At 38.0% G+C, this 72,089-nt stretch overlaps 2 protein-coding genes and 1 pseudogene across 2 annotated transcripts; 1 reads left to right on the top strand and 2 right to left on the bottom strand.

The window, feature by feature from the left end:
• Positions 1 to 5,330: 5,330 nt before the first annotated feature.
• Positions 5,331 to 6,319, bottom strand: LOC119512429 (lys-63-specific deubiquitinase BRCC36-like). The gene has a single exon (XM_037807075.1). The coding sequence runs from the start codon at positions 6,305 to 6,307 to the stop codon at positions 5,432 to 5,434; it is 876 nt and encodes a 291-aa protein (XP_037663003.1). The 5' UTR covers positions 6,308 to 6,319; the 3' UTR covers positions 5,331 to 5,431.
• A 14,877-nt stretch (positions 6,320 to 21,196) lies between these two features.
• ACTR2 (actin related protein 2) lies at positions 21,197 to 53,397 on the bottom strand. Its single transcript, XM_037806781.1, has 9 exons — positions 53,241 to 53,397; positions 47,478 to 47,588; positions 41,502 to 41,717; positions 38,904 to 38,976; positions 35,517 to 35,653; positions 33,724 to 33,873; positions 31,068 to 31,213; positions 27,409 to 27,541; positions 21,197 to 23,970 (listed from the first exon to the last, which is right to left on the bottom strand). Exons 1-9 carry the CDS (start codon positions 53,286 to 53,288, stop codon positions 23,800 to 23,802), a joined length of 1,185 nt encoding a protein of 394 aa, XP_037662709.1. The 5' UTR covers positions 53,289 to 53,397; the 3' UTR covers positions 21,197 to 23,799.
• A 10,403-nt stretch (positions 53,398 to 63,800) lies between these two features.
• On the top strand, positions 63,801 to 64,285 carry LOC119512065 (annotated as a pseudogene).
• Positions 64,286 to 72,089: the final 7,804 nt, after the last annotated feature.

Here is a 72,089-nt window from a genome sequence, read left to right on the forward strand (position 1 = left end):
TTGTAATAACATAATGTCTTTTAAAATATAGATGCTCAAGCATGGCTGCACTGAAAAACACAATGAAACAGCCAGATGCCTTTGCCTACCAATAATGAATGGGCTTGGATTTGAGGGAAGTAAGAAGAACAGGGACTGTTTGTATAGGGCGAACAGAAAAATGAAAGAGCAGAGGTTTGGGTGGACCTTAGAATTAAAAACTAGTGTTAGCAGTGGAAGGGAGTTAAGGCTTGGGGGTCCAGGTTTGGGAAGTTAGGGTGCAGCCACACGGAGACAGATCTGGCAGTCAGGCTTTTAAGGACTCTGCTATGTTGAATTCTTCAAAGAAGCAGGATTCTTTTGGAAGATAGTCATAATCAAGATGCCAGGGCATTCAGCTTCAAGTTCAGATCCAGCTGGTTTCATGTCCTTCAGCTGTGTAGAGTCTGCTCTCTCTTCCTGAAAAGACTTCCAGTCCTGTATCAGCTCTGGAATGGACACAGCTTCTAGTGTTGCTTTGGATTGGGGAAACTCAGAGTAAAAGAAGAGCATCCAGAAAAAATACCAGATTTAAAATTATTAGTAGAGAAGAAATTTTTGGCTTTATAGAATAAGAATTCTGATGCAGACTTTCAAAATAATGAAAAATTTGTACAATTTAAACAACAGCTGAAAGACCTAAAGAAGCAATGTAAGTCAGCTTTGCTTTGTTTTGGCTTTTTAAACTTAGTGAACTGCCTTGATGAATAGTCCCAGAAAACTGATTTTATAAAGTTTGCTTATCTGCTTGGCTTAAAAATAAATAAATAAAATAAAATAAATAAATAAAAACTAGTGTTAGGCTGAGTAATGGCAGAGAACACTTATGTGTATATGATAAGAGAAATAATAAAATAACTTCCCTTAAAATAGATATAACGTAAAGGACAAGCTGTAACTCCAAGTCATAAGTGAGTAGGGGCTTGTTTATAAATATAACATCAGTGTGAGTCCCTATTTTTATGTCCTGGGAGGGGGTATCACTCTAGTAATAGTGCTCTAGTAATTGAGAAGAACTTGAGGGCCGTAACCTTGCCATACCAGGCTATGAGGATGGATTGAAAATAGCCAAGAAGTGGAGACGACCTCTAGAGACAGAATCAGAATTTGTTGAAAAAGAATAGTTATCTGGAAAATAAATGATTTTAATGTATAATTCTCACAACTTAGACTTCTTATCCATGTGCTACAAAACAAAATTCATAGAATGGTAACAATACACAACACTTTTTTTAAAAACATTAATGAAATTCAGTGCAACCCCTGTATTTCATGAGTCTTCTAATTTATATTTGGTTCAAGATCTGTTAAAAGAAAACTCCTCTTACGTATTTGCAGTTGGTTTCATTGCTTTTATAGTAGCTGCCCTACTGAACTGAAACCCTTTTCAGTGAAATTTGTAGTTAAAAATGCTTAATACACGGAACGGGTATTTACTCAGTAATTTTGACACAAGATCATTCTTCCATTTAAATTTCTCTCTACACAGTGGACTTCTAAATCACTTGGTTTTCAAAGAACTTCTTATAACTTTTTCAGCATTATTATGTTCTAAGTGTTACAGATTCAAATTTGTAGTGGGTTTTGTTGGGGGAAGGCGGACATTTGAAAGTCATATGGGACATGTGACAATTCATTGTATGGGACTCTCATATTGCAGGATGTCTTGCTTCCTCTCCCCACCCCAAATGCCAGTGGCTCCCGTGATCATTATGTCAACCAAAACCATACCCACTAATTGCCAAAATTCCCCCTCTGGGGCACCATGGCTCTTGTCGAGTGCCCCAGACTTTCACAACTGCCTTCCAGATGTGCTTGCTCTCACCCAAGAACATACTGTCAAGTCACCCACTTTGGAAAGTGTTAAGAATGGATTGTCCCTCTCACAGGCTGGCATTTCGGGCACAATATCAATGGTCGTATTATTATCTCTACTACTTCTAATGCTTCTATGCAATTTTGATTAACCCATAACTCACTTAATGAAACTCTCAGTGAGCGGTATTCACAAGGAGAACAGGTACACTTGTTGTGAGTTTCTTATGTGTCAGACCCTGGCTTTGGATCTATTATCTTATTTGGTTTTTATAATAACCCTATGAAGTAGATACTGTAATTAACCCCCACTTTATAGACGATAAAATTGAGGCACAGAGAAGAGTGTTAAGGTAACTTGCCCAAAGTGACCTAGCTAGTGAGTGACAGAATTAGGGCTTGAACCCTGGCTCTTATCCTCTTATCTTGAACCCTGGCTCTGTCTACCCAGAAATGACCTTTTTGTATTCAATTTAAGTAAAGAAGCAAATTGCAGTAAGAATTTTACTTCATAAGAAGTAAATTTTAAACTTCTTGTATATACCAAAAGTTTATCTGGTTGCTCAACATTACTAGCTATTAGGAAAATGCAAATCAAAGCACAATCAGATATCATTTCACACCTACTAGAATGGTGGTATCAAAAAACAGAAAACTATAGGTGTTGCAGGGGATGTGGAGCAATAGGGACTTATACACTGCTGGGGGGGATGCAGAATGGTGCCACCACATGGAAGACACTTTGGCGGTTCCTCAGGAAGCTAAGTATAGAACTGCCATATGATCTAGCAATCCTGCTACCAGGTATCTACCCAGAAACTGAAAGCTAAGATGCAGACAGACATTTGCAAACCAATGTTCATAGTGGCACACTTCACAATTGCCAAAAGACGGAAACAACACAAGTGTCCGTCAGTCAATGAATGGCTAAACAAAATGTGGTACATACATGCATTGGAATATTATTTAGCAGTAGGAAGGAATGAAGTCCTGAAACACACAACAACATGAAACTGAGGACATTATATTGAGTGAAATGAGCCAGTCACAAAAGGACAAATATTGTATGGTCTTACTAATATGAACTGATTATAATGAGCACACTCATGGAGTTAAAATCTAGAGTATAGGTTACCAGGATTGATAGAAAGAGGGTAGAGAATGGGGAGCTGATGCTGAATTTGCCAAGAATTTTTTTTTTTTTCCTTAATTAATACTTATAACTTTTTATTTTGAAATAGGTTTAGACTTACAAGAAGTTGCAAAAAATAGTAGCGTCCCATGTACCCTTCACCCAGTTTCCCCCAATGGTAAGGTCTTATGTAACTAAAGTACAATTTCAAAACCAACAAATTGGCAATGGTACAATACTGTTAGACTACAGACTTATTTAGTTTCACTGTTTTTTACATGCATTCATTTGTATGTGTATGTAGTTCTATGAAATTTTTACACAGGTATAGATTCATGTAATCACCACCACAATCATGATTCAGAACTGTTCCATCAGCACAAACTCCCTTGTGTTATGCCATTATAGTTGCACATATCCCCGTTTTGTCCCTGTCTCTGGCAACCACTAATCTGTTCTCCATCTCTGTAACTTTGTTGTTTCAAGAATGTTACCTAAATATGATCATACAGTATGCAACCTTTTGAGATTGTCTTTTTTCACTCAGCGTAATGTCCTTGAGGTCCACCCAAGTTGTTGCATGTATCAATAGTCTGTTCCTTTTCATTGCAGAGTAATATTCTGTGGTATGGATGGAACACTGTTTAACCATTCACCCGTTGACGGACACCTGGGTTGTTTCCAGTTTTGGTCTGTTATGAATAAAGCATCTACAAACATTCATGTACAGGATTTTGTGCAGACATACATTTTCATTTCTCTGGGATAAATGTCCAGGAGTGCAATTGCTGGGTTGTATGTTAAGTGTACATTTAACATTATAAGAAATTTCCCATTTTCCATAGTGGCTTTACCATTTTACATTTCCATCAGCGTTGTATGACAGATCCAGTTTGTTCATATACTCAACAGCATTTGGTATTATCACTATTTTTAATTCAGCCATTCTGATAGATACGTAGTGCTATCTCATTGTAGCTTTAATTTGTATTTCCCTGTTGACTAATGACATTCAACATCTTTTCATGTGCTTACTTGCCATCCATATTCCTCTTCAGTAAAATGTCTTTTCATGTCTTTTGCCCTTTTTCTAATTGGATGGGTTTTTTATTGTTGAGTTCTGAGCATTCTTTATATAGTCTAGATTGGTGAGCTATATGATTGGCAAATGATTTATCTCAATCTGTAACTTGTCTTTTCCTCTTCTTAAGTTTTTTTCAGACCCAAAGATTTAAATTTTGATTAAGTCCAATATATCAACTTTTTTTCTTTTATGCATTGTGTTTTAGGGGTAAAGTCCAATAACTCATTGCCTAGCCCTAGATCCCAAAGGTTTTCTCCCATGATTTTTTTCTAAAAATTTTATAGTTTTATGCCTTACATTTAAGCCCAAAATCCAATCTGAGTTAATTTTTTGTATAAGGTATGAAGTTTAGGTTGAGGTTCATTTTTTTGCCTATAGATGTCCAATTGCTCCAGCACAAAGGACAGCACTTCCAACAAATGTGTTGAAAAGGCTATCTTTCCTCCATTAAATTATTTTTGCACCTTGGTCAAAATCAGATGGATGCATTTGTATGGGTCTATTTCCGGGTTCTCTATTCTGTTATGTTGATCTCTGTGTCTATCACTCTGTCAGTACCATACCATCTTGATGAGTCTTAAAATTGGGTAATGTAACTTGAAAGGTGAAATCACTGCCCCCCCCCCCCACGCGGGACCAGACACCCAGGGGAGTGAACCCCCCCGGCAACGCGGAACACGACTCCCGGGGAGGAATGCAGACCCGGCACCGCGGGACGGAGAACACCCTCCCGACCAAAAGGGGGACGCGAAAGGAAACGAAACAAGCCTCAGCGGCAGAGAGACTCCAAAACGAGCCAAGAGACCACTCCGGTGGGCACTCCCACGCACACTCCAGACAACCCCCTCCAGGTGCCAAAGAATTGGGGTAGCTAGCGGCGGACACCCGAAACCATCAAACCACAACCCAGAACCCACGAATCCCGAAGACAGCCGCACAAAAATGTAGCCCATGAGGGGCGACAATGGGACCGGGAAAGCCACAAGGACCAAACTCCACCCCGTCCAGTCCACGGATGGACGTGCAGAAAAGCAGGGGAAGGAAACAAACAGACAAAGGTACCCAGCGTTCTCCCCCACCTCAATTGCCCTTCCCCACTCCAACTACCACTCTTGTTATTCCTGTGTGCGCGCCAATGAAGGCGCCAGGGACCGACCCAGGCGATGAATGCACAACCATGCAACGGCACTGCAAACAATCGAAAGCACAACTGGCCCTGCATGACTGCGTGGTATGCGAACACACCCCAACAAAATGATGATCAAAAAAAAAAAAATTGGGTAATGTGAGTCTTCCAACTTTATTCTTCTTCTTCAAAATTGATTTAGCTTAATTAATTTTACATCTTGATATTTTCGTCTTTCCCCATTTTGTCTCCTGCCTTATTCTAGGGAAGAAAGTTCTTGCATAAGTTCTTCCTTTTCTTGTTGCAACTCTTGCAAATGTTGTTGGTTTTGCTCCAGTCTGTCCTCCAACCACTGGAGGAGAGGCCCGCTGACTGCTGACATCTGACTGCACAGATTCTTGGTAAACACTGAGCCATTATGGATCTTGGTTACTGAGTCCAGATGTGTAAGGCTGTGGATCCTCCTATATGCATCCTGCTCCTCCTGGCACAGGATCTTGGGCAGCTCTACTGCTGATTCAAGGCACACTTTCCCAATGGTGACATGAGGTACAATATGGATTGGGATTTCGATTCTTTCATACTCTGAGCTCTTTTGGGCCTGTATGGATTGGAAGCAAGTGTAGAGTACCCGGCCAGTCTTTGTGTTTTTATCTTCTATGAAACAGGAAGAAATAAGTCCTACAAAGCCTTGATCCATCATCTGGTACATGGCTTGTGTGCGAACATCGACATGTGAAGGCCAAACAGTTATATGAGGATGGGAATGATACCAGCCCACAACTCTCATAGGGCGGCCTGTTAGTTCAGCCAACCTCTCCGCCTCTGTTGAAGCTGCAGACAGCTGCTCTGGAGAAATTTCCACTCGGTCCTTCCTCTTATCAGAACGTCGCAAGATGATGACGGAATGAATGTGAACAATTTTCACACTGTCAATCTTTTCAGCAACTGTGCGCATTTCAGTTCCAGTATATGCAAATTTTGAGCCATTCCTTGGGTCATCATTCAACTCCCCTATACACAGCCCCATCACCTCCTCCTTTTCTGTGCTCAGGGCATGGTTGAGACAAACCAGGAAAGCGTCAGACTCGAGATGAACCGCCTGCACCGCCTGCACCACCTGCACCGCCATCTTGGTCGGACCCTGCTCCGCCAAGAATTTTTAATAAGGTTGATTGCAAATGTCTGTAAATGGATAGAGGGGATGGTAGCACATTACTGTAAGGATAACTGACAGCACTGAATTATGGATGTGATAGTGGTTGAAATGGGAACTTTAGGGTTGTGTATGTCACTAGAAGGAAAGCTAGAGGATAAAGCATGGGACTGTATAACATAGTGAACCCTGTTGTGCACAATGACTGTGGTTAATTGTACAAATTTAAGAATGTTCTTACATGAACTAGAAAAAAAAGCAGTATAGACTTTAGCTTTCTTCATCTGTTTTCTGTTTAATCAGAACAGTTGACAAACCATTACTTTCATATTTGAAATGTATAAGATACATTCTGTAAATAAACTTTGTTATTCTTTGTATTACTGAACCCACCAAAGATAGGTATATGTGTTTAGTGGTAGTAGATGGAAGGGGTTGGTGTTGAAGAGGAGGTGATGTCTAGAGAATGTGCAGCAGTGCTATTTTATTCATTTTATTCCCCCTAGAAAACAAAGCAATTGGGATGGGGAGTGGGTAGGCAAAAGATAAAATTTGTATCTAGTCTTAATGGCAAAATGCTCACTTGGATGATTCTCTGTATTTAGGCTTTAATATCTTGATTTGAAACACATTTATCTGCTGAACAGAGCTGTCATGTGATTGAAAACTGCAGCAGAAGTAGGACTTTTGATTGGCATCAGGATTGGAGCTGGGGGCAGACAGGTTGGGAGGAGGAAAGAAAGGCTCTGATTTGCATAACCAGGGTACAGCACGAGTCCTTTGGAGGCTTGAACAGTAGGAGACCCAAAACAGAGAGGGGAGGGTATTGCTGAGACTGCTAGTTGTTCTGTAGTATCCTTCTCCCCATTTTTCTTGTAGTAACATCACTGATATTTTGGCTGGGCACATGGATCTAGAATAACGACTACATTTTCCAAGCTCCTTTGTGGACAGGTGGGCGGGGTGATGAAATGTTGGCAAATTAGATGAGTGTAAGTTGTGGGTAATTTTTAAGTGTCTTTAAAAGAAAGGATGTGCCATCAGTTTTCTTTTTCTTCTCTCCTATTAGCTGGCATTTGGGCGTGATAGCTGTAGCTGGAACAGCCAGCTTGGCTCATAAGGTGACCTTGAAAGTAGAGGCCATTCAGAGTCCAGCGAAAAGAAGGAAGGAGCCTGGGTCCCAGACATATGGATCACCAATTTTTAGAGTTATACAGGAGTCAGAAATAAGCATGTCCTAAGGAATTCTTTCTTTTTTTTTTCTTTTTTTTTTTTTTAGGAGGGGGAAAAGGGTAAGGAGGAGTGTTCTGTCGTTTGCAGCCAAATCTAATGCCAAGAAAACAGAGACTGATTTAGATACGGAGTGGAGAGGACAACAGAAACATTTTTCTTAGGGTCCCTCCCATCATTGAGTAACCCTAAAAATCTGAATAGGTACCAATGCCCAGAAGTTGTGAACTTTGGCTTTATCCAGTTTCACCTATTGTCCCAGGAAAGCCAAATGTTTTCATATGTCTCTTTTCCCACTTAGAGGAAGGACACAAGTAAAGAGAAAAAAAAACAAAAGTTCTTTCCCCCTTCCTTTATTATCAATCATAGCAGATTCCAAGGGCCTTTAAAATAATTTGCTTATAAATGCTGACAAGTATTGCAAATAAATATCATATGATGTTGAAAAACAAAAAACATTTATCTGGACTCCACATACTTTCAGCACATCCCTCAACACTACCTGTATCTATAGTTCTGTGTGCTGGGAGAAGTTGGTAGGAGGGTATTTGGAATCTTGCCTTTGAGGTCCTGAAAGATAACCCATTATGAAGGAAACATTAAACTACATTCACCTTATCCTGAATGGCAAATAGGTTTCATCTCAGCTCTGATTGATTGGTCATGGCTACCTAGAGTTGAGAAGGATTTTTAAACCAAGTCTTGCATCATCAATTAGTAATGTCTGCCCTGGCTGGCTTAGCAGACCTACAGTAGCTCCCATGTTACAATTTTATTGCCCTTGCTTCCCAGGTAGGAAGGTGGAATTGCTCATTTTAGAAAGATTTTCAAAATTAGGAATAAAAGTGAAAAGGAATTTTTGGTGGTGCTTTGGTATTTTAAATTCACCAGAAAACTGATTTCTTCAGAATATCCTTCTCATGTAGCCACAGAAACTTTAAGGTAGGAAGGACCTTCCTACCTAATGTAGACTTGTTCACTTTAGAAACATTTTCAAAAATAGGAATAGAAACAGAAAGGAATTTCTGGGTGGTGAGTTCTCCATTCACCAGAAAACTCAGTTCCTCAGAATATTCCATCCATGGACTCATAGAAAGTTAAGGCTAGGAAGGACTTTCAAGATTATTTAGGCCTGTGGGTCTCAAATTTGGCTTACAGTAGAATCACCTAAGGGAACTTTTGAAAAATTCCAATGTCCAGGTTCTGATTCATTTGGTCTGGGGATAGGCCCAGGAATTGGTATTTTTAAAAAATTTCCCTACTGATTGTAATACGCATCAAGGATTGAGAACCACAAATCTGGCAAAAACCCCTCATTTTACAAATAAGGAGATAGAGGCTTAGAGAAGGTTTTCCCAGTGACACACAGTTAAATGAAGCCAGAGCAGATTCTGCCCCCCCGCCCCAGCTGGGCGTGGGTGAGTTCCTGGGTCCTTGGCCTTGTGGAGCTGGAGCCTTGGAGCCCAGGGCAGTCTCAGAGCCTGGGCCTGGGTGGCCTTTTTCCTTTCGCCTGACACACAAGCTGGGCATGACAGTGCCCCTCCAGAAGACCACTTTGTTGCTTACCTCCTCCCTTGGCCCCTAGCATTTCCAAAGAGAATTCCAAACTTTCCCCACTGGGCGTCTGTTGCATATCCAATTTGCTTCTTTTCACAGGTTGCACTGCTTAATTTGCTTGTCCTTGATGTCCCTCCATAGCACTGTAAACAACAGAAAGAAATCAACAAACCACTGTCCTCAAAGTACTTTAAAAAGGTGGAGGAGACGCACACAACCATTTGTTGACTGCCTCCTGTGAGCCAAGCACCATGCATATTTATCTATCCTCCCGACAGCACTGCAAGGGAAGCAGTAGTATCCCATGTTAGAGCTGAGGCAGGTGGCTGTGAGGGGTTCGGTAGCTTGCCTGAGGTCACGCAGCTAGTGAATGGCAGAGTTGGGATTCAAGCCAGTTATCACCACCACCCTCTGCAGCCACCCCCGTTAACGTAGTATGTTCCAGACCCACAGGTTGCAGATTGCATATTAGTTGCAAGGGGAAAATGGTAACCATGAAGTGGGGAAAGTGTACCCCACATTGCCCAGATGAACAAATGTCCATCATTAGCACTTATATAGTCTTCTGGGGAGGTGGGGTGGGGTGGGGCAGCACCTGAATCTGATCATTAGAAAATGTCAGACAAACCCAACTTGAGAAACAGTCTACAAAACAAGTTTCAATGTCATAAAAGATGAAGAAATGTTGAGGAGCTGTTTGCAAGTAAAAAAACTAGAGACATCGCGCCTAAATGTACTGCGAGATACTAGATTTGATTCTGCCCCAGAGGAGGAAAACACTATATTAACATAAATAAATCATATTCATAAAGAGAAAGAGAAAATGATGGCAAAATGGTAAAGATAGGTAAAAACTGGCACTGGCTGGGTAAAGGGTATAAAATAGAAGTTCTCTGCTGTTTATACAACAATTGTAAATTTGAAATTATTTCAACATAAAAAGGTAAAATGAATGGAAATGGTCTATTTATCTAGAGTTAAAGTAAACTAAGTGACCCTAGCTCTATATGCATTTTTCTTCAAGGGCATTATAAAGTTTTTGAGAGCAAGGCTTGCTGCAGTGTTCCTTACAGCAGCCAGCAGAAAGCTAAGCAGGTAGTGAATTTAAAATATTTGTTGATAATTTGATTAAATGATGCCACGATTTCATGAGATAAAAGAAAATACTTTTCAAAGAAGCTTTCTTGGTTTCTGACACTTCTGTGTGATTTCAGAGATGGCACAAATATAATTCTGATCCCTCCCCCACACCCTCCTCCCCCGACCCCTACCTCCTCTAAGTGTGAATTTGTCTTACTCCATTACCATTTATAAATTCCTTCATATTTCTGGGAATTTATTTGGGATCTTATTAATCTTACTGCATTCAGAGTGAAAAAAACAAACCCAGCAAGATATGGCTGAATACATTCTCTGTTCTTCTCCTTGACCTTCTGCTCCTATGAAAATCTAAAGTCAGAATCTGGTTCTGCCAGATGGAGGGGATGGAGTGAGGCCTCTGGCTTGCAAAAGAAAGTTGACTTTAATTTGACAAATATTGAGCCCCTGCCATGTGCAGTATACAGAGCTCTTATTTCAGACATTTGAGAGAATAAACACACTTCATATTACTGAACTAAATGTTTTTGGAACTACATCCAGTGTCCTTCATTGCTAAGCACCAATTTCATTAAGACAGAATTGCATCCTAGCCATTTTTGGCAGGATTTACCTTTATTAGTCAGGGTCTTAGCTACAAACAACATAACCTGCCCTGGCTGGTTTAAGTAGAAAATAAATCAGGGGATATTTGGGACTTCACGGAATCCCCGGGAGGGCCTCGGAATGGAAGGCCGTCCCGGCAGGAACGAGGCCCAGCCGCACCGCGGGCTTGGGAGGACCCCACTGTCTCCCCTGCTGGACGCAGCGCCCACCCCGCGCACTCCCGGCACAGGCCCCTGACACCTGGCGCTCTGCCCGGACTGCGCCTGAGCCCCAAGCTTGTGCCTCGTCCTGGCCGAGAAACAGTGCCTCTGGCGGTCTGCTTCCCGAGTGGGCGTGTCTGGTGGGCGCATCTCGCAGTCTGACAGGCTGGGAGGGCGAGTTGCGGATCTCTGTCCCAGGCAGGCAGGACTACTCATAACCTAGGAAAGTCCCTAACTATGGGGAGAGAGTTCATGAGATGCTCAGTGGCCACAAGTACCAAGGTCTGCTAGTGCAGTACTGAAGTGACAAGGCCAACCCCAGGGAAACTCCAACTTCTAGGTTTTCTTTGGATTCAGTAGTCTGATTTATTCGTGGTTGCTATTTTTCAGTCAGTTTGTCTTTTTTCTCGTCTGCTGTTGTTTTGGCATTCTAAGGCTTATTCCAAGTATTGTTTTAAATATCCGTAAAATCCTCCAGTCTTAGTTCTAAAATGAACCTTAGAGAAGGGATCTTCCAAGCGCATTAAAACCTGTTGTTTACAGTTGAGGAAACTGGAGCCCTGAAATATGTGGCTGTGCTACTGGCTAGGACCAGGATTTCGCGAATTGTGCTTTGCATAGTATTAACAGGTTTTGTCAGAGATAGAGATAAAGATGGAAATAGAGATAGAGGTAGAGATATATCCCTTGCACTAGATAAAGTCCACTTGGTTTCCTTCCTGAAGGACTTCTCGGAGACTTTAATATGCTCCAAGGGAAATTTATGCAGCATTTCTCTAACGTATTGGACCACAGAGCACACTTGGTTTGTAGGGTATCTTGCTGGGGAATTGGGTTTCAGAGAATACTCTTGGGGAAATACGATATCACCTCATGTTGCCTCTCACCCAAATAAGAACCCTGCAGAACACTTCTTCAAATTAGAAACTCTGTGACTTCCACACAAATACAAGTCATTTTAAATGTCACCGGTTTCAGGCCAATGTAGAGAGCTACTTTAAAAAGGGAAGGAGTGGACACATGCTGCAGACGACCAGTCCCTTTTGAGTTCTCTAACGGAATGTTTGGGAAGTTGCTTTACCCCTGTCACCATGTGATATAGGAAATGCCACTTGAGGTCCTTAAAGAATGGGACCCCTGACCTTACATGCAAACTTTATGCTCAAATGATTGCAATGAAAGCAGAATAAAATAATGTCTTCCTTTGAGGAAAAAAAAGATTTGTTTCCTACCAAGTCAATTTCATACACGTATTTCAAATGAGCTTATTGGCATAAACTGAAAATAACTATCACGTGCTGGTTTTTTTGTTTGTTTGTTTGTTTGTTCACTGTCAAGTTCAACCTGACCAATCATCTTCAAACTGATTTAACATATATACATGTTCAAAACCTGCAAAAAATTTGGTTCCCGTGCTAGCTGGTCCCCAAACACCTCACCACAACAGCTGCACAAGGCTAACACTTCCAACCGCGGCAAGCTATTTGGCTTAATAGTTCTTGGCACGCTTTATATTGAGACAGTTTTGCAGCCTGTTTAAATGCCCACCACTCCTATTTTTTAAAGGTGATGGTTGGTTCTCTCCAAAGGGCTATTAAGATGTTGAAAAAGACCATCTCTGAGGTGTGGCACACAGTAGCAAGCCCCAAGAATCTCTTCTTTTATATTGCAAAAGCACTGCGTCTCCAGTCAGGCCAGTTACTCTAAAAGAGTGCCAGGCCTGAGACTCCTTCACTTGGGTTGAGTTTTGATTGACACTCAGGAGATCATTTCAAACTTTCTATTAGTAGATTCACTTCTTTTAAACCAGTTTTTTAAAAAGTGACTAGTTATTTTCAACACAATCATAAAATCTATTTAATCCTATCGTGGAAAACTTAAGGCACATTTGGAATGTGTATGGTTTTATGGTAAAACTTGTTAGATCTATTTTTAAACAATTTATGTATAGGTCTTGATGTGTCTAAACATCCAGAACTATAACACCAATCTGTCTTCAGGACCCCTAGACCAAGCCAGTAACTCCAACCCCTCAAGGTATTTTTCTCTTGTTGGTATATGCATTTCATGTGAAAATATTTAATCCAGGTCCTAGCCCCCAACTATCCCATGACTATGTGAATTACAGATTCTTGTACATCTAAAGTACTTTCATGTGGCTTTTTTTTTAATAAATCAATTTTATTGAGATATATTCACATACCATGCAGTCATACAAAGCATACATTCAGTTGTTCACAGTACCACCATATAGTTGTGCATTCATCACCAAAATTAATTTTGAACATTTTCATTACTACAAACACAAAAGTAATAAGAATAAAAATTAAAGTGAAAAAGAACAATTAAAGTAAAAAAGAACACTGAGTGCTTTTATTTTTTTTTTGCCCCTGTTTTTCTACTCATCCATCCGTACACTGGACAAAGGGGAGTGTGATCCACATGGCTTTCCCAATCACCTTGTCACCCCTCATAAGCTACATTTTTATACAATCGTGTTCAAGATTCAAGGGTTCTGAGTTGTAGTTTGATAGTTTCAGGTATTTACTGCTAGCTATTCCAATTCATTAGAACCTAAAAAGGGTTATCTATATTGTACATAAGAGTGACCTCTCAACTCCTTTTGGAATCTCTCAGCCACTGAAACTTATTTCATTTCCTTTCACATCCCCCTTTTGGTCAAGAAGATGTTCTCCATCCATTGATGCGGGTCCAGATTCCTACCTGGGAGTCATATTCCACGTTGCCAGGGGGATTTACATCCCTGGGTGTCAGATCCCACGTAGAAGGGAGGGCAGTGATTTCACATGCCAAGTTGACTTAGCTAGAGAGAGAGGGCCACATCTGAGCAACAAAGAGGCATTTGGGAGGAGGCTCTTAGGCACAATTATAAGCAGGCCTAGCCTTCTCCTTTGCAGTCTCCTGTGGCTTTTTTTGGTCTTGATTTGTTTTGTCTATCCTACACAGCTTCCTGCCTACCCTTTGCTGCCCAGGGCTTTTAGAGACAGGCAAGCCACTAAGCGTGTGCACTGCAGCAGCTCCAGGCTCCTCCACTCCTGGCCAGGGGAGGATGAAAGCAGTGATGGCCACCTTAAACAACACTGCTGTTCACGACCTGGAGACCTGGGACACAGCTTCAGTCCAGATAGTGGAATTAGCTGCTTCTTAGGGAAGACACAGCTGTTTTGTGCTGAGGGGGAGTTACTGTCCCCTAGAAGGCCACACCCTTTGCACAGTGCAGCCTCTACTGTCGGTCTTCCATTAACTTGTCCTCACTGAGGCAGCTCTGACCGCTTGCTCGCACACTCGCCACTCTCAAAGCATTCCAGAAACAGAGCGAGTTCTTAGATTTAAGAGACTCCAATGCTTCTCCCCCCAAGTCTTCTTCTCAAGGGCCATTTGGATTCCAGGGGCCACCGCTAACCTTAATAACTGACTTTCTTTCCAGTTCTTGCCTCCCTGTTGTGAATGGAGATTTTGTCAAGTTCTGATCAAAATCCAGGACCTTGGACCAGAATGGACAACTGCTAGGCAAAAACTAAGCCTACAAAATAATAATAATAATAAGTCCAAACTTGATAAATCTTTAAAGCGTGATGAGCTCCTCTGAATCTAAACGCCTGTGGGCAACGGGCCGTTCACTCCCGGAGCATTAGCTTCATTTTCTTCATGGGAATGGTTTGCTGTAAACAGAAGAGCAAGCTCTTGTGAGGCACTTCATATCAAAGCGCCTTTCAATGGCACTTGGGACTTCAACCACTCCAGGCTGGGGTACTCTACTCACTCTGAATTAAATTAACACATACAAAAGACAAGAGCTTTTCCCAAGGCCCCAGGGTGGGGGGCGGAGTCAAGGCAGAGTCCTAAGCTGTTCAAAACCGACAGAGAGCAAGAGGGATGCCCACCACACAGAACCACAATGGGGTGTCAGAAAAGCAACGGGTGGTGTGGCCAAAGAGGTGCTTCGGTTCAGCTCTGACTCTACAAATTCCCTGCTCTGAGTCCTTGTTCCTGTTACTTTACCTCTTAAGTCTCAGTATTCTCATCTATTTGCATTAAATGAGAGTGAAGCAATACCCTGTACTTAGTGGGTGCTCAATAAATGCTATTACAGCTTTCCTTTGTATCATTGTCACAGTAATTGCGCCCTATGTGGCTCTCTTAAATAATGTAGGGCTGATGGCCCCTGTTGGCTCTACTTACAGAAAGTCAAGGAAACTTAAAAATTCAGAAAATACTTTGTTAAGGTGCTTTCTTGTTCTCCAAAAGGCACTTAACCAAGGCAGGAAAATGTACCCCTTTTCCAAAAGGGGTTTGAAACAAATGCCCTTTGAAACAGGAGGCACTCTTTTGTAAGTAAAATTAAGGCACAATAATAAAGGAAGCTGATTTCCCCAAGGCACCACAATAGGAGCATTCGAGAGTTAAACCAGAGAGTCCCAAGAGTCCCTGGTGGCTAAGTTCTAGGAGGGGAAGCCTTTGTCTTTATTTTCTTAGAAAACGCCCAATTAAGTGAAACCGTTGGAAAAATATACCAGCATTTTATTACTTAGGTTGTAGTTTAGTTCTGTACAAAGTTCCCCTGGTTTCTGAGGTGTTGTCTTAGATTCATGTTTTTCCAAGTGCAAAGAACCCCTTCTGAGAGTGTTGCCTCAATTTCTGGAAGCGGGTCCCAGGTATCTGCATTGTAATCAGCAACCCCAAAAGATTCCTGGGCTTCTCAAAGGTTGAGAACAGCTGCTGAAAACATTAGGAGAGGAAGGGGTATAGGTTCGGGAGAGGGGACACCTCGGAGACTCGGAATTCTCTTTGGTCTAAATGGAAATAGTTTTACACCGATATTGTCACAAATCCAAGATATCTGGGGTAAATGGTTTCCTCGTTTCCCCTCCATAAATCAGTGTGGATATTCTTGGCAGGCCTTGCTCCTCTGCAGGGCGGCATCCGTGAGTCAAGCGAGAGGTTTATCTTCTCCTCTTCTCCTGACCTTGTCTTCCTGCCTTTTGCAGATGCAGTTCTTTCCCTGTCTGCCTCACAGCTAATTATTTTAGCAGACAAGCTCAGAGCCTGAAGAAAATGGTATATTCTTGAAAGTAATAACTATATTGAAATGGAGTGGGAAAAGTCCCTTCCTATGGTCCCAGCTCCTGCCAGGGGAGAGAGCAGCCATTTGGTTTTGTTTGCCATTAGCAGTTAGCGTTTAAGTGTCTGGTATTTAATTTTATCCTGTCATTTCAGGGAACTTGGGGGCCTCAAAGATTTTTGTGATCTAGGCCATATTCAAAAGTTTTCCACTTGCAGTGGTTCTATGCCGGGGGTGGGAGTGGGAGTGCCATAAATCCAAACCTCTTTAAGCTCTTAACATGGGAATTTCATTACATAGATGTCTCTCCTCACATATTTGTTCCAAAGACCCACAAATGCAACAATACAAAGAAAACTTTCATTTAGAATGTTCACGGCAACCCTTTCTTACTGTTATTAAAGTAGCTGAGAGAGGACTGTTGTTGACACACACCACAATTCTTAGCTTCTTTTGAATGGTATGAACAGAAAAAGCATTTAGGTCATGAAAGAGTTCTACGTATAGGAAATGGAAATGATAGAGGCCGTTTTCATCCAGCTCTTCTCTAAGATTGGTGAGATTAACCAAAATGAAAGAAATAAGCATATGAAATTGTTGCACCGTTAAAGAAAAAATAGTAGCTTGAAGTAAGAAGATAAAAGTGTTCCCGGCACCACCACCACCAGGTGTTGGAGAAAAGGCAGGTAGTTGACACTAATACTCACCCTCCCACCCCCAAAATCCACACTATGAACAGCATTCTGCTTTAGGGGGAACTTATGGTTTTTCAGTTGGTTTTGATGCCATAAAAAATGAATTTATAGCAGTCATTAAAATTAATGTGTGGACTAATGGTCATTATGAACAATTAGATACTACCACTTTAGGACAAATGTCAAGTCAACATTTAGAACTAACAAGGCTTCTAAACACCTAATATGCATTTTCAGCTAACGCTACTATCAGAGGTGATGCCTAAAAGGCTGGAATATATTTGCTGTGAGCTCTAGAAAGAAATGCAAAATTTAAGATAAACTTTAACAGTGAAAACAGTAAGAAAGGGATATGCAAGGAAACAATAGCAAAACAAAACAAAACAAACAAACAAAACCTCCAGCATCAACACACTTGCCATCTAGAGAATTCTAAAAGCTCACTTTATGGGCGGTAGAATTAGGTTCGAAAGATACAAGTTACTTTTTGTTCACCTAGAGGATCCATTACATTGCTACTTAGAGAGGGTTCCTGAGCTGACAACTAACCCCCCTCATTCATGTACTCACCTGCAGCTGGTTACTGAATTTAATATATAGTAGGGCACCCCACCCAAAGTTCAAATCTCTAGCTAAAATTATCCTTGCCCAAAAGAGCAAGTGTAGGGGTCAATGTTTTTCTCTACCAGTTTTAAATTAACTTTCAGGAACCTTCAAATTTTGGAAGCAACTGGGTTTGTACTGAAAAAAACCAAAAGGCTTGAAAGAACTATATATAGGTATTCTCCAAGTTGCATCCAAAAGTTCATGTGTAAGTCAGTTGCGTGGAATTTGAAACATATATTTTCCCTCAGAAGTAAATATATACATCTGGCTACAAATCATTTTAATGGCTACAAAGCATTTTAATCCATCTGAGAAGCTGAATTGCACTAGTAGTACTAGCTTGAGTTCAGGGACCTGGGAACCATTCAAGTTGAAGAGAAAGAGCCTCTAAAAAGAATTTTGCTCTGGTTATTTCACCACTTTCAGCACCCTACTCCCATCTAGCTACATGGGCCCCTAAAAAACAGGCTTGACCTACTAAGTTTTTTACTGCTTCTTGGGACTTTCCCCAAAACACTCCTTAGGGCAAAGTTACAGATCTTCCCTTCACTCAAATCACAAAGAGCTGCTAATCTTTGCTAGGTGTCAGGTTTTTGAGTTGCTGGATTCCTTTTAATTCACATAAATGTGTAAACACCTGATGGTGCTTTACCCTTCCCAGAAGTATTTGCATTTTGAGTAAAGGACATTTATAACCCACTTGAAAAGAGGATTAGTTAGGGGTGTTGGGCACTAGGAATTAGTCTTTCAGTGGTTCCAGCTTTCCAGGGCTGCTTCTTTTTTCCCTTCTGCACCTATTTGCTCAATGCTCCACGAGTTTCCACAAGAGGGGAGCCAGAAAGGGCATGCATACAGATGAGGACCCAGTGTAGTGGTTTATTCCGGAGACTGGTTGTCCTGTATGGCACCCTGCAGCTGGTGTGAGGGCTTGGGCGGGGGGTGGGGGGGGTAGGGGGGCACCGAGGCCATAGACACAGCTGGCAAACAGGCAAACGCTCAGGTCTGGAGTGGGGCTCAGCAACCTGCATTTTCAACACACTTCATTGTGATTCTGACCACATTTTGAGAGATACTTGAGGGGCAAATAACTTGACTATCTTTAAAAATTTAGTTAATTATTCTCTAGGTACATATTTCCTATAGAATATTTAATATGTTAAAGGGAAAAAGTGATTTCATTTTAGAGTTCCTTTAGAACGCCTGAGTTGTGTAAGAAGCGAATTTATATGCCAAAAATATCTGCTTGAATTCCACTTAGGAGAGCCAAATAATATCAAAACAAACAAAAAAAGGGCTTCCTAATTGATCATTGGGGTCCTTTGAATTATAGTCACCATAGAGTAGCTTCTAAAATTACATTCCTTTTCAACACTTCTTAAATCAGATTTAACTAATGCCAGTTTTAAAATCAAGGGGTCAGAGGTATATTATCAATTTATTTTCTACGTTTGAGCCTCAGTTAAGACCCAAATTTCTTCCCTTCAAACACTAAGTTGGCAGGAAATAGGAAAGTGTAAGAGCAGTTCACAGACAGAATTCTCTGAGCACTCAGATTTGATTTCCTAAAACTAAGATGGGTCTCACGATTTTCTTGTGCATATTTGATGTGACAAAAAAAAAATCCCATCCCCTGCGGAATGTCAAGGTACTCATTTAAGAAACAAATCAAATTATTGTTGTGGTAGGCCTTATCTTCAGGTTCCCAAGCTAACTGCTTAAAGTCTCAAACGTTTATGTTAATGTCTCTACACTTAAATATATAAAATTACTTTATGCCTAGCATTCTTGTTCCTGAGAGTTTTGGTCCTGTTTTCAAACCCCTATTAAAAGTAGAGCAAAGCAGCTCACTAGTTTTGTTTTTTTAATTAATCTTTAAAAAAAAAAATCAGGCAAAAGCTCAACTTGATGTTATTGGCAAAGGGCTTAGTTCTCAAAGTCTACTCTAAGCTGGAAACCCATACTCTAATATCTTTATGATTGGTTTCTACACTTCCCAACCCCAAATCTTTCAATCAGGCTATGCCAGCAGAACAAAAATAGTCTCTAATTCTTCTATCCCTACTTCAAGTATTTCATGGAAAATTATACGCAGTCCTTTGCAGTTTTGCCTTTTTCTTTTCTGGTTGGTTTCTCTAAATTTTTTTAAATAGTCAAATTATTTGTCCCTCAGTCCCTGAAACATCTCTCAAAATGTGGTCAGAAACATATTAAGTGTGTTAAAAATGCAGGTTCCTGAGCCTCACTCCGGGTCCTACAAAATCCCACTCTCAGCCTGAGTTTGCCTGTTTTGCAACTGTGCAGATGGCCCCAATGCTCCCCCAGACTCTCATACCCTGCAGGGGTACCTAATAGAATTGAGGGGGAAGAATTCTGTTCTGCCAAGAGGATTCCCCCCTAGCCAGTTATTTTACACTGTAAGTAACGCAAACTGAGACACTTGAACTTCTAGTAGGAACAAGCCTTACTTTTTTTTTTTTGCCAATGTTGTAGTGTATTACAAAAGTAAATAGTTTAATAGCTTCTTTCTCCCTATTTCAGATGTTATATAAAACAATGCAGAACAAGATGCTTTAGCATGTTTTTAGAACATAAAATTTAATATAAAAATCACCTAAATTTATATAATAGCTGCCTATTTAAATCCCCCTAACAAGTCTATTTTCATTCTGTGACTAAAGTTACTTGCAGTACAGTGGCTAAAGTCTCTAATTTAGCCTTTAAAAAATATTTTACACATGCAAAAATGCTTTCCCAGGTCCTTGCCCCCACCTCCTCCACTTACCTCTGGTGTAACATTTTCAATCTTTTAATAGGTCAAGGAATTTGGACCAGAAAAAAAAAGTGATCCTACAAATACTCCAGTTCTATGGATTGACCAATTATTCCAAAGTTAGATAGCATGTTAAATGCTGAGCTAAACTCAATCCTTGAGTTTCTGTTCACTTCTGTGGGACACCCTCTTCAATGGTTCTAAAATAAGCACAGCTAATGAGCTCACTCATTTGTATACAGCAGTAAAAGTTTGTGGGTAGAGAAAAAATGAAGAGCATTAAGACTTTCATTCCATCAGCAACAACACTTTATGCAGTCCCCAGTATTTTCTTCCTCTCACATATGGAGACAGTTGTCACCACATTATTTTTCTGGAAATTTAGAGATCTAGAAGAGACTGGATGAAATGTAGGAGAGGCCTCTTCCAAACCCCTGTCTCTCCCCAGAAGAAACCCTCAGGAGGTCCTGGGAACTCAGGCCTTGATGGAAGCAATGAGATTCAAGCACACAAGTTCAGTGACGTGGGGGAAAACAAGAATGCTCACATCTCATGTCTACTCTCCACACCTCATCCTCAAAAGACTAGTATAAAAGCAAGAAAGGGTCAATTTAATATATTTTCATCCTTCTTTAGTTATTTTGTTAAAAATAATATGCCTAGAATTCTGCAGAAGAGCTAGTGTTTGAAATGAGGCATGTTGCATTTTGGTTTTCCTAGCATTCTGAGTACTGAGAACATTGCCTTAAAGCTTTTGGAAAACAAAACAGGCTTTCGAGGGGGAAATTCTCTAGTGTAGCTGTAGTGTGCTCTTAACTTTTATTTTTTTCTTATGTTTTTAAAATCATACCAGAAATAAAGAATTGTGTGTGCAATCAAATAAGAGAACAGTGAACTGACCATGGCCTAACAACTAGTTGTCAATCCATCCTGTATTAGCAAAAAAGAAAATATGAATAAAAATAAGAAAAGGACACCAAAGAGAAAAACTCAAAAGGAAAAACAAAGACAGAATTCAAATTTACTTTGAAAAATCTGATTCAATTTTATTTTCTGAATCAAAAAGAAGTGTGTTCATGTTAAATTTAGAATGTTTAGCTTTCCACTGATCTCTTGAAATACTTTCCAGACATTGTTAACAGTGCTCAGAACTATGTAAAAGTTAACATCCAATACAACATTTTAAAGAAAAATTTAAAAGTAGGACCTATTTCTAAGAAACCCTTCTCAAAGGTCAAAGCATTGACAATTCTAATTTTAAAATAAAAGAATTTTAATAATTACTGGAAATTGAAGTGACAATGGTTTCCAAGAGGGAAAAGAGATTTCTTTTAAAAAAGAAAATTTTTAAATTTCTGTGGGACCCATACCTGACAACAACTCTGATTAAACATAATACTCTCCTACACCCCCAAAACTACTAAAGGCATTATTTCAACTTGGAATAGAAAAATTATAAAATGGAATTTTTAAATTATACTATATATATATATATATTAATACACCATTTTAACTGTCATGTTTGCTAGGAGAATTATGAAATTAAAACCAAATTCTACTTTCAAGGGACAAATGATAAATGCTTTTTCATTGTTTCATTTGAGTCCATCCCATTCTTTGTTGTTTTCTACCCCCATGTTTTTTAATTCACAACCAAAGGCCAGGAGTCAATCCATATACCTGAAATGAACAGCCAGTGGTTACTACGTAAGGTCCTACATATGTGTCCTCTAACAAGCCCAGTACTCAAAAGGCTGGGAGTATTTATTAAAAACATGATTTAGGAACACTTTAGCATTCCAAAGTGACTCTGAGATCCACATCCCTAAAATCTAGTAGCTGTTATTCATAGGCTAGTCATCTGTACTGAAGCATGTCCAGCATGCAGGCAAACTACTTTTACTTGTTCAAATTGAGGTAAACAGACAAAAAATACTTAATATTAACAGAAGCTGCAATAATTAGAACTAACCCTTCTTTTGCTGTTTATTTCACATAAATTAATTTTTTACATTTTCTCACAGAAAAGAATCTAAAGCCAATAATTTCTCCGATTTTAGTCACCCCTAAATTAAATTTCTTCTTTCAAAGCCATTATTAGTAAAGAATGTTTTGAATAAAGAAAAACATTTTTCCCCCCAGAATCTGCCTTTCCTATTCACTGTGATGGAAAATGAAGTAAAAAGAAGTTGTATCACAGTGATACAACTTTATTTTATTTTACTTTATTTTCCAAATTTAGAAAGAACTCACGCCTGGGTATTATTTGATAACAAATACCAAGCAATAACAATAGAATGCACAAATATGATTTTCTAATACAGGCAGTAAAGTCTGCTTAACATTTAGAAAATACCAACTTTTCTTTCAAGTATAAAAGATGGCTGGAATTAGCATTTATGATTAGTTTTTCAATACAAATACAAATTTAAAACGTGATTTCTTTGGGGGGGCCAACACTTTAGATTTTATTCCACTTGCAAGTTTCAAATTAAAGCAAACATAAACAAACAAAAAAACTAATGCAAATTACCCAACTGGCAACAAGTCCCATATTCCAACGTTATTTTTAACCCAACAATTACAACCTACTGCCAGTGACTATTTGTTCTGCTTGTTTTATTAAATAAGCACTGGTCAGTTATATAAAATAATAATTTGCAAGAATGGTACTTGGCACTGGGTTACATTAATGCTTCTGGATAAACAGAAGCATTTAGAAAATACCAGCTTTTAAGCACTTTTAAATCTGTAACTTGAATTTCCAAAAGCATTTTTAAATGTTATTTTTCCACTGACAGATTCTAGGGAGTCTAGTTCCAGCTGACATGGTTGATTTTAAAAAACAAATAAATCCCTAAACCACATAGTAATGGACTACTACACTTGCTTTTTATATCATATGGAAACATTTCCAGGCATACCAAAAATAGAAGAAAACCTGCCAAATGAAAGTACTGTAAATAAAGTTCATCTTACGTACCCCAGAGCAGAAAAGCTCAAAAATCAAAATCAAAAGACCACCCCTTCCCAACCCACACAAAACCCAAAGCAAAACACTTTTGTTCTGAGCCTAACATTTCCCTAAAATGCTAAAAAGAGAAGCTTTACGTTCTTCAAGTTGCAGCAGTAACTGTTTAAAGAGCCATACTACACAGGAAATGCTACATAGGGTTCAGGGGCTGCCTACCCATCCCTTACCACCCCCACCCCAGTAATACGTGAAAGCTCCGGTTAAAGTTTTTCTTATGCTAATAAAGGCATACCACCTAGTGTGCTAAAGACTAAAACTAGCAGCATTAGAGCAGTAAAGTGAAAATAGGAAGCCTAGAGGAATGATCTAAATGCCTACTTAGAAGAAACAGTGCAGCAGACAGGACCCTTTGTCCTCTTGTTTCTGTTTGCAGGGAAGTGGTTGAATTCAACAGGCAGATTTACCCACATTAACAAAAATTTAACAAAGCTTCCCCCGCCAACCCCCAAGATGCCAGAATAAAACCTGACCTTTCCAGTCAAAGGGCACAGAGAGGCCTCTTCCATGTCATGGAGTTGAATGAGTTCAAAGATTGGCAATAAAGGAAAAAGGAAAGCATTAGGGATGTGATGGGAACAAGCTTTAGAGTTTATCGAACAGTAACACCAAGTTTCTCCAGCACACGAACACCCTTTTCTTGGTATTCTTGTCGGGTCATCCAAAAGTTGTCTTTGTCTTTCATGATATCTGCTAGAACGGCACCACCCAGGAATACCATGTGCTTTCTGCGAGGTGGGTCTTCAATGCGGATCTTAAATTTCTAAAGGAGAAAGAGGGAATAATAAGGTGTCACATGTGCAGAGAGCTTTCTGCTTTATGAAAATGACTTTTTCATATATTCTCTTGTTGAATTCTCACAAGAGTCTTGTGATGCAAGGACTGCAGGATTTGGTATCTGAGGTTCAAACACAATTTGCCCAAAGCTCCTAGCTGAGAGACCACACATACATCCCCATGTGGGTGTGGACAGTCCTGATTTACACCTCTTGGCCATCATTAACAGCACTTCCTTTCACTCTCAAAAGTGTCCCCATTTCAATGATAAACTACACGAGCACCCTACTGATAGCGAGCACCCTACTGATAGCGCAAGTACCAGAGTCCTGAATATAGCAGGTTTTACCATCAACTGACGGATGACCACATGGGCAAGTCATTGAAATGTCAAATGAAGAGTTTGGATAATAAGAGGGCTTGTAAGTTGTTTTTTTTTTTTTTTTTTTAATTCTAATGCCTCTGATTCTAGTCCAGTGCAAAAGAGTAAAGTTGAAGTTCTTTTCCTACAAGCAAAGCTCACTTCTCCTCACTCAAATTCAAGTGAAATGGTCTTAAAATAAGTAAGACCAAATACGGCCAAAACAAATCATGGGGATGCTGAAGAAAATGAACACCGTAACCAAAATTAAAGACAACGGGGAAAGTTGTATACTCTGTGGTCCCCATTAATTGTCAAAAATGAAGGCACCCCCTTCCCCTAATCTGTCAAAACCTGAAACAGAAACCTTAAAATAATGTAGCAGTTTTTACTCAGTGTCACAAAACCTGCAAAAAAGACTCAAAGTAATCATGTCATTCTAAATTATTTGTTTCTATGTCACATAAATGGAACTGTTGGTAGCTGTTATTATACAATGAAAAACAAGTTTCTCAATTCTGGGGCAAACCTACAGTTCTAGGTGCTCTATTGCTTTTTTTTGCTCTAAGGTAGATGTGGGCAAACTTTTTCTGTCAAGGGCCAGAGGGTAAATATTTGAGGCTCTGTGGGTCTCCGGCAACTACTCAAACTCTCTGTATAGCAGGAAGGCAGCCTCAGACAATATGTAACAATACATAAACAAATGGACCTGGCTGTGTCCCAACAGAATTTTACAAAAACAGCTGGTTTTGGCCCAAAGGCTATAGTTTGCCTACTCTTACTGTAAAGGAAACTTAGCTTGCCCTTGAGGATACTGCTTCCCCTGCAACTTTCTCAATGGGTTGCCTATTCTAACTTTCTCTTGCTCTTCCTTTCTGCTTCTACCTCCTTCCTCCCTAAAACTCCACAGCACCTTCAAAACACATCCTTTAAGACCACCCCATCCACCACTCTCCTTGCCAGTCATCTAGAGATCCCTGAAGACATGTAAAGACCCCTCATTCCTATTCCTGGGGTGTGTGTGCTCTCTCTATCTCCACCATTTCCTGTCATTATCCTTAGTGACTTTGTCCTTTTTCTCCATTTATCATATTTACTTGGCAAAACACCACCTCTGGTTACCACCTCTCTGCTTTGTGCCTGCCTTCAAGCAGCTAAACAAGACAGGAAAGAAAATTCACTGTCTTGCTTTAAATGGATGACTAACCTCAACAGAGCCCTTAGTGCTGCATGGCAATCCTATTACCTGTCTCTGTTCTCTCTTTTACTCTTCAAGACAAACAGTTCATACTTCTCCTCTATTTTAAACCATTTCACACCTTTCCTCCATTCTCTCAAGATGAAATCATAATGGCTATGATTCAGTAATTGTGGAAGTCCTCATGACTTTTCTGTGTTTGCAAAATACAAAGTTATTCATATGTACACATCCATATTCCACCCCCTACCCCGCAACAGATATTTTCCATCTTTCACCTGGAAATGATTACAGTAACCTCTTAATGGTTCTTTCTACATCCACCTTTGTTTCCTCCCTCTCCCAACTATCTATTCACTACACCACAGACTTAATGATCCTTTAAAAACGTTAAGTCAGATCCTATCACTTCTCTGTTCAAAACTCTCCCAAGGCTTTCCATCTCATTAGGAGTAAACATCAAGCTCTTCCTGTGGCTAAACAAGATCTGCCTCCCTGCTACCTTCTGATCTCATCTCCCACCACCTCTCCCTTGTGCACTCAGCTCCAGCCATGCTTGCAACAACTCCCACCAACTTGGGGCTATTGCACTTGCTGTCCTGCCTCAAAGATTCTTTCCCCAGATAGCTTCAGCTCACTCCCTCACTCCATCCAGGTCTCCGCTCAAAAGTCACCTCATCAGAGAGGTGACTGATCACACTGTACGAAGGAATACACCCCACCACCTTCCCACCCACTACTGTTTTCTAGCTCCTAACCTCACTTTAATTTTCTTTGTAGCACTTATTACTAGTTATAGTGCGCAGACTGTAAGCAGGGATTCTGTTTTCGTTCCTAACTGTTCTGTTCACCCCCAGCACCTAAAACAGTGTTTGGCACCCAGAAGGAGCTCAAGAAATATTTGCTGAAAAATGATCACCTAAGATTGATTTTTATATACATGTAACTTTATAAAATTAGAAAAATAAGTGAAGTACTCAGACACCATGGCTCCTTTTCAGTCTTTTGATTTAATATATGTGAGCCTATACTCAATTTAATTTCAACAATTTGAGTCATAAAAGGTTTGACAGTCTCTAAAACACACCTACTCTGTAATATGCAATCTCGTTATCTATAAGAGCTGATCAACATCAGGTGACAGAAAGTTCAGAGACTAACCCAGGGTTCAGTGACTTTAGGTTGAGTATAAACATACTTCACATAGCCCAGAGTTTGCTGGAAAAAATCAAAGTGAAGGAACTATCAGCTATTACATACTAGTTTAAAAATTTCTTTCTACTCTACAAATCAACAACTACCAATTAAAGTCTACTTCAAGAGCTAAGATAATTATTGGGGATACAGAAGAGGAGACATGGATATTTTACACTCTGACTGAGAAGATAAGACATATGCAAGAAACAACCAGAAAATACTCTAGGATCAGAAATGTGAGAATCAGAGTCCAAGAGTCGGTTGAAGGCTGATTACATATTCAAAAAGTAAGTTAAAAAAAAAAATCCCAAGTGGAGCATTTATCTCTCCATAGTAGTCAGCTTTCACAGGAAGAGGCAGCTATAGCAGGTTATTCCCAGGCACCCCACATTCCAGGTCAGTCGCTCAAGATGAACCAGAACCTTTGGCCCTAGACCTAGCAACCTCCACCCACTGAGTATAGAGGTGGCCAGGTAGTTTGATCATTCTGGGTGAGAACTTATCTTGCACCATTTACTTCTTCCTGTATCTCTCCAAGGCTGCACTTGACTGCATTAGGAATTTGTTTAGGAAGACTTCTTGCTCCCTCTGGTGGTTGTAAAGATTCACAAGCTATTTCACAGGGTTTTAAAAGTATGTCAACAGTTGGATTATGCAGTGATACTTACAGAAAGTTTTTCTACGTCTCCTTTTAAAACTCGTTCTAGGTAAAGCTGTTTAAGTTCACGTTCCAACCGTGATGGCAGCCCAGGATACATAGTAGACCCCCCAGAAAGCACAATGTGCTTATAGAATTCAGATCTAGAAAGACACAATAGGCATTTATTTAGGGGCTAAGATTAAAAAAAAAAAAAAAAAAGTTTCTCAGGGTTACTGTTATTTATATTAGCCTAAGGGGGTTGCTGGGAGAATTATATAAAATTCCACATGCAAAGCACAGGGCTGAAGGTTTGCTATTATTGCTATAGTTAGATAATAAATCCTCTTTACACATAAATCATTATTATAATTTTGATGAAAATACTTCTAAAGCATATTCTATACTTTCTTGCAAAAGTAACTGATTCTTTTAATAATAGCCAAGGTTTACATTATGTGAACTGTGTTACCACAGTGCTTCCCTAGAACCACTAAAGATGTGGCTGCTTACTCTAACCATATTCTACTATGATTGGAGTTCCTGCTTTTCAATGTTTCCATTTGCTTTTTGTAGTTTTCCCTTTTGTTCCTTTGCCTTGAGGCTGTCTACTGTTATCTGGCTAGATTAATGTGTTTGCTTCTTTATAGCATTCCCCTCTTTCTTCCTTAAATAAGCTGCTGGCTATGATACCAGATCATCAAATCCAGAAACTGCATATGTAGTAGAAGTAATGTAATCTGAGTGAGGGTCTGAAGAACTCTTCTCATAATAAAGCTTAGGAACTGAATCACATTCATTCTGGTCCCACTCAAACTGGCTTCTAGATTTTTAGTTACCTCCAGGTTCTCAGATGGGTTCTTTTCCTGGCTGAGGCTACTGTTAATTCAAGCTCCGTGAAAAGAGCAGTGTTTCTGTATTTAATTGCAAAAGTATGCACTGTGAGCTTGCTCTCATATGTTCAAAAGACAGAGCAATAGATGATGGATGATAAATAGGGAGGGAGGGAGGGAAAGAAAGAAATGGTGGTGTGACAGGATATTAAAGTTGGTGGATCGGGGCATCGGGGGAGGGGGGTCAGGGTATGCTGGAGTTCTGTGTATGGGTTTTGTATTGTTTTTGCAACTGTTCCTGTAAGTTTGAATTTATTTCAAAATAAAACTAAAAAACAAAAACAAAAACAAAAAAACGTGACAAAGCATCAGAGATATTAATGAATAGTTTTCTTTAGGAAACTGATAGAACATGGCATTCAAACTCACAGAAAATAAAAGGACTACAGAGCAGGGACTTACACTCACTATGCTCAGAAGTCCAAGTACAGGTCCTAAGGAAGTTTCAGCAGTACACTAAGAACAAAACAAAATAAACCCACCAAAAAAAAAAAAAAACGGTATGCACTGCATGCAGCATGAGCCAAGCAGCTGAAGTACGGCTACCTTGACAGGCACACGTGTGTTACGTGTACACTTTCAATATGCAGGCCATACAGAACATGAAACCTCAGTGTAAGCTCTGTGGAGAGGGTGCTGACCTAACTCACGTGGCTTTAGGAAGGCCAAAACTTTTAATTACCATCAACAAGAAGCCACTTTCAAATAAAATCTTGCTCTTATCATCATTAAATCAAGGAACAAAAAAATCTACCCAATCCCTACTATGAGAATTTACCATAAATGCAAAGTCTAGATTAGATTTTTTATCATTTTCCACTAGGTTTATTACTTACTATGAGCGAACTTCAAGTACTGCCATTTTTACCAAATTGCAATCATTATTCTGCTTCCCAGCCATCTTACCAAAATTAGTTAGGTGGTTATTTATTTCAGGGTTAAATAAATAAATAACACTTGCTTTAGAAAAGGCTTCTGGGTGAGTTCCTTTATAACTTGGGAGTAATGAAAAGTTTGGTAACTATGACTAAAACTCCAAATGTAATAAAAGACTTATAAATATAACTAAATAAAAATAAATTTTTGCATGGCCAAAAATACCATAAACAAAAAACAAATGGCAAATTGGGAAAAAATATGCAGATCTAAATATAGAAACAACTTTTAAAAATTGAGGGAAAAAACCATCAAAAATTCTATACAGCAGGCAAAACCCAAGAGCAGACAATACACCAGAAAATATTAAAAAAAAGGTCCTTAAACATATGAAAATAAATTCAACTTCACTCTTAATAAGAGAAAGGAAAATGGGGGAGGGGAGTAACATTTCTGAGTATACTTTTGACTTGTGGAATAATGTTAATGTTCTACACATTCAAAAAACAAAATTGAAGATGAGCTGGGAATATCTTGTGACACAAAATCAATGTGCTCAAAAATGATAGGCACAAAGGACAGGAACCAGCTTGAAGTGACTCTTCATGGCCAAATCAGGTAAAATTTGAGCATCAAAATAAATAGATGGGGACAGGCAGGGAGAGATGGGGAGTTATTGCTTAGTGGGTACAGAGTTTCAGGTGATGAAAAAGTTTTGTAATGAATGGTGGTGATGGTAACAAAATATTATGAATGTAATTAGTATCACTGAATTATACATATGAAAGTAGTTAAAATGGGACATTCTATGTTATATGTATGTTACCACAAAATTTTTTAGAATTTTAATAGATTAATAGATTATAACTCACTGAATAAAATTGAATTCATGAGTCCATACTGATTCTAAATAAATAAATAAATGGAAGGAAAAGCACTTCCTTATGGTAGAATGCCAACCGATAAACACAGAAGGAATGATGGAGCTGGAAAACTGCCACCATCACAGTAAAAACGGATTTACACAAGAATCGTCAATGGGTGCTAAAAAAGATGGGGGTGGGGACACAGTTTGAGTAGGAACAGGACATTTACATAGTTTCAAAGGGATCCTCCACAAATTACTTATTAATTATGAAAGGGAAAATGATAAAACTATACAGTAGAGAAAACAGAAAACTTCAATAAGAGGCAAACAGAAATCACAGTCTCTGAATGTGATACCCTGAGAAGGACATATCACTTTGGTAATATTCCTACCAAAATGGCAAAACTGGAATCTTATTAGAAAACAGACAACTATCATGAAAGATGGAGGAATTATACCAGAAAAAGGAAACTGAGATCCAAGATTTGATCCTATACTAGAGAGGGGAAAACTATATAAAGGCCATTTCTGGGACAAATTGGCAAAACTAAAGTATGATGGTAGATACAAGTACATCAATAATAAATCTCCTAAACTGTGGTTATGTAACAGAATATCTTTGTAATTAGGAAATACAGACTGAATACTAAGGAGTAAAGGTGACTGGTGAATGCAATCTACCCTCAAATGGTTCAGGGAAAAAAAAAAGAGGGAGAACAATGAAGGAAATACACAGGATGTTAAAATTAGGAAAATAGTGCAACTGGTTAAGGGTATATATGGGAAGTCTCTATATCATTCTTGCAACTTTTCTGTAAGTTTGAAATTATTTCAAAATAAAAAGTTTAAAGGTAGCTTCTAAGACACAATGATATAATATACTGCCCAACATCCAGTGCTGCCCTATCAAAAAAATAATTTATCTGTTCACAAAAGCATGAATGAGATAATAAGACAACTTGGTCATTCTAACTATTTATATTCCATCTATATCTGATAAAGAGCTTTGCAACCACTTCTGACCACCATTTGAAACCACCACTTCCAGTATACCTCGTATCAATGTCAGCCGCCTGGATTGTGTTAAAAAGCAATTCAGCAACACCTACTCCCTCTACGTTGATCAAGTGAGGCTGAAATAAAGCTTCTGGTGCTTCAAATCTCTCTCCCCCAACTTTGATAATGCGACCATCCGGGAGCTAGAAGCCAAGAATAACCAGGTAGTCAGGTAGTCTGCAGAATACTAGTACTTTCAAACACAGCTGTTCTATAAACAAAATTGATTAATAGCAACATTTTTTTAAAAAGAAAAGATAAAATAAAGGTAAAATTAAAAAAAAGGTAAAATTTAGATAATTGTTCTTATTATCATTTGCTATTCTGCCTTTAAAAAAATGGCATGCCATGCCCCAAATACCAGGAAATTCTTGGTGAAATCACCACTGTATGAGTGCAGCATGTTCCAGAATGTGTGCAGCGAAGCAGACACAGGCAGCACTGATCAACCAGCTACTACCTTCTGATTATTGCTGGTATGTGTTAATGCTGCTTATCTTATAATTCCAACACATTTGAAATTTTATGGATATTTTTACCATGTAGAATAAATACATTAAATTTTTAAAAATTTAAATAATTTCTTTTACTAAATAATTACTCTGTGAAACTTTACTATTTTGCCATCAAAACTTTATAGCATGTGTACTACTTGTATGAAACTACTTAATTCAAAAAGTGTTTTATGATTAAAAAAATTTAAGGAACCCTGATCTAGACTACTTTGAATTAGGTAATTCTGTTTTGATCTCCTTCCTATTAAATTTTAAGTGATACTGATGAAATTTTAAGCAAATAAGATTTAAACAACAGGTCGCATATCGTACAGTACGGCCTTATATAGAAAACATTTCAGTTACATCAAGTTTACATTTAGTTGAATAAGAAATGTTAGGCAGATACTCCCTTCTTACACCACCTCACAATTCACTGGATTGACCTAAGGAACAAGCATGTCTGGTGTTTGCATGCATTTGACCTGTTTCTATATGAGATATCAGAATTAGTTTTATATGAACATTGCTAACAAATATGTAGATCACAAAACTGACTAAATACCGCAAAAGTTTAAGACATTTATTTCACATTTGCTGTAACTATAAAGATATGCAAAACAATTACATATTTTTAAAAGTCCAGAATTATCTTTTTTAACAAAAATGTAGTTTCTAAAAAAAAAAAAAAAAAAAAAATCCAAGCATTTTACCGTTTAAAAAAATACCCTCAGATAAGTTTAAAAATCATATGAAATCACCCCAATACATCTGGAAAAAACCTCAGTTTAAGGTACAACAAACAACTGTTATTAGCAAACCCCTTTTCCTACACATTTCAAGCCTCTATGACATGTGTGGCGCCTCTGGATGTTTGGCTGCCAGCCAGTATTGGTGTCACTTTTCCAACTACCTCGAACAACTATTACGACTACTTGTATGGTTACCATTCCTTCGCACCAAATGTTATCCTATCCTTTATTTATCTGCCATTGTCCCTCTTAACTTGCTCATCATAAAATGATATGTTTTGTTGTATGTATTTTATAAACTACTTCAAATTCTTTGAGAAAGGAGAGAAGAATAAATAGTGTCTTACATTTTTAGTTCCCTCATCCCTTGCCTTGTGCTACCTTCTTCAAAACAGGTCAAGCAGATGAAAAATCAGAAATCTAGGGAAACTGTCAAGGAGGTTTCAGGAAAGAAATGGGCAAACCTGGAGATCATTTAAAATTGCAAAATAGGTTTTACTGCCTATTAGGATCAGGATCTTTTAAAAATAAAAGTTATTTTTTTAAATGATTGCACATATTTATGAATATGTACCACTAACATGGACCAAATGATTTAAGAAAACTTGCCTTTATTGCCTATTATGCTATTTCATTTTAGTAATAACTAGATCAAGGATGAGATATGGAAGTACAGTATACTCAGATGAAGTTACTAGGCTTAAGATGGTAATTCAACAACTATTACAGTAGGAACTACTCCCTTGGCATTTTAAGCCGTAACCAGATTCTGAATCTCATTAGTTACAATTTCAAGTTAACATTTGCTTTGAACATTACATTAAGAAAATATTAAGCCAGGAAAAGACTGCCACGTACTGAACTACTAAAGCAATACCCTAGGGTGACCATTTCCCAAAGCATGTTTCTTAGAACACTAGTACCATGGAATGCTGAAGAGTCCTGTTGTCTAGTAAGTTTGAGAAACAGGTCTACTATATTCTTGCAGCCCTGCACATATTAGCATAACAAAGGCTCTTAGAAGTCTTGCAGTAAAGGAAAGCCAACTATCTGACAAACCTGACAATTTCTGTGAAACTTATTAATATCTTGGGCAAATAACATTCTGTAAAACACATGTCGGGAAATGCTATTCCAGACACTAGAATTCTCAAAATCTCATATCTAATTATATGCTAAGGTAGAAAGGTAATTTATGATTTTAGCCTTGATTTATATTTTATAGCATCCTAAAATAATTAAATCATAGAATCTCAATGTAGGAAGAAGCATTAAAGGCCAAATACATAATACAACAACCCAAAACAAAAATAATTGGATTCCAAGAAAACTTCTTTAAACAGACACCAATAATCAAGGATGTTATTTATGAACTATATATCTATATTATAAACAGGAAGTACTTACTGTATAAGATTCAACTAACACTGTGGTTTCTAAGGCCAGTTTCTGTTCTTGCTCAATATTATATCCCACATAGCACAGCTTTTCTTTAATCATGCGAACAGTTTCAAAATCAGCAGAATGGTTGAAGGCGTATCCTCTCAACAGAAGCAGCTAAGTACAAAAAAAAAGCAGTAAGTTCACAACAGACCTGAATGAGTTCAACTCTGCAAAAGCTGTTATTACTCACTAAATATGTCACATAAATGCCAAACGCAATGGGCAATGGATCCTCAGCTCTTACTGAATCTTTCAGAAATGAGGATTTTACTTGCCATAAAAGGATTTATATTTCAGTTTCACAGAAGTTTCACAACAAGTAACAACAGCAGTTCATGACTAATAAATGGGTAAAATGAGCTAGAAAAACAAGCTAGTTTTAAAACATCAGAGTAATGTTTGAGTACTAACGTTTAGGTAGTTTTGATAAGCAATCAAAAGTCAATATTAATACATAGATATTATTTTACTGGCCTCCTGTAGTCTGTACTTGCTCATACAATCAATGCCCTATGGATGAAACAGCCTTATTAAGTCCTAGTAAATTTAATCCCTAGCTTCTAGTATTGTGTCTGGCACATATTAGAGGCAAAAGCATTTGTTAAACAAATGAATGATAAAAGAATTTTGTTGGAACACTCAAAGGCATAATCTCTAGTGTTACATTTCTTAAATGACAGAAAATATTACTATTTAAAAAGCAGTCTGCTGATGGGGAAAAACATATAATATGCATCATAAACACAGTTGGACTTTTCATACAAAAACTTAAAAAAAAAAACAACCCTAAACTTTGCATTTATGTTCTGAAGAGGACTCTTGGAAATGCCTATAGTGTTGCCCAGGTGATGAGAATTACTCTAAATGAGACTAAAGGAACCCAATGCCAAGGTGAAAACCTAATCCAACCCAGCATAATGCAGATATCACCCCAGAACAGGGCTTTTCAACAGCAGTGCCACTGACATTTTGGACTTCATGATTCTTTGTTGTGAGGTTGTCCTCTTCATTGTAGGATGTTTAGCCAGTAACACCTCACCCAGTTATAACAAAAATGTCTCCAGATATCGTCAAATGTCCTTTGGAGGGGGCAACATCATCCCCAGTTGAGAACTACTGCTCTAGAGAGAATGGACTAAATTCTGGTAGAAACAATAGTCTAAACTTTTCTATTTTAATATTAAAAAAATACATACTCTTCCAAATAGAGGCCTTCTATGTTTCTCCAGCTGTATTTTAAAACAAATTATATTCAAAAATAAACTATAAAATAGTAAACACTAAAACTTGGCTATATACCATGAAAACTACTAAACACTAAAGTTCTGGCACACTTGGACCCTATTATAAAATATTTCTAATTTGCATTATCATTGTATTTTGGGGTGAAGGACAAGAAAAGACAACCTAATCAAGGCTATGGCTTAAAATACACCTGTTCAAAGAAAGGTTTATGGCAGAAAAGGCAGCCTTAGTTGTCCAAGGAAGTCTCAGTCTCTTACATTACCAAAATGCCTCCCTATCTGCCTGTTCCTCAGGAATAGCAAATATAATTATTTAATGATATCACGCATTCCCATCAATATACCAGTGATCATGTATGTAAACACATGGACTTTTATATGAAAAGTGTAGTAATTGGGTAATTTCTCTAGTAGTACAGAGATCTGCTTGTATCCTTAGATGATACACTCAACTTTGTCAATAAATATGAACTACAAAATCTAATTTCTATGCTGTTTTTTTGTTTTGCTTACCTTGATAAGATATCTGGTAATATCCCTCCCAGCAATATCCAGTCTCCTGGTAAGGTGAGGGAGAGAAAAGCCTTCATACACTGGGCAAATGTGAGTTACCCCATCGCCAGAGTCCACCACTACACCAGTCAACAAACCTGTGTAAGAACCAGGAGGTTTTAAAGAAAACGCTAAATCAGAAAAACCAAAGCCAGCAAATTTCAAATACTAATGTAGAAGTCAAACTAACAACCAATTGGAAAGGTCTAGAAACCAGCATTTTTAATTAGTTCTTTATTTTGCAGATTGTTTCTAATACACAGATATTAAAGTCAGTGTTCTCTTGGTCTCCTGTGAGACTTTTAGTCTAATTATGTGTTACCCTCGAAGATGGAAAGAAACAGACCTTGAGATCTAGGACTGAAAAAGATGAACTGTTCTTAAAAGCTTAGTAGAATTCTTTATTTTTCTTTCCAACTTAATCTTGACCCCAAAGTTCCTGTGAAGTGCAATTTTCTAAAGCATAGTGGAGAACTTTTAGGAAAACCATTAAGAAAGGTGACTATTACAGAAAGTTAGTAGTGAACCTGTTGAAATAAATCTAGTTCTTCAGCATTATTTATATCCTTAGTATATTCAAAACTTAAGTGCATACAGGTACTAGATAGCTAGAAGTCCAAGAACACTTCATCTTGGCTGGCCAAAGGATCACTTCAATTATTCACCTGAAACCAGAAGGGCAAATTTGCTGGGGGTGAGCGGAGTTTTTTAAAAGAGTATCATGTAATTTAAATCTTGTCATCAAGGACAGTAAAGAAGCTGCTGTCTTGTTTACCATAGCACTATTTTTATTAAAAGTAGAAATGGCTACAAAAGTTAGTATTTCACCTTTTGCACCAGGATTAATTCAGGGAAAAAAAATTTCTTGTGACTCTCATTTTTTTAATAGAAAAAAATTAAATCAGAATATGCATTATCTATTGCTTGCTTAAGCATTATTTTATTATTTTCCCATCCCTGAATAGGCTTTCCTCCTCTCTCTTTTTCATTAATACAAGCTTACAAGCACTGTAGTATCTCATTATGTCTTTGAATACATTTATTCAAACCATCTCGTTTTGAAGCTGATAAAATTTGTCTTTCCTTGATTGATGCTGTAAGCCTCATAAAACTCATATACTGTCTTTCAATGTTGCATTCTTTAAAACAAGACTTTCCATTAAAAAAGAGGAATAATTTAATTATTTACTAATTAATAATTAATCACCATTAATTAAAAATACCCTCAGCAGCACTGATTACAGAAGTCCTATCTACCCAACTCTACTCCCATCAGGTTATACACTAGCCTTTCCCTGCAAACACTGACTTCCAGTGCCAAATTCTTGCTGTCACTGGATTATACTTTCTTTTCACTTCAAATTCTATGATTCTTTAAGGTTCAATCTAATTCTTACCTTTTCATTTTTACCTTCCTTGCCCACTCTAACCTCCAGCCCAGATTTTCTAATTCTAGTTACTCCCCTAGATCCTGTCTGTACCACACAGCCGAACACACCTTCCTAAATCACCATGTCACTTCTCCTACTCACAAACCTTCCAGGGCTCCCAATGCTCCTTCCTATTTTTTCTTTTAAACTGGTAGCACTAGCAACCTTGTTTAGATAGGGGAGAATTTTACTATGACATGGAGTTATTTTGGTTAATATTAATGGACTACCATTTCTCAAAATTCAATAACTAAACAAAAATAGCTAAATAGCAGGAAGAAAGGATATTTTTTCATTGGACAAAAATCAATTTATAAGTATTGTCAGAAAAATGTGTTAAGGTTAATTTTATTCAAATACAATTCAAACAAAAATTCATTTCAGCAGAACTGTCCCACCTCTATCCTACCCCCAAATGGAACTCTTATTATGGGTTTCCAACTTAGACTCAAAAATTTTAATATATATTTTTCCAAAGTATTTTCTAAAATAATTTGTGAAAGTTATATTCTAAATATGAAATAATACTACCTAGATACAGTTAAGCACAACTTCCCACCTTGCAAAGTAATAGGTGATTTTCTAATTCCTTTTGCAAAGGAAAAATTACCCACAGCCGGACTATAATTGCTTTAAGGGCAAGGAAAACCACGTCTATCTTACTGCTCAAAAGAGAATAAGCTACACTTAGTGAATGAACTAAGCCTCTTTAAAATGTAATTCCCTTAAGTATTTTCTAAGTACCTATATGTAGTACATTTAAAAACTGAATGTCTTTTCACAGGGTGATTTTTCTAATCTGAACAAAAACCATCCATGGGTGGGATCTGATGGATCACCATAAAATTAAATAGTTTGTTAAAGTTACAAATAAGCAAATAAAAAGTTTGTTAAAGTTACAAATAAGCAACCAAAGCAAAGGAATACATATTTCTAAATAATATGTCATTCACACTGCTTATAAACTAAGACTTGAGAATAAGCTTAAGTGTCAGGTCCTGCACAAGCACAAGCCTTCTGACATGCTGAATCAAAATCTTTTGTTTCTGTATCTTTCTTTCCCATTAGACTAAGTCCCTTGAGGGCATCTTTACATTTCAAATGTCTAACATACTCCTTGATACATATTTTATGGCCCCATACATTTTCTAAAAGTTCCTATTGAACTTCAAATAAGACCATCAGAAAATAAAGAACTCTCCCCACATATCCAATATTTCATTCCCCTAACAGACAGGGAGAGAGGTGCTAATGGCAATACCAAAAGAACCCGGTATGCCCTCCATTAACTCCATCTTAAAAGTTAAGAATGCATCCCAACTGTCTACCTTGTCTTTTTTATTTAATCTGTTACATATATGGCAAACATGATTTTATATTAACTGTTATGGATTCTTGTGGATTTTGGTGCTTTTTTTTTTTTTTAACTTGATACATTTTTGAGGCTCAACATAAAATTCTATGTTTATCTTCTATGCATAAAAAATTAATTTAAAATAGCCTAAGAAGAAGCCCTGTAGTGTAATCCTTAAGAGCATGGCCTCTGGCGCCTAACTGCCTGGGTTCAAATCCTGGCTTTACCATTTACTGACTTGATGATCTTGAACAAATAGTTTAACCTTTTGGTGCTAATGACACCCACCTTATGGGATTATTTATTAAAAAAAAAAAAAAATTTAAACCAACCTAAAAGGTACCCCCTAATTAAAAATTTTTTTGATAAGTCTCCATCTTATTTAAGTCCTTCATTGTTTAAAAAAGAAGATAAAAATATATATGATATTTGTATTCAAAGTGTGGTATAAAAACATGCTTTTCTGGGATTTATAAATAACTTGAGAAATCAAATTTCTTTCACATAAAATATGCTTAATAAATGTTTGCTGAATTGCTTTTCTAAAAGTTAAGTTTCACTTACCTTGAGCATACAAAGTAAGAACTGCCTGGATGGCTACATACACACCAGAAAACTGGTAAGTTTCAAACATTACCTGAGGAAGAAAGAAAAAAATATTGGTATTTGCAGAGTTTAAATCTTTGAATGTCATAGAAAGAGAGAAAATTATTTATATGCTTTCCCCATGGTCACAGGGCGGATTAGGCTCCCCAAAACAGAATCAGAGGGAATTGAAAGGGTCCTCCGCTGTGCTCATCAGTTCCTCTTGCCTCTATCAGTGTCCTGTTGTCACAAGGCTCCAATTTTGACGATAGATTTTTGGATACCTACTGAGTTTCCAAGTATAAGTGCTACAAAACAAAGATTTCTGAGTGTTTTAGTTAGTGGCTAGTTAGAGTGAAAGAAAACTTTCTGCATTTGATAAGACTCTTAACTGATGTCCCTTAACTGCTGGGGCCTCCCTTGCCTCTCCCACAACCTGGGCTTTTCCTCTAGTAGTTTAAAAGGAAAAAAAAAAAAGCAGCAGCAGCAGAAAAATGGAAAGGCAGAAAGACAAAAATAAATGCACTGACATTTCTGATTCATGGCAAATACAGAAATTGCTGGGCAGATGGGTCCACCCCTCCCCACTTCAGCCAAGCTGTGACTCCATCCCCAGATAAACTAGGCTGGGGAGAGGAGTTTCCTCCTGTCCTGTCTGATCACGCTTGTAGTCATTCTCTGTAGCCCAGGTCAGCTGGGAACGTCTTTGCATGATTTTTTTTGTCATCTACAGTGAGCTCTCCTTGACTGATGGGGCTGACTACAGCTCTGAATATCTAGATATTCAGAAATTTTACAACTGTCCACATTGAGAAATATATAGAATTTAAATGTTACAACTCTGAAACACATACTCTTCCATAAAGCAACTAGACATTCTGACTAGTATTCTATTCCATCAACCCCTATTCTTCCCATCACAGGGATGAAAATGGAAGTGATGCTATATTTGCACATATCAACTTGAAAGTCTGTTAGTTTGTTTTTATTTATAAGACTATTAAAAGATACAGTACTAAAACAACTTTCTGGATGAGATTAAAATAGGGCATTATCTATCCTATAGCCACATTTGCACTCACAAGCAAATAAGAGTATTAAAATATGAACCATGAAAGAATGATATAAATTCTGTAACTAAAAATATGACATCAAATTTTTAAAACACTCAATGCAAAAATTGAGCTTTAATTTAGCTTTTAAAAATATTATCTAACAACAATCTCTTCTACACCCCTTCTGAAATTTTCACCATCTAAATATATTCATAAAATAAAAAAATGTTTGCATTAAGTAATAACTAGAAAGTTACTTATATAGACTTCTTGCTTGCTTTCTTTCCTCTTTAATTGCTTACCTTGTTAGCCTTTTCAATCTCCTTTTGCTGGCTCCTCTTATCTCCCTGGTCCTTGGCATTCTCACCATAGCCTACTCTCACTTGTTTGGTGAACCAAATTATATCCTGACAACTCTCAAGTGTGTATCTCCAGCCCCAGACTTTTCTGCTGAACTCTGGTCTTGTATACACAATTATCTACTTAATATCTTTACTTGGGTGTCTAACGAGGACCTCAAACTTAACATGTCCAAAACTGAATTCCTGGTCATTTCCCCAAAATCCTGTTCTACTTATCTCAGTCTTTCCCCACCTCCTGTGATGGTAACTCTATCCTTCCAATTGCTCAGGCCAAAAACTGCAGTTGCCTGATTTCCCCCCTCTCTATATTATCCATAATCTAATCCATCAGAAAATTCTCTGGCCTTACCTTCAAAATATAACCATATCTGGCCACTTCTCACTACTTGCACTACTACCCCCAGTCCTTAACCATCATTATCTTTTACCTAGATAACTGAAAAAGCATTCAAACTGGTCTGTCTCCTTCTATCCTTTCCTCCCTATGGTCTACTCTCAACACAGCAGCCAGAGCAACTTAAATCTGACAATGTCACTTCCCTATAAAAGCCTCCCATTTCACTCAGAATAAAAGCCTAATTCCCTAAAAGAGCCTACAAGGACCTAGAAGATGTAGCCTCCTGTTACTTCTATGATCTCATCTTCAGCTGCTCTCCCCTCACCCAACTCTCTCCAGCCACATACCAGGCTGGTTCCCATCCTAAGATCTTTACATGAGCTACTCCCTCTGCCTGGAATACTCTTCCCCCATATATCCTTGGCTAATGCCCTTATCTTGTCTTTGTTTAACCATCTTCTACCATACCCTATGTACAACTGCAACCACCCACTCCCCAACGCTCTTAACTCTGCTCTATTTTTTTTTCCTGTAGCATCTACCACCTTCTAATAAACCATCAAATTGACTCACCTTTTTTTAATTGTCAGTTTTCTGCTGTTAGAATGTGAGCTCCATGGCAGCAGGATTTTATTAAGTTTACCAATAAATCTATCCTACTTACAATAACGACTAGCACATAATAGGTACTCAATAAACAGAATCAGGGAAAACAAATTATTTTCATTTCCTTTATCCATAGCAACAATAAGAGAAAACAAATCATTTTTGCTTTAACATTACATCAGAAACACAATATATGCATATCCCATCTAAAACTTACCTCTACAATCTTCTCTCTGTTTTTAGTTGGGTTCATAGGTGGTTCTGTGAGCAAGATTTTACAATTTCTGGTATCTATATTAAGTTTCTCTGGTCCAAATGTATAGTCCCACAGGTGTTTCATATCATCCCAATTTCGGACTATGCCATTTTCCATAGGGTAGTTGACTTCTAACATTGAGCGTAATTCACTTGCCTCATCACCAACCATTAGATCCTAGAAAATTACATAATAACATAGCTTTAGGCTAATCAAATTTTTTGCATAAAACACCTTTAGAAAATTATATTCCCATGCTATTTCAAAAAATTTGAGAATAATTTTAATCTTTCTGGCACTTTTAGATAAAGTTTTCCATTCCAGAAGTAAAAAAATCTTTTCTTTCAACAAGGCCTTGCAGAGTTTCATCATGAGTAACAAATTTTTATGAATAACATTGTTTAAATCAGTAAATTGACCTTACCTTTAATAGTTATGTTTCCAAAAGAGCACTAGCACAAATAAACCTCACATGTTCTTATTTTGAAGGGTTTTGTATGAGGTTTCATCTGTTTCTTTTGCTCAAATGTTCAAAAAATAAGGCCTGTGATATGTGAAATAGCACATCAGGGAAAAAAAAAAAACTTGTAGAAAAATGCTCAATGCATGCAGCACATTTCTTTGTTCTAAATACCAAAATGATACAAGTAAGTACTACAAAGCATAATGAAAGAATCAAAAAAAAAAAAAAAAAATAATTAATAATGATAATTCTTTGTTACACTATAATACACAAATGCATCAATTAACTGGCAAATTTCACAAACTTCAATCTACATATGCTGAAGTCAAATTTAAATAAAGTTTCTATATATGCCTCAACAATGAATGAGAATGCATAGCTATACAACAAAATTAAGACAGGGAAATGATCCTTCTTTAAAATCATCTCATGAGCAATATTTTCAATAATATTGGAAAACTATGCTATGACACATGAAGCAGCATACTCACAAGTCTTGTCTCCAATGAGAGCATACTTAAGATGACCACGTTTGAAAAGTCAAATTTTGTTGGTATAAAACTAATGATGTCTTAGGACTTAAACTTATTTTAGAAATCAGCTAGTCAAGCAAGACGTTTAATAATAACTTCTACATGTACAGAGGAATGCAATTAAAAAATAATTAGTATCAGGAATAGCTACTATTTGCTACCATACCTTAAGTTTAAAATATGGGGAAATGAAGAGAAGCAGCAGCAAAATTAACATGAGCTGTCTTAAGATGGAGGTTTGAAAAAATATATATGAGTTTAAAAGCTTTTAAAAAATAACAATTTTTACAAAAAAGATCAGAGGTAGAAACAGAGTGAGGCCCATTTTAAAAAACAAATAAATTTCTAGAAAATCCACTGAAAGCAACAACGAAAAAGGAAAACAAAGTTAAAGTAAATATAGAAATTTCATTAAACTTCTCTGTTGAAATTAATTTCTTATAAAAATAATTTATCATAACTACTCAAATTTCTTAAATATTAACTATTTAGAATCATGTGAGGAAAATGCAAAACTAAAAATCTGTATTTGTAAACTCTAAATGATATACTTATGTTGAAGTATTTAGGGAGAAGTATACTGATATCTGCAATTTACTCTGAAGCACATCAACAAACAAGATGAATCAATGGATGGGTAGAAGGATGGACAAATGTTTAAACAGATGATAAATCAATATAGTAAGCAATACTAATGTCAGAATCTAGGTGATAGCTATAAGGGTTTCACGGTAAAATTCTTTGTTGTACATTTGAAAAATTTCTTAACATAATGTTGGGCAAAAAAAATCTATACCTGCAAGTGCATATACTACTTTTGGCTGTTAACAAATCTAATTTAAGACACAAATTTTGTTATTTTCTTTCCTCTAGAATATATCTAGAGGAAATATAATATATCAGAATTTAACATTTTCTTCGGGTTGTCAGAATCTAGGTGATAGGTATAAGGGTTTCACGGTAAAATTCTTTGTTGTACATTTGAAAATTTCTTAACATAATGTTGGGCAAAAAAAATCTATACCTGCAAGTACATATACTACTTTTGGCTGTTAACAAATCTAATCTAAGACACAATTTTGTTACTTTCTTTCCTCTAGAATATATCAGAATTTAACATTTTCTTCGGGTTGTACAAGGTAATATATTAAATAAATTAGATGGTTTATGTAATCAATATATGTTCACAACTCTATTTCAACCAATCTGGCATAAATCTAATCTGATTTCATCAGAATATTTACTTTTTATTCCATGCAAGAAGAGGAGTTTATATAATCTGACCCAATGCCAACTCAAAATAAAAGCCTCATGCATCTACTTCTAGGACCATATATACTATATAGGATTAACTGAAACAAACATCTGGCATTGAGTATCCTTACTACCCCTCTGAATAAAGAAAATTTGAAATAGAAGAAAAAAAATTAATTTGAGTAGTACAAAATTTCTTCAGTAGCTCAAGCTACCCAATTCAAAAATTTATCTGTATCTAAATTTTTTATTAAAAAAATCCTAGAACATAAAATCTTCCCTAGAACACTTCAACTTCTAAACCAAAAATGCTAAGAAAGTCATGTAACTTGCCCTCACTCCTAAGAAACAAGTTATAAGTGATCACAACAGGCTATAGGTTTTTACCATCTGCCTCACCACTGGACATTCAAGCTTAAACCATTACCTATTACCTGAAAGAAAGAAAAGTCACAGCAACTGTCTGAGATGCTGTTTCAAAGGCACTTATGTTTTAAAAAGCAGGTAATGTGGATGTTTGCCAAGAATTAGTTTGAACCATATCACCTTAAATTAGAAAACAGAGCAAACACAACTTTAAAACCACAATTACAATCCCTGGAAGGAAATTTCATAAAGAACATTTGTTAAATTAAGCCCAAAATACTCTCTTAGAGTATACTCTTTCCTCTTAAGATTTTAAGACAGATGCATGATCTTTTATTTACAATAAATACAGGAATTTCTCCTTTTAAATGTTTTTGTTTATTCAAAAGAAAACTTCACAATTACTATTAAAATATATCACTAGTAATGCCTACTATTCATCTATGTCAAAACTGCTTACAAGTAATATTAAAAATAAAAAAAGCAAACTTGAAAATACCTACTATAGAAGCATTTAGACTATCACAGAAAATGTAATAAAAAAGTCAATTGTCTGGGATGCGCCCAGCAAGCTTCTAGTTCAAAAGAAAAAGGAACCACAAGATAGTATTTATTTAAGGGAAAAATCTGTTGTTTGTGGAAAGCCTTATAATTGCTTCATCTTTTTCTTATCCTCAGATAATGTAAAATCTGCTCAACAAGGATGGTACAGAAAACAAGCCAGTCTCTTTTCTTCCTCTTTTTCCTTCTACAGTTCATTTGCATATTAAAATTTGACTCAGTTTATTAAGTCCACAAGTGATATCATACTGGATGCAAATATATTTAGGCTAGGAGAGGAAATGTTCAATTTAACATTGGTCAATAATGTGGATTTATCCAAATATAACGATTTCGCCTATTTTCTGTATCATACATATCCTACATAAAGCCACTTGGTTTCTAATATTATGCACACCACATTCCATTTTAATTATAACAGTCATCTACAAGAAACAAAAGGAAAACAATTCAAGACTATGTTAGTAATTAGTTCTTGTTTGGTCCATTGTATGCAATCAGGAAAGAATAGGACTTAATTAGTTGCTATCAAACTGAAGCAATGAACAAGATTAAAAATCAAAGTATTTAAAATAAAAATATGGAATTATCCCCCCTCCCCAATACTAAAGGGACACAAAACAACAACTACTGTCCCACCAAGCAAAGTGGAAAACAAACAGAGAGCATGTGTGTAACCTCACTTACCATCTTTTTGTTATTCTACTTCAACAGGTCAAGAAAGGTGAAGAGAGAGAAGGTAGAAGTAAGAGTCAGAGAAGGCCTAAATAAAATCCTCACTGAAATTTTTAAACATACAAGCAATAGAGACAAATTAGGTAGAGGTCAGAAGCAGTACTACTACTATTTTATGGAGTTAATAATTAGGGCCAAATTAACATGGACAGTTATTACTCTTTAATGAAAATTAACTCAATTTAAATTTCCAATTTTTTAGTCTACCATCACATTTTAGCTTAAAAGACAAAATCTGTATAAGTTAATCCACTAGGTATAGGAATTCCAAAAAGTCAAGTTTCTTCAATTCATTACTGAATTTAAGAACTTTAATTAAGGAAAATAAATAACAGAAAAGGTATAGCTGAATAGGTAGAGGGTTAGATAGTTTGGGGTTGTTTTTCCAAGCTCTAATATTCAAGTTAAGTTTGACACAGTCTCTTTTACTGTTTTCTCCTGGAAGAACAGTATCATTGGAAAGGCTTAAAAGATTGATCAAGTTGAGCAGAACTGAGCCAACAGAACACAGAATGACAAACCATACAAGCAAATGCTACTGGGGAATTCCTTGGCAAAAATGTCATTAAATATTGGTTAGTTTGATTTCTATCATTTGGCCTTAAAAAAGCAAGAAAGTGGGAGTGAAGAGATGTGTAATTACTTGTGCCTGTTAGAGAATAAAAATGGCTATATGTAACATATCTTAATACCTCAAAAAATTTAGTCCTAAAGTATATCAAAAAGCCTTTCTTCTTTAAAAGCCTGTCATTGGATAAAACATATTACTTTCAACTTCATTAGAAAGTAGTTTATCCTTATCAATATTATTAGCTAAATTCTAAGTCAAAGTTCATTTAAGACTGAATTCAATCAGAATGAAAGGAGTTCACAAAAAGAGAATAAAGAATTCTGCAAATTTTCCAATAGCAAAGACCCTAAAAAACAAGCAAAGCCTCATACTGAATGTCTCATTTGGTTTTTTTGGTTGTATAAAATAGAGGCCAAAGTAATCTGCTATTTTAAGTCTTTAAAAAACTAACACAGAATTTGATGAGTTTCAGTTTATATTTCTATTCACTGTCTGCCTTAATTCTCTGGTCACAATAACAGACTGCCACTGAATAGCCAAACTCTACCACCTACCACCACCTTCCTAGGTAACTCAACAAATGTCCCCAACTTCTATTTCAAATGACTCATAACCTAACAGTTTATGAAATTCTTTCCAAAGACTGTTTAGATAGGATCACAAATAATTCTACTACATTCCGTACAACCTGATCCCTAGGCCACCTGAAAAGTTTAAGTGAATTGGTGACCATACCCTTTTGTTTGTTCTATTTCTTTCTTCTAAAATAATGTAAACTCCCACTTGATGTCTGATTCACTTAAAATGGGAGAAAAATGTGTCATCCTTAATGTAGTCTCTGATGTTAGATAATGTGAGTAGACAATGACAACCTTCCCTCTGCTTTTCTGATGGTAAGATAGGTAACGCAAGGCCAAATAAAGATTTGCATAGCTTCCTCCTGCATATTATGGAAGTCAGTTGCTACATTAGTGAAAAAAGGAACCAATGCAATTTAAATCCCATGTTTTCCTGACTAACTATACAAAACAGTAGGGGAATCAGGCCATGAGAACATGGAAAGAAAAAGTCTAAGGTCCCTAAAAGACACAAACATATAGTAACAAATATATGGAATTGAAAAACATAAAAATGCCAGGCTGATTTCTTCTAAAAAATTATTTTATAGAATAGGACATAAAGTCACCAACATGGTATTTCACATCAATATACCCAACTGAAGCATTTTACTCCATGTAAAGACTATGGGCATTGAGCCATACATAAACAAAATCAGATGTGATTAACTTCTGTTTTTGTGCCCTTGTTCAAGTGTTGGTATAAATTAAAAATATGAAAAATTCTGCCTTCCCTTCTTGTTTTTCATGCCATCAAATTTTAAAACTCCTTAGAAGAAGGTTTAAAAGAACATCTCACAGGTTTTGATCCTCATTTATCAATAAACAAAGTATTACCTTGATTTCAATGTTTCCCACTTTGGTGGTTGATCTGATAATAGGTCTTCCAACCAAAGCTGGGAAGATGTGTTCTGGAAAATTAGAGCCTGCATATCCACACTTCACAAACTGGAAGGAAACATAAAAGTGGATTAGTGTCAAGGTATTTACTAACTTACATATCTACTTAAAAACAGTATTTGAAAGATACCACTCTGCATTTATACAGTATTTTAAATTTTTGAAGCTTTCAAATCACCCACAGTAGCCGCTCACTCTATTGCATCATCTCCTTTTATTTCCTTTATGGCACAGACTACTCCCAGAGTTCTTGTTCGTGCCAGAGCCCAATTCCCAGATAAGGCCCTGGCACATAGTGGTCACTCAAAAAGTACTTGTGGAATGGACAAATTCATTCAACAAACACTAAGTATTTTAAAAAAGAGAAATGTTAGAAAATGAACAATGCTAATGCTTCAATTCTAAAGCAGGCTTTTATTCATCTTGTGCAATTCACTTAACCAAAATGGGAAAACCAAATAGCACTTGGACGATTATCACATGAAAATAAACACTTAGTAGGCATATTTGGTTATCAGCATTTTACTGGAATATTTAGACAAATGTATTCAGTAATACCAGGTTACATAATTTCATATTCAGATAATGTACTTCCCAAGGAATTCTGCTAATACTTCCATTTTATGCTTAAGAAATGATATTCCAGGAGATTTAATAACCACTGCAAGGATTTTCAATTCTTATGCCAATAATATAGTTTGCTTAGTCTTGTTTTTAAGAGCAGATATTGCCAGGGAAAGGCAATTAAAAACCAAAGGGTGGGAAGAGGAAGCTATATAAGAAAAGAAATGTAATCGTAGCCTCTATCCCACTTAAGTCTTTATTCAATGTCAGCTGTATTGGGCAAGGATTTCTGTGTTTATTGATAAACCCCAGGTGTTTGAGAACAGTGTATGGCACATAGCAAGTGCACATTAAATTTCTGATCAATAAATATTAAAAGTTCAACTGCTGACTTGAAAGTATGATACTTTCCTAACTTTAATACTGAGAATATATTTAATATTCAGAAAAAAGTCCATTGTTCTTTGACTCCAGGCACCATACATTCTCTCTGAAGAATTAAGGACTAAAAACAATAGCTGAATATGACACATGGCAGTAATAATACAAAGGTGGACAGAAACTATTAAACTACCCCTCGACAGAAAGTATCTTTTGTTTGATCATAGTAAAGCTTGGCAACAAGCTTAAACTCACTGACTTTTTACTAACCCTCTCAAAATATAGAATTTTTATATTTTCAAAGATCTCTGCAGCAATCTTGCTGGAAAAATTGATGAACTATGTTTAGTTATAAACATTCTGCCATTCAGAATTTCACTCATCTTTTATAAACAGGGTTTTTTGGATATGTTAAAATGATAACCTGAGCAGATTAAAAATATTTTTATGGAAGATCTATCTGAAATTAGGAAGTTCATATTCACAATACCACCTGAATTTCCATACTCTCAGCTCATGTTTACATTTTAGAATCTACATAAAACATATTATTCAGATATGTTTTCTTCCAAACCCAAAAAACCTAGTTCTCATAAGTTTACCAGTGAGCCACCGCCTGGGGCATTTTTCAGGGATAGCTACCCATTTCTAAAAGGATAACACAATTCTTATTGGATTATTAACTTCTTTCAATGCGGAAGTTAAAGTAATATGATGGCATATACAACAAGTGATAACCTGCTTGTGCATATCTACTTCCCCATTTGTACAGTGGTTGATAGTAAAGAATGCAAATATACTTCCTACCTCAAGGAGTGTTAAACATAATTTAGGAGCACTAGTTCATTTTTTTCTCCCGTCTCCTCAAATAATTTATCAATATGAACTAGGAAGGACTTGGAAAAATAATTACCACAGAGAAAAAGCATAATACCCAGAATTTTTTAGTAAGTTCAAACTCAAAGAAAACTTTCAAAACCCTCATATTCTTCTCTCCAAAATCACTAACTCTTTTGTCCTTAAGTCGAAACCCAGCTAACTTGACATGAACTGAAATGATACTGGGATGATCGCTAGAGAATCTGTTCTCAAAATTATCCCAACTACACACTAATTTTTTGTTCAACTGAAATGTCATGATCACCAGCCTAATATCAGCATTAATCATAATTTATACATCTATCCCAAATATAGACATTACATACAATTTAAATATTCAATTCTTATGTTTCCTCAAAGTAACAAACAGATACGGCCACTGAGTGGTTCAAAAGTGTCAGTTCTCCAGGCTGCAAAAGCTTACTTTTTTGGTATAAATGTTCTCAAAGAAAATTATTGAGTGAATAACTAAAAAGAGACTCAATAAGCTAGTCAGGGTCATTTTCAGCATATTAACTGTAAATAATTTTATTAAGTGAGAAATCATAACGTAAGTTGAAGAAGGGAGGAGCCCGGGACCGGGCATAGGTCAATCCTGAAGCAGGGAGGAGGTTGCTAGGGTTGACCTGCCTCCCCTCTCATTCTGATCCACAAACACTCAGAAATAGACAACAGGGAAGAGAAGGAAACAACATTTCTGTTTATAAATGTTCAAACATTTAAATTCTTGTTTGAATGTATTTTAAACAAAACATAAGCCAAGTGCCTAAATTAGAAGACAAAAATTGGGAACCCTGGAACTACAGAAACAATTGTAAAAAATATTTTACAACCTTTTATTACTGTATTTTACAAACAATGAATATTTGGCTTTTAATTCAAATTGAAGACATCAATCACTTAGTAAAATTATTTATTCTGCTTAAGCAGAAGCTTAATGGAAGTAGATGCTACCCTAGTAATCCAGTGCCAGCATTCCTACAGAGGGATTAGAGTATTCAGTCAAAATGACAATAACTGCACCATTCCTTGGTATGTATTTTTATTTCAAATGTGAAAGCATTAAGAGCTATGCAACAAGAATATAATTAAAACAATCTATTTCCCCCAAATATAAACCATTTGATAGCCAATCTGGCATTTCCTTTCTTGGGAAAAAAAAAATTAAAAATCAGTATTAAAAAAAAATAATCCATTTAGATTTGATGTGAAAAAATACAAAGAAAATTACTTCCTGAACTATTAATTTTGTACATTTTAATTAATAAAATTCTTCCCCCACTCTAATCATTTTAACACTTGGCAACTTAGTTCTATCTCATTATGTGCAATAAGGCTGTGTTGAAGAAATAGATTTTACCATATATAGTTTCCTCTTCACAGCACTGTGGTTTAAACTGGCTCCCTTACTTCCCACTGAGTCATCAAATGGTAAGAACATGCACGGTATAATGTTCTTTCAAGAAAAATGAAGAATAATTTGACCTACATCTGCTCTAAAAGGATCTTTTTCCTCTCAAAAAATAAACTGGATTTATCAAGTCCCATTTGGGCTCGTTTAATTTGTATTTTTTCATTACTGATTATATCTGGCAGTACTGATGTAGCCATTAATTTAACTGCATAGTAACTGTTCTCATCTTAGGTCACCTCAAAAGATTCTATTTATTCCAAAACATTTTCAGGATAGAACATTTTTCATGCTGTCAAATGACTGGTTAACAGGGTGAAGCCAAATTTGTTTTTGGTTTGTTTCTATGGCAAACACTCTGAAGTGGAACATATAAATTAACATAAGCCTTATAAAGCAGGCCATAATCAACTACAAATGTGAATTATAAATAAAATACAGTTATTCTAGCACTATAAACTACTTTGTATCACTAGACAGTAGTAAACCTTGTGCCAATAACAGAGGAGGCACTTGGGAAGTCTTTAGGATTGTTGAACCTAAGTCACTGCTGGTGGAACCACCCAAGCTTGTTAACAGGATACACAATGCCAGGGTCAAACTCCTGGGCCTGACTCTTGAAAGGCATCTAAACCAAGAGCAAGTGAGGATCTCCAGATTTTCACCTATCTGGCCACTTTCAGCAGCTCTATTTTAGATGGTAGGTTTGAAGCATAAAGAGTACTGGAATGAGATGAGTTTTCCTCCAGCAGCCCATCCTAACCATACACTGATCTATATTTGGGGGCTAAAGAGAAAATGGAGCAGAAACAGCATCTGACACATTGCACCTACCAGAGGGCTTCAAAAAAATGAAATCAACTTCTCAAATAGTTTTTATAATTTTAAAGCCTAAAGTGTGTTAGGGGCAAATGAAAAAGCTTTAGGTAGCAACCATTTCCATGAATTAAAAAAAATTAAACCAGAATATCTTCTTTAAGTCTTCCTCAGCATCTTTCCCTCCCTCCCTTATCCCTAGTCTCACAGGTAACCACTATGAACATTTCTTGTGTATCCCTCCAAAACTTTCATACACAGATACTAGTTTGTGGATGCAGGAAGATCTTTATTAAAGAACACCCACACAGATGGGATTATTCTAAAATTTTTTTTACTTAATATATTTTGGACATATTTCCATGGCAATCGATCTGCCTTCTTGTTTTAAGTATTCCATTTGGTATAGATGTCTCACTATATAATACTCTCTTCGTATTCTCATTCATTTTTAACTTAGTTGAGAAGAAACTAGTATAATTGCTAATAAATATTGATAAATTCAATCAAGGGCAGTATTGTGGCAGTGAATACCAGCTTTTTTTTCCTTTCTTAATCCAGTTTCCAAAATGTTTTGAAGTTCAAGTAAAATCCATTTTAATTAATGCATGTCACATTTATTGAGAGAGGAAAGAAAAATCACAATATGTTGCAATTCCAAAATGATTAGAAATTACTGTAATTTAGGGGTAAATGATAACTATAGAACTCATTCAAAAACAAGTAACATTTCCATTTTCTAATATACTGACTTTGCTGCCCAAAACACATTTTTTTTTAAATAAAGGAGAGTATTTCAAAGAAAAATTTTAAATAATGTCTACATCAGTGCTTTAATCAGATTTTTACAATTATTTGCGAAGACTAATATTATCTGTGCTCTGCACTTAAGAAAAAGGGGCGGGCGGGGGGCGAAAATCAAAACTGATTAACTCCCCCCAAAAGCCACCAGTCTGGAGAATCAACAGTTGGGTCTTGTAGGGATCCTAAATCTCCCAAGAGCACCCTATGGAATGTGCTGGTCCCTGCGGGACTGCAGTTGAGGCAAATTACCATCATGGAGAACAAACAGTAAATGACCCGCTGCCGTCAGGTCTGCCCCTCACTAACAACAAAAAAAAGGCACCTTAAACACTGCGAAAGGGCTGAGGCCCATTGCATGACAGCACTAGCACTTCCCTTTTTCTTCTTCAAACGCGCTTCCTGCCTCCAGTTCAGTATCTTCAACTATACAGGAAGAGGAAGGCCTCTTGGTCTTTTTCCTTTTTTACATACAGGGGAATGGAGCCATCTCGAAACACACGAACTCAGCCTTTTACTCCTCGCGGTCCCTTAGGGTCCTATGTTCAAATGGCTCGGATCCGGGCAAGAAGAGGTGGGATCCGGGCAGGAGGAGGTGGGAGCCCGGTCCAATGCCGGACTCATCCATCGCCCTGACCAGGAAGGGGCTGCGGGTGGCCGGTTCTGTGGAGATCAGGGCCCTGCTCGCCCGTTCCTGACGCCCGCCGAGGCGAGAGGCACCGCCCCGCGCCCCTTCGCTCGGACGGGATGAGGGCCCAGAGGCGCAGCCGCGGGCGCCTAGGGCCCGCGCGCTCCCCGCACATACCCGTCGGGTCTTATGCCCGCCGTGGCCTCCGCCCAGCACTTACCCCGGTGCCGTTGTCGCACACCACCACCTTCCTGCCCTGGCTGTCCATCGTCCGCCCAGGGGAGAGCCGCCGCACAACCTACAGCCGCCGCTGCCGCCCGGCCCTTTCCTCTTCCTCCTCCTCCCTCTTCGCGGCCCCTCCTTCAGCCCGACTTTCTTCCTCCAACCGGAAGTCGCCGCCCGGCCCCGCCTGCCATTTAACAGACGGCGGGTTCTGAGGGGTTGGGGACGCGAGGTAGCAGGCGGCGACTGGCAGCAAAGAGCTCCAATAAGAAACGGATGAGCGCCAAGCCCTTCCCTCCCCCATCCCCCGCGGAGCCCTGCTCGGGTCTGCGGTCGGGGTTGCCGCCTCTCTTGGTTCTTCCTCTCTGCGTCTTGTTCCCAACCTTTCACCAGAAGTTAATGGCGGCCGACGTGGCGGGCTTCTTCGGCTTTCTCCCCAAGGCATCGCAGGAGTTGAAGGTGCCTGCTGCTGCGGGCTGCGGAAGGCGGAGGCAGGTGAAGGTCACCGGGTCTGGCGCGAAATGGCAGTGAAATGTGGCGGAGTAGGCAGAGGGAGGGCGGGGAGCAAACCTGGAGGGCCTTGCCGACCCAGCCATTGGACGTGGCCTGGTGTGTCGTTGCTTCTAAACCTTCTCGGTGGACAGAGTTGGGATGAATATATGCACAATCACATAGATTTCTCATATATATATATATGTATGTATCATATAACACATTTATCATAGGTTTATATTGATAACTTCAATTCCAATGATATACCTTCCTTTGCCCAACTTGCTCCAGAGTAAAGTGAGCTAGTGTGCTACATTTCCAGCCTTGCCTCTCACCACTTTCTTCTTCCAGCAGCACTATGCTGCTTCACATTCATTCGGAATTTGTACACGTTTGGACCAACAACCTAGGCTTTGGGAATCAAACAACCTAATAATATCTACTATATACTAACATAGGTTGTTGCGAGGATAAAATTCTGTACATAAGTGTTCATTCAATAGTGGCTGTTTATTATTGTCCATACTTTTTGAACATCTAATTCTAGCTAATGTCCCCATCTTTTTTTCTTTTTAATCAACTGGCAGACTTTTTTTTTTAATTCAGTTTTATTGAAATATATTCACATACCATGCAATCATCCATGGTATACAATCAGCTGTTCACAGTACGATCATATAGTTATGCATTCATCACCACAATCTGTTTCTGAACATTTTCTTTACTTCAGAAAGAATCAGAATAAGTATAAAAAATAAAAGTAAAAAAAAGAACACCCAAACCATCCCTCCCATCCCACCCTATTTGTCATTTAGTTTTTATCCTCATTTTTCTACTCATCCATCCATATACTAGATGAAGGTAGTGTGATACACGAGGTTTCCACACACTGTCACCCCTTGTAATCTACATTATTTTATAATCATCTCCAGGAATCCAGACTACTGGGTTGGAGTTTGGTAGTTTCATGTATTTACTTCTAGCTATTCCAATACATTAAAACCTAAGAGGTGTTATCTGTATAGTGCATAAGAATGTCCACCAGAGTGACCTCTCGACTCCATTTCAAATCTCTCAGCCACTGCAACTAGTTCGTCTCATTTTGCATCCCCGTTTTGGTCAAGAAGATATTCTCAATCCCATGATGCCGGGTCAAGATTCATCCCTGGGAGTCATATCCTGCGTTGCCAGGGAGATTTACACCCCTGAGAGTAGGGTCCCACATAGTGGGGAGGGCAGTGAGTTCACCTGCCGAGGTGGCTCAGTTAGAGACAGAGAGGGCCACATCTGAGCAACAAAGAGGTACTCAGGGGAGACTCTTAGGCACAATTATATGCAAGTTTAGCCTCTCCTTTGCAGTAATGAGCTTCATAAGGGCAAGTCCCACAATCGAGGGCTTGGCACCAACTGGCAGACTTTTACTCATTCTCTAAGACCCAAATTGTCACACCTGTGAAGGCTTTGCTTATAACTCAAGATGTTTTTTACACACACACACACCATTTTTTTTTTTTTTGCTTTTGCTTTACCATGGATGTATGAATACACTTACTGTGCTTATTACACTCAAAAAATACTGGATGAGTGACATAAAAGTTCATCTAGAAAAGTGCCCTCATTTTAGAGATGTGATGACTAGAATTGTCCCTTCCACATAGCTGTCGAACCTGTACTACAACTGGAATAAAATTTGTATCATGAACCCCAGTCCAGTATTTTTTCTTTAATACTAGGCTGTTTTCCAGTTTTCGCTTTGTTCTTGTATTAGATAAGTGGTTTTCAAACCCTTTTAAAGGCAGTCACAACCCAGCTTAGCCCTAGGACCAAAAACACGCCAGACAAAGAGTTAGATATGAGTTTAACAGGACTTACTTACAAGGAGTTGGGGTTTCACGGCGGCAGTGGGCCGGGAAAGATGGAAGTTAGCACTCCGCGAAAGCAGGGGGTGCCAGGGAATGGTTTATAGGGATTAGGACAAGGAGGATGTGAGAACAGAGTCAGCAAGGTCTTGTGACACAAGGGTGTGGAGATTTGTCATCAAAAGTGATCAGGGGAGGGGAGTTTCAATGCTTTCTTAACAATACATTGTTTCCTCCCCTGGGAAGATCTGGTGACTTTTAACGTGTGTCCCTGTCAAGTAAGTGGCTACATGAAATCACTGTGGCGGGGGGACAGACCTGCGCCCCCACAATCCACCCCCATGTAGCAGACTACATTGACTATAGGACAGACAGTGCATCCATAGACAATAAAATACTAGAAGTCCCCCACCCCACAGAGATAAAAATTCATAGAGATGCCACCATGGCCAAGAAAGGGAATTAAAACATTAGACAAGGGGTCTACTGATAATTGCTGAATTCTGCCAGGCCAGTAGGATATTCCATACAGTCTAGTTTACAGGAGTCACAGTCCAAGGATGGTGGGTAGCACCTAAAGGGGGCAAGTCCATGCAAACCCAACGTTGGGTTCAATTGTGGGCATGAGTTACTGCTGAGGACCACTGCAGGAAGGTGTTTGCTAGTCAAAAAGAGAGATGTTTATGGGGAACAAAAAGGGGTAATTTCTGGGGATTTAACAGTGTACATGCTAGAGTTCTGTTGGTTGATAATAAGTTACCAGGCAGAGGAACATCATGGGGAGGGTTTGAATACCAGACATTCTCTCTCTGCAAACCTTCAGGGTTTTCTACCATCACATTAATTGTTAATCTGGGCATAAGAAGGGTCTACATAGTCATGCATAATGTTCGCATGGGAATAGGAGGCCCGGGATTAGTGATAAAGATTTTAACAGGCATTTAGGTTTTATTACAATATTTTGGGTAACTCCTATTCCCCAAGGACTTAGGATTCCTAACCAACGTGGCTGCATAGGCCAGCACCAAGGCCGATTGACCTCATTTTCCCTGTTTTGTATGCTCTGAAGCACAGGCAACAAATTATTACCATTTCCCCACTTAGGCTGTAAAGCGGCTAGCCCTTTAACTTGGATTCTTAATGCTTGCATTGGTCCTGCCCTTAGCATTTCAGTAGGAGTTGGGGCTACAGTTTTAGGTGTGCAGTTCACTTGGGTTAGGGCCTAATAAACAACCTTTTTGTTGTAGAGATTGTATAATCCATGGCCCATACTTGGGTCATTTGTTCAGTGAAAGGAGTTCCCTGATCACTATCTATTTGTGTAGGTATGCCATACAGAGTGCACACCCTTTGCAAATAGCTGATGGTGGCCCACTGGTTTGCTTTCCCCATCTGGAAAGTTAACAAAAGTTCTGTAACTATGTCCATAGCAGTAAAAGCATACCTCAAGAACAGAAGGGGACCAATGTCCCATCTGGTGTGGTAGCCTACGTGGTCGACACAGGGACCATGAAGGGCACACTTTAATGATGTCCACTAATTGCTGGTTACCTTTTGTTGTTGGTGGGGATCCCACATGTCTTTCCATAATTCTTGTTATTTCAACAGCTACCTCAGGTGCAGCAACTTTAACTGTTGAATCCTCTATGAGGACACTGGTCCAAGAATCTCATGCATTTTTGCATATAGAGGGCTGGTATTGGAAATTGCAATGCAGCAGGTAATCTCTCCACCTAGCCAGTGTGCTCACTGGGTACTGCCAGAGCATGGCTTAGAAGCTGTGTCGGTTATCCTCCCTTGAATAGGGATGGCCATTTTTAAGGTGACTGGGCATCTTTGCATCAGTCCCTCCACTTGCAATAGTCATTATATGCAGCACACAATTGCTTTTTTAGGGAGCTGTATCTCAATTCCGCCCCTTTCCGTAATTGTGACCAAGAGCCAAGGATCATTCATTTAGAATGTTGCCTCTGCCAAAGACCCCACCCAAAGCCAGTATTAGTGTTGGTTATATCCAATTCACAGGGCAGGTCTGGATCCATGCCCCCCAGTGCTTATGCCTGTGTTATTGCCCTTTTTGCCTTTTTAAATGCAGCCTGTTGGGAGGTGTTACATTCCCAGGGATAGCCTTTGCTAGTCAAGACATACAAAGGTTTTAACATTTGGGCTAAGTGAGAAACCAAGGTCTCCAATACCCCAATAACCCTAAGAAAGCCATTAGTTGCTTTGGCATTTGTGGCACGGGGAAACATTGCACCTTAAAGAGAGTTACTGGTTAGTGAAATAGAGTTACACTTGCGGGACTTTTCCACTTAGCCCAGTCCTTTGCCACGAGATTGTGGTCAGATGGTAGATGGCCTTGGGGCAGCACAGTAAAAGCCCATTAAGGGCCTTCCCAGAGAAGGCTAACGCTGGCCGGCATGATTTTCCTAGGGAGATAATAAAAAAAAAAAAAGCATTAACAAACATGTCCTATTTCGCAGCATTTTTTCTATGCCTACCATTTCTAATTTCTGGGCCCAGTAAAAACTAGAATTTTAAAGTATACCTCCCCCATTTTTCTGCACCCATCTCTTTCCCCGTAGCTGCCTTAGGTGCTTAGGGCTTGGGGGCAGGGATAGGTGAGACAGAAAGAAAGAGACTTATCTAGTTAAACTTGAATTTAAAAATTTTAAATCAGGGCAGTGGGATTTGGGAGTTTCTACGCCCTACTTTTAATTATTTTTAATTATTAGAGCTATTTCACTTAAAGCTGTGATCCAGACACTTGGGAAAGTTCTTTGGCTTTTCCAGAGGCAGCCCTCTGGCAGCCTTCTGCTGCCTTAGGGAAATTCCAGGGGCAGTTTCTTTTCAATGTCCAGATTTGTTTGTAGTAATTACAGAACTAAAGCTTTGAACCCTGCTGCAAAGAGGGTTTTTTTTTTTCTTTTTTCTTTTGGGATTCCAATATTTTATATATATATATACACACTTATTTATTTTTAAGCATTTCAAATAGAGCTCTTTGAGGATTTTTGTTAATTTGTTATTACCATTCGGAGGTATAAGAACATACATTAAAAAAACCACGACAACAATACATTGAACAGACAGACAAGACACACATAGGAATTTAGTCACAAGAAACAGAAACACAGAAATACTTTTGAGAGGGGCAAATATAGGATTGCATATACATCATTTCATCCCATTTCTACCCTTTTTCAGAACAATCCTAATACTGTGTTCTTTCCATAGAGGCATTTCTCTTCGGAATTTAAATCATATTGAGGCCAGGTTATGTTACAGAAATAAATGTTTTACTCATAGGCTTATAACTAAAAGCTTTCCAATTTTTTTTTTTTTTAATTCAGTCAAAAGGTTCCCATTCTTCCTCCCCTTCCTTTTCTGAGGGGGAGTCTATGGGGTCCCACCCTTTGGGGTCCTATCCTGGAGTAGCTAAATTTGATTATTCAAATTTAATCTTATATGGAACCCCAACATATAAAATAGATAAATGTAGAGGCGCCATACATCTGGACTTGAGCCCGAGGCAACTTATGGCCTTTGACTCGTGCATAGTAGCATGCTAGAGTCTCTAGCTGATCGTCCACTCAGAGCAAGCAATCAGTCAGAGAGTCCTTCATTTCACCCTGGGCAAGGTGCATTCCTCTCTCTAGTTTTACTTTCTCTTCTGAACAGCATGCTATCAGTTGCAAAACACTGCTGGAGTCTTCAGGGCGTACCCATACTCTCGCGATGGTCCCCATTTGTCTGGGAGTGCAGCCATCACTACCCATATGGACAATATGGGACAATTTGGGATTCCTCCTATGGACTCTCTCTTCCTATAAAATTCATGCCCACTTTGGCTGGCAGCTTTTTGATCCTCCTCGTTGGCTCTTCAGTTGTCATAACCCAGCTTAGCCCTAGGACCAAGAACACACCAGGCACGGAGTTAGACATGAATGTAGTAGGACTTACAGGAGTTAGGGTTCCATGGCGGCAGCAGGCCAGAAAAGATGGAAGTCAGTACTCCGCAAAAGCAGCAGGTGCCAGAGAATGGTTTATAAGGGTTAGGACAAGGAGGGTGTGAGAACAGAGTTTCAACAGGGTCTTCTGACAGAAAGGTATGCAGATTACTATCAACGGTGATCAGGGGAGGGGAGTTGCAATGCTTTGTTAACAATACATTGTTTCCTCCCCTGGGGAGGTCTGATGACTTAACATCTGTCCGTATCAAGTAGGCGGCCGCATGAAATCACTATGGAGGTGAGGGGGCCCCCACAAAGCATAAATTCCTTTATTCAGATTTAATCTTATATGGAACCCCAACATATAAAATAGATAAATGTAGAGGCGCCATAGTTGTAGTTGGAAGTTTGAGAGGTAGGATGCAGTAGGAGGCCACAGGGGAGTATATCTTCTCTTCACCTGCTTCAGTAACCTCTGAGATACCTCAGCTGGTTGAACAGCTTGAAAAAAATCACTGCATTAGTTCAAACTTTCCTTGAGTCTACATGTTACTTTTGTGGCCCCAAAGCCTAACACAGGTGAGTTTTCTAGGAAGTGCATCTGACTGGTCTCAGTAAATTAAACTCAAGCACTTCTGTGTCCTTTCACTTCTCCTCTTTATAGATTTACATGGATTACTAATTTTTACTTTCTAAGAAATAACATGTTTGTTATACATGTTATAACATGTATGTTATAAAAACCATACATGACCTCTGCATGTGCAGGGGGGTTACTCTGCTCCCTTGGGACCAGATTGGGCTGGCTCCCTGCTGAGCCCATGAGGAGTGGGGAAGGGGCCAGCCAGGACCCATGAGAACCTAACCACTTTTAAGTAGCCTTTTTCATGATCTGGCATTAGCCCTGTTACTGCAGCCCTGTAACTGTTTTTCTGAAAAATGTTTCTGCCAGTTCTCACCGGTTGTTCAAAGCTTCCTTGGGGAGCAGAACCCTGGAGCATCTCACTCTGCCACCTTAATCAGGGCTGGGTCTCCATGCAATGGAATATTACTTGGTTATAAAAAGGAAGAAACTACCAATACATACTACAACATGAATAAACCTAGAAGACTGCCAGATACAAAAGGACACATATTATATGATTCTGTTTATATGAAATCTCTATGAAAAGCAAATTTATAGAAAACAAAAAGCAGATAAATGGTTGCTTCAGGACCCAGGGAGTAGAGTTTGACTGCAAACTTTCTGGGATGATGGAAATCTTCTCATGATGGTTGCACAACTGTAAATTTACTAAAAGTCATCAAATTGTACACTTACAATAGGTAAATTTTATGGTATGTAAACATAACTTCAACAAAGTTGCTTAAAAAAAATTAAGTTACCTGCCCATATTCACCTGACTATAAATTCACCTACCTGAACTCCAAACCCTGAGCTCTGATTATTCTGGCAACTTTTTGGAAACTCCAAATCTGTCATGAAAACTGGAAGCCCCACTTGTCATCCCCAACTTGGGGATGATTTTCCTGGAGGTATTCTAGTATCTCACTTGGACCTGATTTATCTTACTTGCTTGAATGGAAATTGATCAGTATGTATTTTTAGTTATAGAGTAAACCAGTGGCTGTTAAAATAGACTCTTGTTTTTATAGATATGTATCAGACTTGAGGAAATTGAGAAGGAAAATAGTGTCTACCAGTAACTGAAGTAAAATAATTTTAAAAACTTTGTTCTCTAGAATTTAGAGTGTAGAGAGGAATGATATACTTGGATTCAATGAAAAAAGCAGTTATTGTATCTGTGCCTTCTAAGTTAATGAGCACAAAGGCACCTTGTGTATGTTTTGGGTGGAATTCTAGTTCACTCTAGAGATAGTCACTCATTTTAGAAACTGATAGTATTTATATATATACCCTTATTCTGTACCCGAAGAACTCAGGAAGGGGACATATATATGATTAATTTAATTCTATTTATTTAATTGTTTGGTTTAAAAAGTCAATAAGACAAAAAGTTTATAATTATGACAGAAAAGTACTTCTCTATCTTGTCAACTATCTAAACTCTATCAGGCAATTCTTATTTAAGTTACTAAGATGTATGTTTACATTAGCAAACAATGTTAAACCAAGTCAATTAGAAACAAATTAATCCATTTGAAGATCTTTTAGACATTTACATGACACTTCACTCCTAAATTCTTCAACATGCACCTCCTAAGAAAACCACAATATAATATTCATACCTAAGAAAAATTAACAATAATTCTATATCATCTAATATCCAGTCCATACGCGTATTTACCCACTTGTCCCTAAAGTGTTTATAACTCTTTTTTCCCTAACTGAGCTCTAACCAGGGTTCATCACTGCTGCTATGTCTATATAGTCTCAATCTAGAATCAGGATTTGTGTGATTATTTTCTCATGGTTAATTATATATATTTTAGTAACATTTTAGATAATGTTTCTATGACATTTGATAGTACCTGATCTGGTTTGCTAGAGCTGTGTTCTGGTTTGCTAATGCTGTTGTCATGCAAAATACCAGAAAAGCATTGGCTTTTATAAAGGGGGTTTATTTGGTTGCAGAATTGTAGTCCTAAGGCCATAAAAGTGTCCAAACAGACATCAACAATAGGCTGCCTTCACTGAAGAACACTGATGGCGTCTGAAAAACCTCTGTTCACTGGGAAGGCACAGGCCCATGGCTGGCATCTGCTCCAGGTTCTGGTTTCAAGATGGCTTTCTCCCAGGACATTTCTCTCTAGGCATCCAGGGGTGTTCCTTAGTGTCTTCCAGGCAAACTGAACTAGCAAAAGTCTATTTTCATTGGCCATCTCCAAAATGACTCTCTTGGCTGCAGCATCTCCTTCTATCTATGAACTTTTTTATAGGACTCCAGTGATTCAATTAAGACCCACACTGCATGAGTGGGGTAACACCTCCATGGAAATTATCCAATCAAAGGTCTTGCAAAATATCAGAAATGGATTGGCTTTTAAAAAGGAGATTTATTAGGTTACAAGTTTACAGTTCTAAGGCCATAAAAGTGACTATATTAAGGCATCAACAAGATCGACAGCCAGTGGTGTCCGGAACACCTCTATCAGCTGGGAAGGCACATGGCTGGCATCTGCTGGTTGGTTGTGTTTAAAAATGGCTTTCTCCAAAATGTCTCTAGGTGTCTGTTTTAGCTTCTCTCTCTCAGCTCCTCTGCATCCTTGCTTCTCTCTCCCAGGACACTTCTCTCTAAGCATCTGAGGTCCTCTCAGCTTCTCTGGGGCAAACTCTGGGCTTTATCTCTGAACATCCTTCTGTCTGCATCTCCAAGGGTCTCCAAGTATAAGCAAACTGGGTCCGTGTCAGCTCTTAGCTTCTCTCTTAAATACTCCAGTGAACTGGTTCCACACCTCCATGGAAATAATTTAATCAGGGTTCCACCCTAACCAACAGACTAATGAATCTGCCCCCACAAGATTGCATTAAAGAATACGGCTCTTCTGGGGGACATAATACAACCAAACCGGCACAGTACCATAGACACTTTGAGCGTGCTGCATGGACATTTCTTTGCTTTTGATGATACAAAATTAGCACTGTTTTGAGATCAAACCAAGTGAAGGTCTTTCAATACTATAAATATGTATGGTCCTTATTTGGGTCCAGCCTGGAAGAGTATCACAGTCATGAAAAAAGGGAGTGGGGGGGGGGGGAGTGGGATCTGTGCTTGGGAAAGACAATAAATATTATTAAAGTAAATTAATTAAATATTTTACTATCCAAATTCCTGACTACTTTTAGTCTCTTGTCAGCTTCTAGGTCCTCTGTGTACATAAGTACATCTCAGAATTGGGGGAAAATAATTCTAGAGAATTATTGGCTGAGTATTTTGTGATTTGAGAGCTTTAAATGATCACTATTTTAATGTAATCAATTTGATTACTATTTTTATCCTTTCTTCGTGGACATTTTCAAACACACATAGAAACTATAGTGCAATGAACCACATGTACCCATCACTTAACTTCAGTGGCCATCAGCTGCACATTGTATTGTCCTTATTTCACCTGCCTCCCTGTGCATACAGTATTTATTGTCGCTTTGTTGTTTGCTGGAGTATTTAAAAGCAAATCTCAGGCATCATACCCTTTTCCTTTAAGTATTTTGGGGCATGTTTCTAACAGTAAAAACATTTAAAAATGTTTTTACATTTTAAAACCAGAACACGGTGCCAGGCAGGAGGTAGCATGGTGGCCAAGCACAAGACCAAGTAGTCCAAGAATCTGCTGCTCATGAAATTTATGAAAAGGGGATTGGACTCAAAAACTAAGAAACAACTAGCAGAAGAAGAGAAGAAATCATTAGTGAAGAGCACTGGTACTTGGATCTGGCAGAACTTAAAGAGAAAGAGATTTTTATAGGAGAAGAGCAGAGGTTTATGCTCTACGGAAGAATGTTATTCAGAGGATTTAATCCTAAGGTTGAGAAATTAGTACTTCAGATAAACACTAAGAATAAAGTAGAAGACACTGAAGATGAAACAGTGGAACTTGATATGTTGGAGGAAGAAATGGCTAAAAGATTTGAGACCTTGGTGGAAACAATTGGAAAAAAGTTTGCCAAGAAAAGAGACCATGCCAATTATGAAAAAGATGAAAATGGAAACATAAAACCAATTAAAGCAAAAAGAATGTTTTTAAAGCCCAAGATTAAAACGAATGCCCTAAGATAACGGTTCCAGGATGCCTCATGAAAGTTATCACATTCTGGAATTCATTCCAGTTGTTTTTCTATAGTTATTAACACCATAGTGTTATTTGTGAAGAAATGTATAATTTCAGAAACATGCTGTTTTTGCAACACATATGTGTTGGATTTTATACATCCTTTGCTTAATAGTATTCATCTGGAATGGGTTTTAGGCCTTAATCTTCAAATGTACATGTGTACATATATGTCTCCTAAAGATTTTTTTTTACCTCCGCTTTTTAAAATATAGCTCTCTAGTCTACTGACTTGAATTACTCAGATAAATTAATATCAGTGTTTAATTTGACCTTATGCTTATATTTTGCTTTTAACTATTCATCAGGTTAAGACCAACTCATACATACAATTTTTAAATTCAGTTTTATTGAGATGTATTCACACTCCATACAATCCATCCAAAGTATACAATCAGTGGCTCATAATATCATCACATAGTTGAGGATTTATCACCACACATAATACAATTTTGAAACCAAATGTCTGATGAGAATTTATGCTATGTAAATTTATCAAGAATGAACATGCCACTCCAACCTGAAGTATTTGCGTGCTGCCACGTCATTGTCAGTTTATGGTATTATAGTTATTTGCTTAAAACCCTTAATTAATTAAAAATGTATATACTATTCTGAAATAAACATGTTTTAACATAAAACTTTAAAAAACATAATCAAAATGCCATTATTACAGCTAACAAAATTAACAATAATTTCTTATTCTAATCATCTAATACTCAGTTAATATTCAGTTGTCCCCAGTTGTCTCAAGTATCCTCTTAAAGTTGGTTTGTTTCAATCAGGATCTGAACAAATCCACACATTGCATTTGGTCAATATGTCTCTTAACATTATTTTAATCTATAATACTTCCCCCTCTCTTTTTATGCCATTTTTGTTATTGTTGAAGAAACTGCATCATTTGTTCTATAAATTTCCCACGTTCTGGATTTGGCAGATTGTATCCACAGTGTTGTTTTTCTTGTTTCTTTAGCCTCCATATTTTCTGTAAACTGGTAGTTAGATCGAGAAGCTTAATCTAACTTAATTATTTTGGCAAGAAGATTCCATTGGCAGTCACGTGTACTTCCTCTTGCATCACATTCGAAGGATCATAATGCCTGGCTTTATCTCAGGTTTAGTGATATTAAAATTAATCAGTAGGTTCTGGTGTTATGCGATGTTCTATTACAGAGTTTCCCAGAAACTTTTCACTTAATAGTTTTAGCATCCATCAGTGAATGTTGCCTGATTGGACTAGGAAACATGATCAAGTACAGTTTGCCAAACCCACAATTTCTCATTTCCAAAGCTAATATGTTTTGACCTAATTAGTCACTGCAGTTGCTTTCAAATAGAAGCAGTATAATTTTGAAACCGGGTTAGTTAAATTATTTTTAGAAAGCAAAAAGCAAATCTTACTGGAACTTAATGTGTGTAGGCTATACTTAACATTTTAGTTGAGATATTCATCATTCCGAAGGTTAGTCTCCTATTCCCCCATCTCACACCTCTTACAAAAATTAACTCAAAATGGACCAAACACCTAAATCTAAGAGCTAAAACTGTAAAACTTTTTGAAGAAAAGATGGGCATAAATCCTCATGACCTTGGATTAGGCCATGGTTACTTAGATCTGACACAAACAGCACAAGCAACGAAAGAAAAAATAAACTGCACATCATCAAAATTAAAAACTTTTGTGTGGTATGTGAATGTATCTCAATAAAATGATGATTAAAAAAAAAAAAAAAAAACTTTTGTGCTTCAGTGGACATCCAGAAAGTGAAAATACAATCCACATGATGGGAGAAAATATCTGCAAATCATATCTGATAAGGTACTTGAACTAGAATATTTAATAACTCATAAATCAGTTATAAAAAGCAATCCAATTTTAAAAAGATACACAAATGGCCAATAAACACATGAAAAGAAATTCAACATCATTAGCAATAAAGAAAATGTAAATCACATCACAATGAGAAATTACTTCATACCTGTTAGGATGGCTGTTGAAAGATAATAATAATTGTTGGCAAGGATGTGGAGAAGTTGGAACCCTCATACACTGCTGGTGAGAATTTAAGATGGGGCAGCTGCTTTGAAAAATAGTCTGGCAGTTCCTCAAAAAGCTAAACATAGAGTTATCATGTGATCTAGCAATTCCACTCCTAAGGGAGTGGAATCCACTGTATACCCAAGAGAAATTAAAACATACAACCACCCAAAAACTTGTGCACGAATGTTCATAGCAACATTATTCTTAATAGCCAAAGAGTAGAAACAACCCAAATGTCTATCAATTGAAAAATGAATTAATAAAATATGGTATGTTCATATAATGAAATATTATTCAGCCATAAAAAGGAATGAAGTACTGATACATGCTACAACATGGATGAGCCTTGAAAACGTCATGCTAAATGAAAGAAGCCAGTCACAATATGCTACATATTATATGATGCCACTTATATGAAATGTCCAGAATAGACAAATCTACAGTCAGAAAGTAGATCAGTGGTTGCTTAGGCAGTGGTGGTTGGAGGAAATAGAAAGTGGCTACTGGTGGGTATGGAGTTTCTTTTGGGAGTAATGAAAATGTTCTAAATTGATAATGGTGATGGTTGCACAATTCTGTGAATAATGTATGAAAAATTATTGAACTGTACATTTTAAATGGGTGCATTGTATAGTAACTGGGTTATATCTCAATAAAACTGTTATAAAAAGAGAAATGTCAATGTAAAAATTAAAGCAATTCATTTAAGGACACACTGCTATACTGTTAATGGAGGACTAGAACTTGTGTTCAGTTATTCTATAGGTATTCCTTCCATCCAAAGTTATTCTTTCTACCAAATACTAAATGCTGAGTCTTGCATCACCAAATAACAGAGTTTACTGGCAAGCAATGAATAAAAAAAAAGTAAGTAAAAATATTAATAGTCTTCCTTTCAAGTCAGTCAGGATGATGTACTATCACATAGAGCTATAAGACTGACCAGGGTAACCACAGAGGCCTTTTTAGTGGTGGCATCATATAGGGCTTGAGAGCTCAGGATTCTTCATCATACAGACTTGCATGTAAAACCTGGTCCCCCTACTTCCAAGCTCTCTCTTTAAGCAAATAGCTTGGTTTTCTTGCATTCATTATCTCAACTGGCCCTCACATGAATCCTGAAATATAAGCATTGCTAGGTCCATTTTTTGTAAATTTAAGTAACCAGTCAAGTTTGCATTTCTATAAATGGTAAAACTCCTATCTAAAGCTTTGTCTGTCTACCTTGAAAGCCGTGCCTCCTGATCAATTATAAACCACAATGCCAGTTTATTAATTTATGGTGGGAAACATACCTTTCTGTTGACCAAGAGATTTGAGTCATCTCTTCAGAGCTCTCATGTGGTGGTTTGGAACTGTATGTACCCCAGAAAATCATATTCTTAAAGTTAATCCATTCCTATGGGTATGGAGTCATTGTAAGTAGGACCTTTTGATGAAGCTACTCAAGTTAACATTTGACCCACCTCATTTCAGGATGGGTCTTAATCCTTTTATAAATGGGATGAGTACAGAGAGGGAGAAAGCCATGGATGCAAGAAGCTGAAAGCGAAATAAATCTGGATGAGAAGGGAGAGACAAGCAGACACTGCCATGTACCTTGCCATGTGAAAGGATCCAAGGATCTCTGGCAGCCAGTCTTTGGAAACAAAGCATCCCCTTGATAATGCCTTGGTTTGGACAGTCTCACAGCCTCGTACCGTAAACTAATAAATTCCCATTGTTAAAAGCCAACCCAATTCATGGTATTTTCTTTGAGCAACCTAGTGTTTCCAAACAAAAGCAGGGAGTTCTCTGCCTGATTCGCTCCAATTACCAATTCCTGAGACACTGGGTTTTCAAAGAGAGAAAGAGTTTCTTGCTAAGTGAGAAGCAGGAGATCAGATAGCCATGGACCTAAAAATCTGCCTCTCAGTGTAAGGAATTTTGAGTTTTTATGGATTCAAACAAGGGAAGGTGGAGTGGTTACCATCACAATAGCAAGTATAAACAAGGGCTGGGACTAGTTCTGGGAGTTTCAGTAATTTCAGGTATTAACTTTTGGCTATTATACAATATACTAGAAAGTTAAAAAAGTATCTGTATAATGATGCAGTAATCATAATCATTTGTTATTCTTAACTCTTGGTTACATTAGCAAACTAAAACATCTCATTTTCTGATTTCAAAGCATGTGGGAAATTGAATTCGTAATCAGAAAATTGATTTGCAAGCATGTAATCTGAACTGAGAATTGAGAGCTATTCCATGCAAGGGAGACACTTGGAGAGTGCTGCCTGCTTTCCTAACACTAATAGGGCTCTGACCTGACCAGGTGTCATTATTCCATCAACAAATATGTATAGGGTACCCACTATTCTCCAGGTTCCCTCCTAGGGCCTGGACATGGCCCCTGCCTTCATGAAGCTTACTGTGGGGTCCCAGGGCCCAGGCCCCCTCCCCTCCATAGTGAAAGTGAGTTACTGCATGTAGCCACCTACTTTACTGGGACGGATGTTAAAGGTCATCAGGCCTCCCCAGGGGGAAAGAATGTACAAATGTATTATAAACAAAGCATTGAAACTCCCCTCCTTGATCACTGTTGATGACCAATCTCCACACCTGAATGTCACAAGATCTGCTGAAACTTTGTTCTCATACTGTATGGAATGTCTTTGTCCTAGTCCTTATAAACCACTCCCTGTCACCCCTGTTCTTTGCAGAGCGCTAACTTCCATCTTTCCTGGCCAAACACCACCGTGAAACCGTCTCCAGTTCAATTTATGTCTAACTCTGTGCCTGGTGTGTTCTTCGGTCCTCGCTTGGAATACTTACATTCTGGTTGGGAGAGATGAACATAAAACAGGCTAACTTCAAAATAGGGTATTATTAGATAATGAGGAGTGCCATAAGGAATGATATAGCACAATGTGATAGAAAGTGACTTGGCATGGGGGACACCACTCCAAGGAGGTAGTACATAATCTGCACCCTTGTATCCATTAGAATTATATTCAGCTGTGACAGAAAACCCAGAATAATAGTGACTTACAAAATAGATATTTATTTCTCTGCCACATAAATGACGACTGTAGGTAAGCATTCTAGGCCTGAATGGCATTCCACAGTACCAGGGACCTAGGTGCTTCTGTCTTGTTGCTCCACCATCCTCATTATGCAACTTGGATTTCATACTACCTGATGACTCTGCTCCAGCCAGAACACCACCGTGAAACCATTTCCTGTCCGTAAGTCCAGTTCAACTTATGTCTAACTCCGTGCCTGCTCCAGCCAGAAGAAAGAAGGAGGGGGTGGGGTTGGGGGTGTGGAGATGGTGAAGAAGGGCAAACTTCTTCCCTTTAATAATTCCTGGAAGTTGCATAAACTATTTCCAGCTCCATCCCAACGGCTAGAACTTGGTTAACTTAGTTAGCCCAATCTAGCTGCAAGAGAGGATAGAAAATGTAGTCTTTGTTCTGAATGGCCATGTGCTGAGCTAAAACCTGGGGGTTCTCTTTCCAAGGAAGGAGAGAATGAATATTGGGGGCTGTGCCAGTCTGAATGTATTATGTCCCCCCAAATGCCATTATCTTTGATGTAATCTTGTGTGGGCAGAGGTATCAGTGTGTTGATTAGATTGTAATTCTTTGAGTGCTTCTGTGGAGATGCACCCCACCCAACTGTGGATGATGACTGATTGGATAATTTCCATGGCGGTGTTATCCCACCCATTTAGGGTGGGTCTAAATTAAATCACTGGAGCCATATAAATGCGCTGACAAACAGAAGGAACTCAGTGCAGCTGTGAATGACATTTTGAAGAGGAGCTACAGCCAAGAGGGACACTTGAAGAATGCTCTGGAACTGAGAGAGGAGCTTCAGCTTACAGAGATATTTTGCAGATGGCCTTTGAAAGCAGACTTTTGCTCTGGAGAAGCTAAGAGAGGACAAATGCCCCAAGAGTAACTGAGAGTGACATTTTGGAGAGAAGCTGAAGCCTAGAGAGGAACGTCCTGGGAGAAAGCCATTTTGAAACCAGAACTTCAGAGCAGATGCCAGCCACGTGCCTTCCCAGCTAACAGAGGTTTTCTGGACACCATTGGCCATCTCCGGTGAAGGTACACAATTGCTGATGCATTACCTTGGACACTTTATGGCCTTAAGACTGTATCTGTGCAACCAAATAAACCCCCTTTATAAAAGCCAATCCATTTCTGCTGTTTTGCATGCTGGCAGCATTAGCAAACCAGAACAGAGGGTAAGTAGAGATCTTTCCCCAGTTGATGAGAAGGGCCAAGCTATGTGAATATCTGCAGGGAATATCTTTACAGCCTAAGAAAACTGCAAGTACAAAGACCCTGAGGCAAAAGAAAAAAAAAAGGCAGATTCATTCAAAGAACAGAAGGCCAGTGTGACTGGGGCATAGTGAAAACAGAGAAGAAGGTAGGCACGGGGCTTTGTAGATCACAGTAAGGAAATTAGATTTTATTCCAATAGCAGTGTCCCACCTTTGGAAAGTTTTGAGCAGGAGAGTGGTATGATCTGATTTATGTTTTAATTCAGGACTTCTTGGCTGGCCAAGGGTAGAAATGGTAGGGACATCAGGTTAAGCTGGGCACATTTCTCTACTCTCTCCCTAATTCCACTAAATAGACGCAAACTTTTTGTGCTAGTTTGGATATGTTATGCCCTCCCCGCCCCCTACCCCCCGAAAGAATATGTTTTAATCCAGTCTTGGGGAACATTTGAATTAATTTGTTTCTATGGAGATGTAATTCACCCAACAGTAGGTAAAACATTTTGATTAGGTATTTCCATGGAGGTGTGGCCCTGCCCATTCAGGTTAGGTTTTAATTAGTTTACTGGAATCCTTTAAAAAGAGCCGACACAGACCCAGATGCTTGCTGAGGATGCTTGGAGTTGCTGACAGAAGGATGTTTGGAGAATGCCATTTTGAAATCCAACCCAGGAGCAAAGGACCAGCAGACACCAGCCACATGTCTTCCCAGCTGACAGAGGTGTTCCGGATGCCATCAGCCATTCTTCAGTGAAGGTATCCTCTTGTTGATGCCTTAGTTTGGACACTCTTATGGTCTTAGGACTATAAATTTGTAACCTAATAAATCCCCTTTATAAAAGCCAATCCATTTCTGGTATTTTGCATAATGGCAGCATTAGCAAACCAGAACACTTTTCTTTTCCTTTTTTTGTTTTAAGCATACAACCCATAAGTAGACAAAGAGATGTGAAAAAGAGATAATAGAAGGATTTTAAATGTTTGTAAGCAGGAAAGCAGATGGAGGATGATAGTTAATTAAACAAATGTTAGAAAGCTGAGAACTAAATGCCTGAGAGGAGGTAGAAAAAAATAGAAGCAGCAAGCTCTTCATGAGGTGCAATCCTGAGAAGAAATTGATTGAAAATACATTAAGAATTAGTTGGATACTTGCCCACCAGTGTTAATGCAAACAATATTCATGATAGCCAAAAGCTGGAAACAACCTGTGTCCAACAACTGATGAATAGATAAATAAATGTGACATACACAGACAATGGAATATAATTCAGCCATAAAGAAGAATAGAGGCCTGATGCATGCGATAACATGCATCAAGACTTTACGCTGAGTGAAATAAGCAGGACACAAAAGGACAAATATTGTGATTCCACTTACATGAGGCATCTAAAACAGGCAAATACACAGAGACAGAAAGTAGGATAGAGTTTAC

This window comes from Choloepus didactylus, chromosome 17 (genome assembly GCF_015220235.1).
Source record: "Choloepus didactylus isolate mChoDid1 chromosome 17, mChoDid1.pri, whole genome shotgun sequence".
Taxonomy (NCBI): Eukaryota; Metazoa; Chordata; class Mammalia; order Pilosa; family Megalonychidae; genus Choloepus; species Choloepus didactylus.

What these genes read in the sequence shown, in the direction of transcription:
- ACTR2 (XM_037806781.1), bottom strand. Translation starts at nt 53,288, where the DNA reads ATGGACAGCCAGGGCAGGAAGGTGGTGGTGTGCGACAACGGCACCGGG. An exon ending in TGTGCGACAACGGCACCGGG is followed by an intron (nt 47,589 to 53,240) that starts GTAAGTGCTGGG and finishes GTTTCCTTCCAG; the next exon opens with TTTGTGAAGTGTGGATATGC. An exon ending in GAGACGTAGAAAAACTTTCT is followed by an intron (nt 23,971 to 27,408) that starts GTAAGTATCACT and finishes TTTCTCCTTTAG; the next exon opens with AAATTTAAGATCCGCATTGA.
- LOC119512429 (XM_037807075.1), bottom strand. Translation starts at nt 6,307, where the DNA reads ATGGCGGTGCAGGTGGTGCAGGCGGTGCAGGCGGTTCATCTCGAGTCT.